Consider the following 65,587-nt stretch of genomic DNA (forward strand, 5'->3'; position numbering starts at 1 on the left):
TAAGCAACGCTCGATGCGCATCGGAATAGCAATAACGCAATCTATGCCTATTGGGATAGTAATAAGTTTTTTCCTAGGCAACGTAGTCCGATGCACGTTTACTTTTTTTAAGCAACGTTCACTTAAATCAATGTCGATAGGGGATAACGCTATTTGCGAAGATTTGAATTCCAACAGGTTTTTTCTTAAATTTAAGCAAGCTTAGCTTTCAATGCTGTAAGCTATTCCATAAACAACGCTAACTTCCATGAAATCTTAAGGGAAATATGGGTAATACAGTCTACATAGAGTACAGTACAACTTAAGCGGACTAACTTCAACAAGTATTTTATTTTTTTTCTATACAGTGTGCTGGATTCAATCACTTTATACGCGCTTTTAATAAAAGGAACGATAGCTTTAAGGAACGCTGGTAAATGACATAGCATAGAGATTTAAATTCGAAGCAGTATTTTTATCATGCGCTATGCTAACTGCAATCAATGGAGACTTGAATAATGGCAAAAACGTTGCTTATAAGTAGCGTTAGCTTCAAGGGACATACAGTAGGCAATGAGATAGTGTGAACATTTAAACTCCAACAAGTTTATTTCATAAGCAGCGCTAGCTTTAAACAATAGACGAAATATCTATAGAGGATAGGATCAATGTTGTCGGACCGATGCTATTTTTTTTCATTTCTATTACATCTTTGTGAACGGATAGTTTATAAAAATTCACCAAGATTAAACCTTCATTTACTCTTTGAACAAGCATTCATAACGTAGAAGAAGATAATCCGTTGCCTTTAGTAATGAGACGGGGCAATGGGATTACTGTCTATGTGTCGGATTTCTTTATTTTTTTTACATGAACACTGGCGGCTTAACCATTTCATACTGTACGACATTGGTCATAGTAAGTAGATGAAAATATCCTACAAAATTATTCTATCGAATGCCATGGCTGTCGCAAGGTGAACAAGATGATTGACATTTAATACACTGCTAGATTGGCGTGCATGGTTTCATCGTACCCTAACCCTAACCCTAATCCAAACCTTAACTTACTCTTTGAACAAGCATTCATCATTTTGAATACACTGTTAGATTGGCGTGCATGGTTTCATCGTACCCTTATACCTTTGCTTAGATTGTTCATAGCAAGAATAATTGAAGCGGATTCTATTCCGTTGATGCAAGAATGAATCAATTCGACCTATACATTTAACGTAATGGAGCGTGACCAAGAAAATTAACGCTGGATAGTATATAATTTTAATTATCTTGAATTGTTTCAAAAGGGAAGACTACGAAAATTATTAATGAAATATTCAGACAGAATCTGATCGTGTTCATGACTCCCCGTGGTGTTAATCATAATTAATTATTGAACTATAAAAACAAGATCGATAAAAAAGAGGCATAAAAGGGAAGGGCTTGCATCATCTCTTCCACTATAGGATACAATATGAGATTGTACTGCCAGGCTCAAGCTATCCTACCGTGATCGATTGCCTTTCAGGGAGTAATCTTCCAATATCAAGTAGATAGAGAATCCTTACTTTATTCAATTTCTTTGACTTTTGTCTATACAGATTAATCATCTCGGTATAAAATTCTCGAGACGCTCAAATTAGGTTATGGCACATGCTTACAAGACGCTAAAAATGTGCTTGGACAGGCAAATTTTTTTTTGCGTCATTACTTCTCTGTCTCCATCATGCATGATTCATGGCTTATTACCCCTTAATCCTCTTTTATAAAATAGCGTCAATGATAAAATATCACTAATTTCGTTAAATGAAATCGAATCGATTGTCGTTTTCATCGTTTAAAGTAAAGTAATCATTTCAATCTAAATATACAGTAATCTTATTAACTCCATCTCCATTCAATGGAGTTTATCCAATAAGGAGAGGGACGATGAAAGTCAATGTGACAAATTTCTGTTGAATTCAATCTTACACGAACTCATGAATAAGGTAAGCAATTTTCCAAGATATTATCATCAATCGGAAAGGTAACTAGGGGATAGCCTCCTATTTTTATAAGGCAGTCCGAGAAATAACCTTGCCGAGAACGTCCATGTTGGACAAGGAATGATGCCGGTCGTGGAAAGATCATCGTTTAAATTTTTGCCTCTCCCTACTGGGTGAGTGTATGCGAAAGTCTATTCTTGCATAATAATTAATAAGCGTTTTCTCTGCATGATTCATCGAATGTTATTATTTCTTCCTTTACAAGCATATCAAAATACAGAGACATCCATTTGTGGAATAAATTAGGTGGAATTTTTTCTTATTTTGTCCTCGTTTTAATGTTGACTATGCAGGAGAAGAATACAATGACATCTGACATCATTTTAACGTTTTTGAGCTAAGTGAATGCCTTCATGTTCACCATCAAAAAATGATGAATATCAATTTACCCAATAGACAACCTCTCTATTGGCGATCCCATTGATTGATTATCTTTATAATCAAGCAAATAGTTAACACCCAAGCACCACGCCTAAAATACCATAACGGATAGCTAAATTGAAGATATACATGAGTCTACAAGAAGTAGCGATATAGTAGCATTCTACCTGCCTCAGTACAACAAATTCATTTTCTTTCATGTCTACTATAGCAAGGTATAATCTACAATCAGCCATTGGCTACCAACTCCTTATTTATAGCATCGTAGTTGTTTGTTCTGCAGCCTTGTACTTTTTCACTGGGCAATAAAGGATTTATTTGTATCGAATTATTATAATAGTTCTTATTCTATCATGAATAACAATAGCTTAACCAATTTAGAGGTTTATCGATGATAACTTATGCATGTTCAAGGATTTTGGCTTAAGCAACTATCGTTGCGTTTCCATTCTTAGTCGTTAACGTTAGCACGAGAGACTTTGATACACTCCTCCTAGTAACCTTGCTAAAAGTCTCTTTTCTTTAGGATTTACTGCATTTAAATAGTGTAGCCGTAATAACATATTATACCCTTATCTTAGTAATTCATTACCTTATTTTATGCTAACCTTATCTTAGTAATTCATTACCTTATTTTATGCTAACACGATAGGTGCAGTACAACAGGTTACTATATTCTGACATATATAACAACTATCACACCCTTTATGAAAAAGTATCAAGATGATGACATGAGAATTCTTACACGGTTAAAGGCATCATGTTCATTTTCCATCAAATGCCATGAATTGAAGATAGATAGGATAGACGATTATTACCTTACTAGACTATCAATGATCGAGTTGAGACGCTTATGTCGATCTATGAAGCTCGTGATCATCATTTTATGAGCTGTAAGACTCTAATAAACGCTAATAAAAATGTTTGAAAATAAAATGAATTCTAAGTGATGTATCTATCATGGTCAACCTTGGTGATACATGATCGAGAAAATGATCCATTGATATTTGTATAAATCAATGATACTGCGCTATGACTATTCTGTCATCCATAACGCTAACTGCCGGAAACTATTTTATAAGTTGATGATGATAATTTTCCTTCCATTTCATTGCTTTCATGCCTTTAGCCACCGTACCGTAAGTTAAACTACTTTCAACATGATGGTTGATAGTTGATTGCAGAATGTTCCATAGAAATCATCAAATTACAGTATGTAACATGAAACGTCTCGGTACATACGGCGTCGATAGTTTAGCCACTATATTACTTTTAACTAAGTCAACTAGTATATACTAAACTAATAGTAAGAATAGTTTAAGTCGATCGATTGAAAAATTTTGACCATCGGAGTAATAAATCATTCTCAGGATAGGAATTTTTGAAATTGCAACTATTGATTGTACCACTTTAGCCTAACCGGCAATCTTATCCTATAATAAAAGTACTTTAAGGTGATTCTTTAACTACAGGTGGCAATCAAAATTGTCTCTTCATTCTCAAAAATGATGAGAATTTTCTGAATATGAGGATACTTGTTAAAGATAGAAATGGTGGATTTTTAATGCTATACTTATTTTACGGGGATGTACAGTACTTTAGTATTTTCCTTTACCGGTGCTTAATGCGTTGTATCTGCAAGAGCTTCGCAATTAATGACAAGTTTTCATACATGAGAATACGAAATATCTACAGGAGATATGTACAACTCTTCATCTTAACGTCGATATTCGTAAAATTTATAGAGCATTACCACCCTGAGTGAAATGATTTATTGAAGGAGATAGCCTTATAACATAGTTTGAAACCACTTCCATAAAGTAAAGGCCAAACTTGAACTATTCATTTCCAGTAAACTAAGTAACTCGTACAAGATAATAGGAAACATTTGCCCTGCTTATAGACGTAGGCTGCTGATGTTTGCACAGATAAGAAAGACGATGATTAATAAAATAAAAGAAAATTTCTGAGGACTTAGATATTAAATTTAAAGCTAATTTGAGTCATGATAATGTTCAAAGCACACCATTTCATCTTATTCTTGTCACTATCTGATGTTAGACTAACACTGGTCTGTCTCATTTTGGGCAGCACACATCATATCCGCTACTGTTCATTCCCATCATTTTATCACATTATCAATAGCACTTGTTGAATATTTTATACAAGAATAGGGCCGATATTCGATCTAGCTTACTAATATGGATTGGATAAAAACGACTATTTGCACTCATTCTTCTCATTGCATGAAAAAAAAGTATGTTATGAAATATTGATAATGCTTATGTAGTATTAAAAAGTACAAGCGGCCGTAAAGACGTGATAGATTAGTCTTCGTCAATGATTTAGTGCCTATATCAAAAGCAGTCATTATCAATGATGCGGTATATGGTGCTGGGTAGAATAAAAATAGAATACTTATCTTCGATAAAAATACTGTCCTGTATGCAATATGACATGTAGAATATTTAAAAAGTTGAAATTATCGAACAAAGTGACGAAATAGATTGAATAGGAAAATTTGAGTTATATTAAAAAAAAATCGGAAAGGAGCAAATTCTATCAAAGTCATTAATATCGTCGTCTATCCAGTGGATAAAAAGTAACACGGTACAAGGTAAGAGTTTCAACTTTTAAAAAAGTAAGAGATTTACCCGTGATATAAAAGGAAAAATTCACGGTCAATCTATACATTAGTTAATCGGAAATTAGAAATTCTACTTTACAAATTAAAGTTTCTCTATCATCGCATTTCATCTTTCACTTACCGATAAGAGCTGGAGCAGATTGCAATCTCTTCCGAATTGTATAAGGAAGAAGAAGAATGTAGTGATTCTATTTTATATGTAGAATAACTATAAAGTAAAAGGTTATACATACAAGTTGAATTGCTGCTGTCAATCCAGCCTATTTTATGCGTCAGTATGACCTAAGTTATTGTCTTGATAGACCGCCTAACAATTGCTAGGCACACCCTTGCTTCCGTTTGCTTTCTTTTATTCCTTCTCGTAATAATTGTCGTCGTCAATAATTTAGTATAAATTAATATAAATAAGAATTTTATACAATGCTCTCGTCGTATACTTATTAACTCTATGGTTGAGCTGCTGTATTATGCTAATTAAACCTGCCGACGTTTCGTGCAATATTCACTGTTGCCATGAGATGAGTTATCCACAAAGTTAAAGTTGAAACTAGATTATAAGTCTGCAAACTTTTTAATGTTGGATAAACCGATATTGAAGTTCTATGCTAAAATCCCTTTTTCTTCAAGATAGATACTATATGCGGAATTCAGTAAAATTCTTGATTTTTATCACTTCTGAAAAGACTTCTTCTATAGTGTCTAAGTAGAACATCGGCCACACTATTCTAGTTCTAACGCAGTAGTTATACGAAACAATTAATTAGTGGCATCCCTGTGGCCATGATAATATTTGTATGCTCTTAAATGAAAGATAAATCAATGCTTTATCGCTAAAATAGCTTTCCTACATGAAAGATATAAAATACCATAAAATATCAATTTCATAACCTTAACGGACTTTATAGCGCATAATAAATGTAATATTATGCATATAGACATCATTCCTGTGCTAGCTCTGTTATAGGCGGCAAAATTAACTAGCGACATACTTTATTAGTGAAAATGTTTGTATCCTCTTAACACTGCCTGTATCTGGACTGTTTCTGTACATTGAAAGAGTTTCTTTCGCTATGATAGACTTGCAGATTATTGAATATGATAAAATACAGTATAGATTTTATGAGTTCTAAATGGGCTTTTACAGAATGTACTATAGTATAGTATGCTGCTCATCCTTAAACTACTAGCTTATTTAGAACACAGAGTTAATCAGCGAAATTCTTCAGTATCGAGAATAATTATATTCGTGATTTAGATTGATGACTATCAGACATTCAATGAGCGTAGAATTTTTCTATGATTAGATGTAGAAAGAAGAAATGGATATTACCTTTAAAGTGACCCAGCTTACGTAGATGAACGTATTGTAATAAATCAAAATCGACGGTAGATTGTAGCCTCTCACTCACCAAATGAGGTGTACAATCTAATGCTTGCATAGATTAGATGATTTTCTAAACTTTACTTAAAGTAATGCCTCTACTATACTATTATACTGTACATTAGACGATATAAAGTGTTTTAGTTAGACAATATTAGGTGATGAATAAATATTTTAAACGATATTGGGACTATATTTAATATAGAATTAGAAATATTAATAAATTAATATATTGCTTGCTAGTTTATATTATAATATATAAATATATATATGAGATATACTCGTTTATATAAAACGGACACAATTACATAAAATATTTTATTGCGATTGATTTTATATTCAAGAAATAATTACTGTAGCCTATAGTCCGCCCATAATTCGATAGCCTTTATGCAATTCATCAAATTAAGCAGAATACTAGCGTTGGTTGCAGACTGTTAAATACTTAATTAGGTAACAATATCGTGTAGCGATTAGCCTTAATTGTTTTTGCTGCTAACGTTACATTAATTAACAAGATGATTGATATTATATAAATTCCAAAATTAGTCAATGTAGTAAAATCTACTGCTAGTAAGTACCAGTTTTTATTAAATAATAATTAGAAGCACTTTAGATTAAGTAAAGCCCTATTATAAATATTTGTAATTTTATGATATTTACAAGTAAAAGTTGTTCTCGATATTGCAATTTTTAATAAAGTTATTTGAGAAGTTAGGCATGTCTACGAAAATAATAGCTTGCAAGGGGCAATCTGTCTTACAATTCGAACAGTTTAAATGGTAAATCAAGTGATGAAACGTAGCTATGATGCTAAGTGTAGAGTATAAATTTCCATTGGTAAAATTTCAAGATTACTTAATACAAATAGTAACAGACTAACGTAGACTTACATGTATAATCAACAGATGTTCTCTCTCATTACCATTTAAAAGCATTTCCTCTAGCGTAATTCTATGGTGACTCGATATTACTTTTGAGGCAGAGTACCACCATAATACTTTTGTTCTTAAGCAGTTTTGCTACTGTAGTGCTTACCAACCGATTATATTATTTGATTCAAAATATTCTACCTTAATAAATAGTTATTTTTTCTCATTAATTACTCGTACGCGTATACTGCATAAAAAATACGTTCCGTATTTATACTAGCTCTGGCTGATCATTTCACGGTTAAAATATAGTTAACTATGATACAACACATCGATGATATCACCATTAAGGGAATTCCACAAATTAACTTTTAAAGATATTTACAGTAACAGTAAGTATCGGTCATTCCACTGTTGTCTACTAAATTCTCGATAAATATCCTAACTGATGATATTTCAATATTTAAACGAGTACTAAACAATAGCATTCGCAAGATTTTTTCAGTGTATGAATTTCACATATTTTTTATTTGCTAATTGAGAATTTTTAAATTACATTGGAAATTTTTAAATCGTTTTTAGTGTAATAATATTTTAAATCATTTATCATACTGCGTTCAGAAATCGATGTAATGATAAGTGTTGAAGTCTATACAAATCATTAATTAATTATAGTAACACGTTATAGATGTATTCCAGCTACGAGTTGCGCATATAAATGAAGTCGATATGACATGAAATTTATTCAGTAAACGAGATAGACAGTTATATGATTCCTAAGCTCGTTCTATCCTACCTCTTCTGGGAAATTAAAACCTTATCATAAATTTAAGAAAGTCCATCTTAAGTAAAACATCAAGTATTATCGTTTCTGGTTAAAAATACGTATTGTTGAATGATATAGTTAATTGCATTTATAAGAATATGCAGAGGAACCCGATCGTTGTATTCCAAGTGAAGTACTTTCGTCAATCTAGAGATTTGACTAACTTAAGGTATCTTTAGCAAGCGGTTGGATGATTTTAAGTTTAATAAATTTCATACATAGTAGGGTTACAAGCTATCCCTAGAGCTCCGATCTAAGATTCTATATATACGCGTATAAGCTTTGAGTTGCTTCGCCATGTTAAAATGGCTCATATATAATTAATCTTGATGTTCATATGACAATTACATACAGTTGCAAGCTCAAAATCAATTTTTATCCGAAAGTCTTTTCATTTATCAATACATCAATACAAAGTACCATGTAGGTCTATTGATACGGTAGAGAGCTGCGATCATCATATGCAGTACTTTTTTAGTCTACAGCCTAAATTATAGGCTGTAATTGTTATTCATGTACACATATGCAATACTCCTAAAGTATTACAAGTATTCTAAACAGTACGCTATTGTAAGGTAAATAGCCTATTTTGTCATACATGATTTTAGTAAAAGAAATGCTGTAATTTGAACAGGAAAGTACAACCATCGAATTCATATTAAAAATGTTTGCGAATATGTATTTAAGTTAAAACCTCTTTGATACACGTTAAGAAACTTAGATTTCGTATTTGACATCGTACAAATAGTGGTTGAAATACAAAGAATCGGGAATAATTTGTAATATACGACTAAGAGATATGTTTTACTTCTTATTTATTAGGTGATCCAGCAGTCATCTTCTTATTAGTATTACTTTCTAGATCATCTGCAGATCGCTTCTATAAACACAAATCATATCAAACTAAGTCACAAATATGAATGTATATCCCATAACGGGAGAGATTTGCAAAGTATAATGTTTCTCAGTACCGTAACGTTTTAAGTTACCTTGGGAAATTTATCGGGATACATTAAATTTTTGGCAATTTCCAAAGCATTCTCATCCTTATTATAACAATTTGAATTATTATTATAGCGTTTATTATAATTCTTATATGAGCGTACAGAACACCATCACACGGTATACAGTAGTTGTATGCTACACGTTGTAAACTTCTTAAGCATTGATTAACGATTTTAGAAACTTACTTTTAGCCAAGGGTGTCCTAATGCTTCATCAAGTGATAACCTGTCAGCAGCTTCAACTTGCATCAATCCACGAACTAGCTCTTTGGCTGCAAAGTAACAAATCAAACAATGTAAAAAATTTCATTCAAATACAACGAATGAATAAGCCGTTATTTTCCTACCTTCTTCAGAAACATCCTTCCATTCATCCGGTGATCTATACCACCGTCTAGATAAAACTTTTGATTTTAAGATTTCAATTGTGTCAGCATCTTCTACTTCACTATCTGAAGCTGTAAATGGTTGATAGCCTGCCAAACTAATTTTATGGTACGTCGTATCATTTTAAAATCACCTTTTTGTAGTTCCGTGTCTTTAGAAATAATACCGTCTATTACTCACCATACATATAAAACAACACCTAAGCTCCACAAATCGACCGCTTTATTGTAACTTTGATTTCCTACTAGGACCTCCGGAGCCAAATAAGTTGGAGTACCTACGTATGATGTCATGAGAGATTTATCTCCGACAATCCTTGCTAGCCCAAAATCAGTCAATTTCACCAAAGTGTAAGGTTCATCGGTCTTTAAAAGAACATTTTCTAGCTAATATCGTATAACATAGGAAAGAATATACTACGTTACTTTATTGCCACGAAAACTAGCAATCGTGAAGTACCTTTATAATTCAAGTAATAACTCCTACCTTCAGGTCTCTATGGCTGATATTGTTTTTGTGTAGGTACTGAACATCAAGTATAAATGATATCATGAGCGGGCGAGGTAATAGGTACGTCATTAGAGATCATAAAAAATTTACCTTGACAGCCTCTAGTAATTGATAGAATATAACTTTAAATTCTTGTTCACGAGCCCCAGCATATTTGCCATATTTTACAACCCTATCGAACAATTCTCCACCTTCAGCTCTATAAAACGGTGAAAATAAATGCAGTATTTGGGCAAAACAACGTGCGCTTGTCATTTAAATCCTTACTTTAGTATATTCTTTGCAAAATAAATACAGCTATTATCGTAATCAATATACTATACCCGTATGAATATATACATACGCACATATATGGATATAGAATGTATACAAGTACATAGAAATTATCGTATAAGAATATTTGATTGACACATGTAGAATCATCTTTTAGCAATACAAGTTTAAAAGTATTGAGGGAAGGGTTGGTACAACTCTAGAACAATACAAAGTGCTTCCGGCGAGTCAAAAACGTCTTCAACTGTAGTCATACAAGGCTGAAATAGAAAGTTACGTTCAATATCATACTTATCAATAGTCACAGGAAAGCAGTTATAAGACTTACATGGTGTAAGCTCTTTAATATTTTTACTTCCTGCATCAGTCGTGAAGTTGAAGTTAGAGCCTAAATGTTGATAGATTTAGTTAATATAAGTACAGTATGTAGTCCCATCAATAACATCTTATGACCATGAATATCAGCTCTGATTTCATTACTGTCAGTAAAATGCTTACCCCACCGGTGAAAGACAAATTCTTTTTCTTAATAATCTTCACAGCATATTTTTGACATGACTTCTTATCGAAAGCTAATTTGACTACTCCACAGGCACCACTATAAAGAAATTATTTTAAATGGTCTAAAAAGCACTTTTGAAATTGATTATCATGTACATATTTTAGCAGCAAACTAAATCATAGAAACAATTACCTCCCTAGCTCTCTTGATATATCGTAATGTTTAGTCAACTCCTACAGTATGAAATTTAGAGATGACATGAGATCATAGAATACCAACTGAAATGCCTATTGCAATTTAATTTAAAAATTATGCAAACCTTTGGATAAAACTGCTTACTAGCAGATGCAACAGCGATATCATAGAATACGTAAGCTACAACATGTGAATAAAGAAGAAATACCATTATAGCAAAATTATTGCAAACTTAATTAATATCGTAAAAAAATTTATCGTTATTAGATAAAAATTAAATATTGCCTAATATATACCGTTAAAGAGGTGTGAACTGATAACAGTAGCAACAGTAGCAACACGTATCCTGATTAACTATGACATCAATTACCTTTGTTGTTTGGAACAGCAAGAGAAATTACATCGTTGTTCATAATGGCACGCTTTTGATTCTTTCCTATCACAAAGTATCAACACTTGAGATTAGCTGTTTCTTTTATAGTAGTTGTGTTATTGAATCGTATTAAAATGTAAATGAAAGTGTAGCAAGGCCAGCCTTTAGGGTTCAATTAATGTACAAACTGAGTAAAATACTTGAATTGCAAGTCCATTGATAAATTATATCAAAAATATTGATTTCTAACCTATCTTTTCTCCATTTAGAAACGTACCATTAGTGCTAAATTTTAAAATCAAGAATTATTTGTGAAGCAATGGTTTATGCAGAATATCATTAATATATTAATATGCGTGCAGGGAAGTGGGAAATCAATTTTTAAAATCTAAGAAAAGTAAGTATGAATAGTACCTCATGTCTTGTATAAAAGTGTTATATCCTGTACTTGAGCCTTTCCTTTCCTAATTCAATAAGATGGTAGATAGTAAGTGAATCTATTTATACATATGTATAATGCATTGTTTAAGCGTTTTCACGTATATCATCAATTGATGGATTACAACAAAAGTAATTCAAGGTTACCCTGGATACGTTGAAGTGACACTTGCTAAACGCACGGTAATGATGATTCTTATCATCATCACTACTAAAACAAAAATCGCATCCACTCCTACCAAAGGTGTTGGTATCTTCTATTAAATCTAATTGATGGAAAAATGTTTATTAGTTGATTTGTAGTTAACCTTGCTTTGAAGTTTCTATTTTTAGAATTTTAAGTTTCATGATTAAGACACAAGCTTCTTCATCATGAATGCGCTGCCAATGAACATCTTTATACAGTATTAGCATACAATATACAGAATCATTTGTGCTAAGTTAAGCTGTAAATAGTGGTTATATGAGAATATCAGGTAATAAAATAGTAAAATACACTGTCGATGCTGATTACTATTGTTATTTACATTTTAATTGATAGCAATGTTTATATATAGTAGAAATACGGATTACAAACAGTGTTTACAGTATGCGACAATTATCGTCCAGATAATATGCAGTAGAGTATCCTTATTACTATCAAAATTATTGCCTTTTCAATAGCTATATAAAAAGTTACCACATTTAGAGAATCCTTGACCAACAGGCAAGAAAGTAGCCCAAACAAGTTCATCAGCAAAGTTATCCTGTGAATGTTGTTCCTCGATCATGTTGACGTCCAAGGTTGGATTATCCATGATTAAAGGCAGGTAGTTTACTGGTAGATTGTTATCCAAGAAAAAGCTCTAACCTCTACATTTGAGTTGATATAATGTGCTTACAATTAAAATCTTCTTCTAACACTGCATCGAGTATAGTAGTAATTAGCTGTGTTAATGTAATATTTTGTCTCTTTGTTATTGTTAAGTGAAGCGAAGAAGTGCAGTTTTGCAAGTTTTGAATTGGTGCTTACTGTCAGTGATCCACTGTACTACAACTATAAGCATTTCTAGCCATAGTCTACCATCTATTCATTGACTGAAATTGTCGCTCAGGCTGCAGTAGATGCTCATTGCTCTCTACTTCATTTCAAGCTACGCTGTTGATTTCTAATTGTAAGCTAAAATAATTGACGATGTTGCCTACTGTTGTAGACCCATGCAAGGCTTGTAGCAGACATGTGCTTGGTAATAAACAGCACATCAATCTACCTTGAAACGAGTCGGCACCGGATCGGATCGTGCCGCTCTTGATCATCATTTGTCATTGCAGGGTATTCTGTGTCTTAATAATCAACTTCAATACTATAGAGATGCAGTATTAAAAGTACTCGACTTACCGATAATTCTAATCGCCAATAGATCATTCAATTTCAACGTTGGAGTTTGTTTTCCAGCAATCACTACAGCTAGCGGACTTGGCTTTAGCCTTTAGCTTCCTTTTTGTTGTGGACTTGGTCAGCTGAACTGTCACTTGTACTGCACACGTCACTTCCAGGCGTGTCAATATGCAAATTGAGGCGGTGTACACTGTACAGTAAGCCGGAATGGACCGCTGTACAGTACACAGTATTGTACTGTACTGTACAGTACTGTACCATAGTAAAAGAAGTAGTTAAGTACTGTAGCTTAGGACTGTAGCTGAGGACTATAGCTGAGGACTGTAACTCATAGTCCATACTGTACTTTACAGTACTGTGTACGGTGTCTGTACAAAACGTACTGTACTCGAGTAGGTAATTTACCGACTGTGTTGTAGTGCGCTTGTGCAGTATTAGCAGACATCATTTCGGAATTACAGTTTTACACTGTAGACTTGATTCAGCGAACTCGGTCCGTACTAGACCCGAACCGAACCATCGACAGGTGTATCCAGGATTCTAGGTTTATTTAGAAAGGCATTTTTTCTTCGATGTCGGTCTGCCGTTCCGGATGCGAAAAGCGCTCCCACTACCATGGATTCATGGAGTCTATGGACTACAAAACAGTGAATACAGTATGCTCTCATTTAGTCGGCCATCACCGTGTTGTATATACGAGCATACAGTATACAACAGTACATTGCCCGTTGAATATTACGCAATGTACTGTATGTGCAGTACAGTATGTAGAAAAGTATATAACATAGTGTACTGTACCTATGCGATATAGAACATACAGTACAGTATACTGTACTGTATATACCGATATACATACTGTATAGTAGAACATATGCTGTATACGCGTCCTTACAGTATTTCATATTTTATAACGAGTAATTAAACTGACGTTAAATTAACTTAATGAATTGTAATAACTTCTTGCAACAAGCCTCACTCGCAATTGTATTACCTCAATAATGATATAATAAAAAAGAGATGTTGCATTTTACTTAGCTTGTAATAACTTCTTGCAACAAGCCTCACTCTCAATTTTACACCTCAATAATGGTATAATAAAAAAGAGATGTTGCATTTCACTTGGCTTGTAATAACTTCTTGCAACAAGCCTCACTCGCAATTTTACACCTCAATAATGGTATAACAAAAAAGAGATGTTGCATTTCACTTGGCTTGTAATAACTTCTTGCAACAAGCCTCACTCTCAATTTTATTACCTCAATAATAATATAATAAAAAAGAGATGTTGCATTTCACTTGGCTTGTAATAACTTCTTGCAACAAGCCTCACTCTCAATTTTATTACCTCAATAATGATATAATAAAAAAGAGATGTTGTATTTTACTTAGCTTGTAATAACTTCTTGCAACAAGCCTCACTCGCAATTTTACACCTCAATAATGGTATAATAAAAAAGAGATGTTGCATTTCACTTGGCTTGTGATAACTTCTTGCAACAAGCCTCACTCTCAATTTTATTACCTCAATAATGGTATAATAAAAAAGAGATGTTGCATTTTACTTAGCTTATAATAACTTCTTGCAACAAGCCTCACTCGCAATTTTACACCTCAATAATGGTATAATAAAAAAGAGATGTTGCATTTCACTTGGCTTGTAATAACTTCTTGCAACAAGCCTCACTCGCAATTTTATTACCTCAATAATGATATAATAAAAAAGAGATGTTGTATTTTACTTGGCTTGTGTGCACTTCTTGCAACTCTTTAGAACCGAACTGCAGTCTGCACACTCTCTTTTTTGTGACTCTTTGTCTTGGCGACACCCTGTTCATAATAAAATCTACCTACTGTATATCTTGACTAGTCACTAATAGAATGCACACAGAGTTAGCTTAACATGCCAAATTTGAATACACCACCACACTAGTCAATCCCTCGCTTGTTATACTTTGCGCGGACCGACTGTACTGTACCTTTTACTAATAATAATTGTAATATTACATCATTCGATGAATAATCTCTTCTTAAATAATGGTAAGGTAAAAAGTACAAGTATATACAGTACGAAAATTCCTGCGGATTTTAATATAGAGCTTACAGAATACTGCCTACTGTATGCTAAGAATTCAGTTTATGTTGACTTAGAATGATAAAGTTGCACATTTAGTCTAAAATACTATGGAGGCTGATCATTTTCCCAGTCATTCTATTCTACGCTACCAATGAAACTGTCTACCATGCAACATAAAACCAACCTAGCATTGACAGCTACCAGGCAGCCCATTTGCATGTCCATTACGGACAGGATAGTATACCGTTGTAGGCATGTAATACAGTTGGAAGGATCCGTAAAATGATCGGTGTTCGCATTTTGGTTAAGTGAACGACCATTTCCCGTCGCTCTCTTTCTTTTTAGTCGTTTCTGATGCTTCACAGCCTGCATTGAATCAATTTGAACTCAGTGTCGCCAATGTTATGACTTTTATAATACGTTTCTTCTTTGCAGTAACTGCGACTATTGATTGTAACATGGCTGGCGCTGTACACGACAGTCATATCGTAGCTTGCTGCCTTGTATTGTACGTGCTATGGAACTGGACTTTACAGCCTCGAATTGGACACGATTCATGTTTCCCACATAGAATGCTCTAGAGTTGGCAAAGCTGTCATTAACAGTAATATATACGGTATATAAACATATATCCTGTATTTTTTTTACACATGATGCCGATACTAAAACTGTTGTATATACAAAGTGGCTTTGGAGTAACAAGTAGTGATGTGATGTGCAATCCTAATAAAGTGTACGTAATTAAGAACAAGAATAAAGTTTGAGATATTATGCATATCCCATTGGCCTTTTAGTCCTGCTATTACAAAGTGGTTTTGGAGTAATAAGTCATGATGTGATGTGCAATCTTAATAAAGTGTACGTCATTAAGAACAAGAATAAAGTTTGAGATATTATGCATATCCCATTGGCCTTTTAGTCCTGCTATTACAAAGTAGTTTTGGAGTAATAAGCCATGATGTGATGTGCAATCTTAATAAAGTGTACGTCATTAAGAACAAAGATTAAAGTTTAAGATATTATGCATATCCCATTGGCATTTTAGTCCTGCTATTACAAAGTGGTTTTGGAGTAATATGTCATGATGTGATGTGCAATCTTAATAAAGTGTACGTCATTAAGAACAAGAATAAAGTTTGAGATATTATGCATATCCAATTGGCCTTTTAGTCCTGCTATTAGCATATTATTATTTTTCATCGTGCTGCGAAATGGCTGGTGTAATATTACAAAATGGTATAAAATGGCCAGTGTAATATTACGTAATCTATAATCTACAACAGTACAGTACAGAACTGTACAGTATTTTTCATTTTTCATACAGTAGAATTGTATTGTACAGCATGTTTACGTTCGCTTTAAAATATAAGAATTCTATTTAAATGCTATTATCAATATCAAAACTGTATTGATTTTATACTAGCATGAACCTTCATCTACCAGCACATATAATATTAAGTCATTTTAATTGCAATGAAGGAAGTCGATTTTTTTCATCGAAATTCTAAAACGAAGGTAAACATGCTGTACTGTACAGTACAGTACAGTGTACAGTACAGTACGTCACGTGCCACATGTACTGTACGGTCATGACTTCTGTACTGTACAGTACTTAAGTTGCATCAAACCAACGCCCAGCTGCAGTTGAGAATTTGCGAAAATTCTAAGCGATCTTTCCTTGGAGAATTGATAAAGGTAAGCTGATGGCTGATGACAGCCCATACCTAGTTAACATTTATATCAATTATCTCAATCGATCTGACGGTAATAAGTAGCTAAAATTGTTATAAAGTGACCTTTTGAGTAGTAAGCGTTGTGTTTCCACTCTTAGTCGTTAACGTTAGCTCGAGGGACTTTGATACACTCCTCCTAGTAAGCTTACTAAAAGACTCTTTTATTTAGGATTTACTCATTTGCTGCATTGAAATAGTATAGCCGTAATGACGTATTCTACACTTATCTTAGTAATTCACTTACCATTTCATTGATATCAAGTCGACATAGTGAGACAGAGATGCGAGCCTGAATGATTCTGAAAACACTCTAATCATGACATCATGAATGTTTGCAATCATTTTTTAGACACCAACAAACCGGAAAACAATGGATAAAGTTCTCTTTTATGTTGATCCTGTTTCGGAACCCTGCAGGTCTGTGCAAATGTTCCTGGATGCTACCAACATTCCCTATGAAGCTAAAATTATCAACTTACTAACCGGTAATAACACGCGTAGATTTGCTTTATCTCTTGATAAATAAATAAATAATTGTCAATGTCTTTTGACAGTAAATACAATAGTACAGTAGGGTGAACGACTGACTGGACCTTGTAGACCCCATGCTGTAATGACATGATATGACAATTGTGCTAGTTGCATTACAATAAAATTGATCATAGTTATGATAGTGTGAGCAGTACAGAATTTGCTGGGAAAATGTTGTCAATCTCCTTATTGACAATATACAGTAGACGAGGACGCGTATTTGGCGTCTGTGTTGTTCCTGTAAAATATACACAGTAGTGATTAGACTCAAGATCCCTGATTTAGAATTTACTGATGCAGTAAATTATAGCGATGTAGTTCATAATCTAATGCATTTAAGTTGTGGCAACAACTTCCCGATCGGTAATATTCTTTGGCAGCTCATAATGCAATATTATAGTACTGTATAGCTAGATAAAAATCTGTTCGCCCTAGCGGTTCTAGGCAGCTGCTGCTTCTTGCTAACCAAGACTGTAGTAACAGTTGATCTACTGCTTACACGTTACGTGGATAATGTAATTGATAATAATAATAAGAATGATAAATTACCGTGATGTTGTACTACAGTGAATTAAAATAGGAGTATGTCTGCAGTCTGTAGTAGATTATCTTGCTCTCTTTTATCGTTTACTGTTGTTATGGTGCGATGAACGGATCCAATGGTAAGCTTTCAGATCGAAATTCTAATCTAAAGGACTGATGACTATGGCGGTTTCGTCATGCACGATTATACTCCACCGTCATCTAGCATACGAGTACACTAACCCATCGTCGGTCGAGTATCATTTCAGTTTATAGAATTACATTGAAATTTGAAGAACAGTTTTATTGTAGTAGAATATCGACATCCTGATCACACGATTTGATATTAACCATACACGATATACTGTACACTTACTGTAGAAGCATAGATTAATAACCTGTGTTAAAGTGTGATTTATTACATTTTTTTACTTAAAGGTTAATAATCAATTACTAAACAAAAATTTTGACCTTGATTTAAATATTTGCAGCTGAACATCGTACAGACGAGTATAAGGCTATTAATCCAACTCAAACTGTACCAGCCATTGCTCATGGAGATCTTAAATTATTTGAAAGGTAATAAAGCTATAGGGCGTTTAAGGACTTGCCACTACCGGCACTAATAACACATAATCTTAGATCTTGTAGTATTGTTGGTTCTTCTACAACTGTTATCCAAAAGATAATTCTTCATATCTATTTTTAAGATAACCGGTAGAGATGAAAATCTTAGATTTCTTTTCCACTTAGCTACATTCCTGAAAGCCTTACTTTCTGCTCAATGTATATGCCACTTTTTAAAGACCCCTTTATTAATAAACTAACCAAAGGATTCGTTGTCACAATCATGCTATATTTAATAGGCTTCAGTATAGTTCATTAGTTACTCCCGGTATAAAATTACATAATTCACAAACATCACCTTACCGCAATCAGTCGATCATGTATGGGAATTGCATCTACGAAGATAACTATATATAGTTTTGATAAATGCTGTTAATAGTTGCATTATTTATGGCTATCCAAATTAAAAAAGCTTCATTTTTTTGTTTACCTGTTAGCGTTGCTATTCTCATCTACTTGACTGACAAATTTTCTACACCTGATCATTGGTATCCAAGCGATTTAAAGAAAAGAGCAAAGATAAATGAATACCTTCAGTGGCATCACATGAATACGAGATGGAAGGGTGGACTGCTTGTCATGCTGAAGTTTGTGAGTTAAAAGGGATAGATCCGAATTTATTAGTACAACATAATGTACTTTGTATAATATCGATTATGTGTACCTATTGTCTTGGTGTACGGGCAATGGCGATGTTACTGAATTCTTAAATATCTCAATACATCCCAAGGTCTTCCTTCCCATGTTCCTCAAGGTGGAGGTCAGTGAAGAGGAACAAAATGCTGCCATCACTGCTTTGAAGGAAACGTTAGATGTTTTCGAAAAGTGCTTTCTCAAAGACAACAAATTTATTGCTGGCGACGAAATCTCAATTGCCGATTTGATGGCTATCGGTGAACTTATCGCACCTGATGGCATTGGTATTTACGCTGGTAAGAATAGGCCAAAAGTTGAAGCATGGCATAACAGAGTTAAGGAAGCTCTTGGTTCGCATTATGATGTAGCACATAAAACACTTTATGAGCTTGGTAGTACTTTAAAAAGTGGACTGTCAAAGTCGATTGATTACTGAAACACTTGAATAGATTTTGGTTGGATTACCCTTGATGTTGTAGGCTTGCCGGATACCTAGTAGTCTTACAGTAGCATTAAATTACGCAATAAGTATTCAATGTAAGAGTAGAAAGATGCTAGATGATCCACTGTCTTGCTATTAGCGTGCGATGCTAAAAAATTTGGACTGAATAGGAGTTAATAGTTATAATTATTTTAATCTAAGCATAGTATATTGCCAAACTGTTTGACTTGTATCCAGCCTTTTTAACTGACGATGTATTTCTAAATAAAATACAATAACGGACAGATTTATAGTTCATTACCAAGTTACAATTCTAACACTCAATAATGAAAGGAGGTGAAATAACTGAACATGCAGAATTGCCATAGGCATCAAGATTAGCATTTGCTGTGCCGTTTAGAAAGCAGCTAACTCATAATAATAACTGTTTGCTTTTTAGTTGGCAGTTATTCAAAGTTTTTTGTTTGGGTACCTTACATTTTCAATCATATTGCAAAATTGCTGCACGAAATGCACTTATGGTCAACATTTCCTACATTTTTGATCGTATATTTATAAGTTTACACCGTTAACAGATTCATGTCCTCGCAAAAACGTGTACGGCATTTAGTGCTGCTGTTTCATCAGGTATCAATTTAAATTAATGTACACTAGCCACGTTTAACGTGATATTGTATAAATATACAAGATGATGATAGTCAGTGATGAATACGATCATTCGCAATTACTATATTTACATTTAAAGTATCATACTTCACTAATGATTCAAAATTCTTTTTATTCCTGATAATCCGTTTTAACTCGAGGCAGTGAGCTAACACGCACACCACTGCTTCTATTACATAATGACATAATATTAGCTGAACTATAGATTTTTCTTCTTTCATTTCTAGTCTAGTCCTATACCCCGTCGTGTAACCGATAGATTGTGACTCATAACGTTAGTTTATATTACAGTTATTGTACTACTGTATTGCTAACAAATATTAACGTAAATATAAGTCATCGACTTGTGGTATTTATCAATTTGCCCATCGTGCATCTCCATAACAGATGATGATTATGCACTCTATGCCTGCATTTAGATTCGATTACCAATTATGTCCTTACACCCTGTCACCTTGCTTACGGATGACCATAGTAAATATCCCTATCTCTTCATATGAATTAGCGACACAGGGATTATATTCGGCTGTATACCTTAATTTTATACTAACTGATTTCATATTCAATGTCTTATTACAATCTCCTTCCACTCGCTTAATGTCACCATATTTACGTAAACTTTCCGCAATCATCATTTCATCTTTTCACTTTTCAGCTATTTCTCGCGTTTTGTCAGTTAATTATTTGGCCTTCATGCATTCTTTTTGCTGTAAATATATGCCACTAAGAAGAAGGCAGCCATAATATTGAAGTCGGTTAGGATCAATAGCACTTGTAGACATCGCATGAATTTTACTGAAAACTCGTGTGCAATAAATAAGATACCGCCAGATTAACATTAAAGATAGATGGAATACCCGTATTACAGCCTTTACTTTTAACGGGTTTATTCCTCGTAATTGAAGGATCGATAATTATAATTTATTCATAAATCTAATAAAAAATATGTAGTTCCGATATCAAGCAACATACGCGTATATAGTGAGCGTACTATACAATTCAACCTTGTAACTGTTTATTCGAGTAAAACGAAAATTGTGTTGACTATTGCAACTTTGCAAGTAGCTTCCTTTACTGTAAAAATTTCAAATTTATTATCACTTAAGATTTAATTTTTCTTATGTTATTCTGTCGTACCGTGATTAAACGTTGCAATAACAGTTTTAGGGCGTCAACAAGTAAAAGTTATTTTACTTGCAACCGCTCGTGATGCCAAAGTACAATCTTGTGATATAATATCTGTTACAGTGCGAAGTCTTTGCACTATAGTGTACTGTAAACCACCCTGAGACACTGACTGGCCTGACCATAGAGGTAAGAAAAAACTTCTATTGGCCTGACGAAAACTACAGTATAGTACGGTTCATCTGATTTGCAAAAGTTATAGTTGTTGCTTATTTACTTTGTTATTTGTTTGTAAATAATTCTATTTGAGAGCCTTTACGTAAGCGTAAAGTCTTATTAGTTGAGCTAGTACTCGATGTATTTAATAAGCTAATGTTGATGACTTCTATAACTTGAATTAAGCTAATTTATCCGATAATGTCATTTTAAATGATTCATAGCAAGCGATTACTACGAGATTAGAACTTTTATAGCATACCAATAAGAATAGTAGTTTTATGACTAAGAGAAGATTAGCATACTGTATATTAATTATTTCAAGAACATTTAGGTCTATATACCATATTCACTAAATGAAATAGGTAAAATGTTTTAGATAAAACTATATTTCAAATTTACAGATTGGATCCTATTTTAATATTTTTTGATTGTACTTTCATTTACATAAATAAGAGTTATTCAATGTTATTATATAGTATATTCCATTTTAAAAATCTATAATATTCCTGTATCTAATGTCAAAACTAAGATAAGTGAATATTTTAGCGAGCATGAAATTATTAACTAGTATTGAATAAGTCAGGTTAGATCTACTATAACTTCTAGATAACAGCATTAATCTTTATGAGCGAGAGAAAATAAGTAAACAGAAAGATGACTATTAGAGTATTTAGGTCTATTTATGTGTATATACTGTACTGTATACTAATCGATGTATATTTATAGATACAATATTTTGATTTATATATTCGCTAAATAAAGTAGATGAAATTATTTTCTACCGAATTATACTTCGAATTTATAGATAAAATCTCTCCTACTGGTGCTTTTTGATAGCGTATGCATTTACGTATACCAGAAAGACTTAATCAAAGCTATGTTGAATTAACGTTATAAAAGTCTACAATATCGCTAATGATGTAGCTAAATGTTTGTAAGACACGTTGATATTGTCCATTAGATATAAGCTTGTCAATTATTCAATATGGGAAATTTTAAATGTCACTGGGACACATTAATATATTTAGTGAGATATAAAGGTATTCAATAAGGCCGGTTTAAATCTTGACAAGATACGCTAACACATTTAGCTAGGCATTAACTTATCAGGTATTAAATAAGGCGGTTTAAACGTCGATAAGATTTATTAACACATTCAGTTAGGCATAAACTTATCATGTATTTAATATAGCCGGTTTATTTTATATTATATGAGTATATCCGTATGCGGTACTTATGAGATGTCGAGTTTAATAATACAGTATATCTATCTATAACGATTATTCTCATTATTGCTCTCAAGAAATGCGATTGGAGTAGAATTGAGCGAGCTGGATCGATTGCGGGTTTCGTCGTAAATACGCGTAAAAAAAGAAGAAAGTTGCACTACACTAGTCTACAGCATGGCTACAGTAGAGATCCAAGAGTTGCGGGAAATTTAAACTATCCTCTCCTGAAGGTGTACAGTAAATGTAAACATAGCACAACACGTCAACACTACTGCTGCACTGTATGCTGCACCCAGTACTGGGTGCAGCATACAGTACAGTACGATCATAACGGCTAGACGTGCAGTCCAGTTCCTAGTTACTGTAGTACCAGTACAGAACGGCCCGATATGGTACCGATCCGATACGGTCCGGTTGGGTGCGTTACGAGTGGTACGAGACCGATTTGAAAGCTGACCGTTAGAAGTATTAAGGAGTTCAAGTCACCTACTGTTCAAAAGCAGCATTTCAATGAACGACAGCAATCCAAGGAAGAAAATTCACATTTATTTGGCCAAGCTAAGTTAAAGAATTTGTAGTTGGAATCCTCAAGAATAAAACGACTATTAATTCAGTTGAGAAAGAAATTATTACTGTCATGGAAGCTTCAGACGTCGACGAATTACCCAGAATCAATAACGATAATAATACGGATCAAGTTGCAGCCAAGCTATCCGCCTTGAATTTAGGTCAGTGCTAATCACTACAGTTTATGAATCGATCGGTTATCGGTTTTAAATCACCGATTTCAATGCTGACCATTAAGAAGTTGAAATCGCTGCTGCTTGAAGCAGTATTTCAATCAACGATACTAGAGACAGTAGAGAAATTCTCCAGGGTCTCTCAACGACACCATTGGAAGACACAAAATTCGTTCATTGAGCCAAGCCAAATCAAACGATTTGCAGTGGTAGCTTATAATCTTCAAGCGTAACTTGGCTATTAATTGAGTGAAAGACTTCAGACGTAGACACACATTATCCAAAGTTAATAGCGATAATAATACTGATCAAATTACAGCCAAGTTAGCTACCATAAATTTAGCTAAGTCGAATCCCTGTAGTTTATAAATCTGTCGGTTGGGGGTTGCCAGGTAGTATGGGATTGTCCTCCTCTGCATGAACCGACTGTATGACTCGAATGCTGACGCTCTCCCTTGTGTCAGGTGGCAGGTTTCCACAGCAACTGCACATCTTTCTAGTCTCTAAACGAAACTAAGCAAACCTAAATTCGATTCAAAAGTCATCTCCTGTTTGGGCATACTTTCATTAAAGCAAATTTTACCTCCCAAATGATACCCTAACAATTTTAAAGATATTATTATCTTGCAGTAGGTAATTCGTTAGCCTTTGCAAATGATGATTTCTATAAGGTGCATGCATGCATTGTGTCTTTTCTTGAAATAGGAAATAATAAGGAAAATCAGCCAATCGACAAAGTGTTACAGGCTAAATTCAATAAACTCATTTCCAAAGGCAAAGAATTAATTAAAGAATATGATTATAAGACAGCATTAAAATTGTTCGAGAAAGCGAATTCAATCCAAAGTTCTGATAAATTGTACAGGAGAATACAGAGATTGAAGGTACGATATACACAACTGATCATGGAATGCAGCAAAATTTTTAGCTTGACTGTATCAGCTAAGAAATATTGATTGCACATTAGGAAGCAATTGCAGAAGATGACAACGAAAGTAATGATGCGGATGAAGTAGCAACATCCATTGATATTGGTAACGGCTGTATTCTAGAAAGAGAATTGTATAACCATTTATATGATTACCAGCGCGATGGAGTTGCTTGGCTATGGAGGATTTACAAAGATAAAGACGGCGGTATCTTAGCTGATGATATGGGGTAAGAAACGATCTACAAACTACAACTCTTCTATAATGATATATTTTAAATTATCTTTGTTTACGTTTCAATCCAATAATGTAAAGTGCATCTTTATTGCTGAGGTGGACATTTTTAGCAACTTTATGTAGCGTAATATAAATCTGAGTGATGACTGTTTTTCATTCGTTACGAGCAGTCTTGGAAAGACTCTCCAATCTATTACTTTTATAACAGCATTATCAAATGAAAAGAAAAGGGCAGCTATTATTATTGTTGTTCCATTATCATTAATGGAAAACTGGGAAGCTGAATTTAAAAAATGGTTGGTAGCATAATAACTTTAAAATTATGACATTTTAAACATTCAATACCCAATGTTAGCTTATAATTTTCACTCTTTAAATATGTTTTTAAAGATTATTGTTATTTTGAATTGAGAGTAGCTATAAATTTACAAGTTTTAATTCTCAATTATATAGGAATCCACAGATTAGGGTTGGTAAATTTCATGGTTCTAATAAGCAAGCTCGCGATATCACCAAAAATAACATTCAAAACAGGGGTGGTATATTGCTAACTACATACGGTAAAATTTTCATTATATTTCAGCTAGATGTAAAAATAATCTAGTTTAATGCCTAAATAAAGAATCTACTTTCTATAGATAAAGTAAATCTATTAAAGTTACAAATTTTATTCATGCGATTTTGAATACAAATATATATGTAATGCGTGCTATTAAAATCTGTCTATTAGGTTTGATTGCCGCATCTAATTCGCTCAGCAAGGACAAATATGGGCATGTTTTCGTTTGGGTAATTGTTACATCTACGTAATTTATTTATTAATTGAGAACTAATATAGGAATGTTAATTCAATTTAGTTTATTACTGAAACACAACCATATAATGTTGTTGTATTATCATTATGCTGTAATTACTGTTTCTGTCGTAAATTCTTTAAAATTCAATTGTAACATATCTCATTTATTCAGGACATATCTAAAATAACAGCTGGAAAAATTTTTCTGGATCATTTAGATTATATTACTACAGCTTATGAGGACTAACCATAAATGTAATGTCACATAATAATGTCATTTAATTAAAATTACAGGATGTTATTCTATTGGATGAAGGACATAAAATAAAAAATTCTACTAAAACTAGTAAAATGCTTCGTGAGATTCGATCGAGGCGTAGGATCGTTCTTACAGGAACTCCCATTCAAAATAATTTGAAGGTAGCCTAGAATACTATTGATTTTTAATTCATTGTTTCATTGCATTATTTTTAATTTTAAATTGTATAGTACTCCGAAAGTTACTAATAAAGTTTTCAATCGTAACGTAAAATTTCTACCTTGTGCGTACATTTAGTGTAGTAAATAGTTGTAGTTAAATAACTACATGAACTCTATGATTTCTTTCAGTGTAATTAAAAAATAGTATTATTACTGCATATATGCATACATATAATATTGCAGAACAGTATATGAGTATCAGGCTGTGATGGTAAATTAAACTTGGTATGCGGTAGTTGTTCGCACTTTTACTGCAATTCACTATCTGGACTCAACTTTTTTCGCGTAGGAATTGTGGTCGCTACTAGATTACGTTTGTCAAGGCAAATTATTAGGCAGCCTTAAAACTTTTCAAATGCAGTATGAAGCTCCCATCGTTCGCGTAAGTAATGATATTATTATAGAACCTCTTCACGGATGTCGTGGTAGCACCTCTAATCAAACTCTAGACCAATAACTTAATAAAGAGTATGTACAGTATAAATATTATTTTTGCATATTACAGGGTCGTGAGAAAGATGCAACTGACGATGAGCGCCATTTAGGTAACAGTATGTCTGAAAGTTTGCAGAAATTGATTAAGCCCTATATACTTCGCCGGACGAAAGCAATCATGAAAGCAAGAGAAAAACAGCCTACGAAACCAGACCATGCATTCCAGGACTCGTGTTCTAATCCTAGCCAGACTATTTGGTATACATTTCTTATATTCGATTGCTTATATGTATGCAATGGAATTTTATGACAATAATTGATCACCGTAGTCATTCCTTAATTCATTCCAGCTCAAGAGAGCCTCCTACTTTAATGAGGAAAAATGATTTCGTGATTTGGTTACCGTTAAGTAAAACACAAATAAAGATTTATAAAGACTTTTTGACGTTGGACCGCGTAAAAAACGTAACAGCTTAGGCGTAACCTAATTTTTGCCAGTGTTACATTGTACCTAAGGCAATGTAGTTTGTGCGAAATTTCATTAGATAATTTCTGTATTTCGCACTATTTTTGCAAATACAGCCTTTTCATGTTAACCGCTCTTTTAAGTCAATCTTTTTCTCCTTAATTGAAGGTTTTAATGTCTTCGCATTCTCCATTAACCGAATTAACAGTCTTAAAAAAGATTTGTGACCATCCACGTTTGCTATCGTCTCATGCCTGTTCGGAACTAGGGCTTGAAGAGTACGTAGATCTTTACCAGCCTCCACTGGATTAATTGCGTATTACACTATCGATCTAATTTTGATCTCGAATAGGGATGATGACGATGAAGTGGTAGAGTACAAAGATTTTGCTAGAAGCCTTCCCGCTATTAGAGTACTTTTGGAGGAAGCAGGAAAATTACAGCTTTTAGCAGATTTATTAGAAAATTTTGAAATAAATGGTCATCGGTGTTTAATCTTTAGCCAGTCGCGTAAGATGCTGAATATTATTCAAAAAGTTGTAACAGAGAGAGTGAGTTGCTGCCCTGATTATATCTTCTTTGACTTCTTATTCTTTAATGAAGTAATAAAAACCAATCCATTTCTTAGGGTTATAAGATGTTAAGAATTGACGGTACAGTTACTAAACCTGGTAGAAGAATGGAACTAGTGCAAGAATTTCAAACTAATTCTTCTTACCTATGCTTTTTACTAACGACTCAGGTTGAGGCATCATTCTGTAGAATGATTAGTATACTGTATTTATAATATTCTCTTAGAAGATTTTTCAGAAATTAATTTCTAAATGCATCGTTGGCCACAAGAAAATCGATTAAGTTATAGCTTATTTTATAAATACATGTTACAGGTGGGAGGCGTAGGTCTAAATCTAACTGCAGCAGACCGTGTGATAATCTGTACGTATGTGTATGCTGTAGATGTATTATTTCATTAATTTTAGTTAAAAAATGTTTTAGTTTTAAATTTTATTACGGTATTGTAATAGTTAGCATACAAGTAGCTTATGCTTAAAATTTTGGATACCAATTGTAACTTGATGATAGAATCATTTCAATTTTTTTTCAGTCGATCCAAGCTGGAACCCAGCGACTGACGCCCAAGCCGTAGATAGGTACTCTAGGATTTAGGCTGCATTATTTGCAATATTTAATTAAGTTAATGAAATTATATAACTTTAGAAGCAACGTTATATCAACTTCAAAGTATTTAATTAATTTAGAGTGTATCGAATCGGACAATCCCATAATGTAATAATATATCGCTTAATCACTTGTGGGACTGTGGAAGAGAAAATATATAGACGTCAAATCTTTAAATATTCAATCATAAATCAGACTACTGGTAGTACTAAAGATCCTTTTAGGTATTAAATACATAAATTCTTAGGTCTAGTTAGGTGTAAAATATTAACAAAGAATTTATATTTATAATATTATTATAATTATAGATACTTTAGCAAGCAAGAACTGTATGACATGTTTGCACTAGATTCTCCTCATGTATCAAATACTCAAGTACAGTTAGAAAAGATGCATGCATCAGAGAGAAAAACAGATCCTGATTTAGAAGCCCACATAAAATTTCTAAAAACTTTAGGTATGATCTCATACGGAGCGTACTCTATCTGAAACACTATCACGATTCATTATTAACAACTATCATTTATGCAGGCATCTTTGGAATAAGTGATCATGACCTAATGTTTAGCAAGGAAGAAAAAACTCGGTCTATGGTTGATGAAAGTAGTCAAGAATATATTAAAGCCAGGGTAATTAATATCATTTAAGGCTGGATTTGAAATTTCTCATTTTTTGAATATAGTCCATTTACCTTGTATATCCGTAGATCCAGAATGCTCAAAGAGCTATTACGGCAGAATCAGACATGGTCAAAAATACTGGTCTAGTGACTGCTTTAGGCATCACTTCCTTTCCATCTATTGTACCGAAATTTGGTCAGAGTGAAAAAAAATCTCAACAGAAATCTCGTACTGCTAAAGCTAGCAAGCAAATGGAATCTGTTAAGTTTTGCCTTCCAGATTCTGAATTATTTGTTCCGTCCAAGTCGGATAAAAAAAATAACACCATTCAACATATCCCGTCAGTTTCAAGAATATTAGAAAAAAAGAATATAACGATTAATAAAGTTATTTCTTCCGAGACACAATATAAATCTAAAAAGCTTGATTTACAAGATGTAGCATCAACTAATGTGCATGAAACGATAGAGGAAGACTATTCCGAAGCTATAACAAAAACGTTATCGGAAATTTCGTTAACTGATAATAAGAACATAAAACAAAACAGTGATGATAATGTTGTTGAAAATGGTAAGAAACTTATTACTTTAAAATTAATGTGGTCTCTGCTAAGTTTTTTATGAATAGATTTAGAGATAAATTATAAATTTTGATAATCATATTGGGCAGTTAGTGATTACTGTGACTATCACTGTCATTTTTGTTGTATATTTCGAGTTTTTGACATATACTAAAGGTTTCATATTTGCAGAGTATAAAGAAATGCACATGCATAACCCAGTTGAATCGGAATCAGAAGAAAGTATAGCATTACTAGAAACTAACTGTGGTAATGAAGATGACAGCGTAAGTCCTTGTAACAAAAGTCAAAAAGATTGTCGGAAAGAGGCAGCAACTGGAAGTAATTTTAATGAGAAACTCAGCTCTCCGTCCAATTTTGAGGATGTTACAAGAAAAACGAGCTTGATTCCAAAGACTTTGCTTAACAATGAACAGGAAATACCCATGAACCGATCTCATAATACGAAGGTGTCTGTAAATTCCTCCACATTATCAGTTGACAGCAATTCCAGTGGCAACGATAAATCTTCCTCCAGCGAATTCTTTGATTGCGAATGCAATAGTCCTGATTTAAAAGAAAGTGAGGTAGTATGGACCTTTAGTTTTACAAACTTTAACTCGATGAACATACTTACAGTAGTTAACTAATTATAGAAATCGTAAATCATTAATTTCCAATCCTCAGGTTTTAAACTACTCTAAAACTACTGCACAGAAATCAAATTCTTATTATAATGAAAGGTAGGAAACTCTATTTCTGGAATTATTAATTCTATTGTATAGAATAACCTTGTCTTCAGTATTACCATAAAACGAATTATTTATACTATTCGACAGTTCTACATACGTTTCAACACCCCTCTTTTTATTGATAATATAAATTTAGTGTATTATTGCCATTGTATCATATACTTTTATAACAATTTTTGTTCGTAGTTAAGACTATAACTATTTAATAAAAGATATTGCTATGTACTTATATGATAATCCAATACAAATAGAGAAAATAAGTGGTTCACATTGAGCGAAGCATGCGATAATCTACAATCAAACCATGAAGACCTTGAAGCTCAGTTGCAGCTATTGAAGGTTGCTAATGAAGTCGGTTTATCCATACGCAATGATAATGGAGGGAATTCTAGATAAACTCTTTCTTGTCAGACGATTTGTGGATTAAATAAGCCGAAAAGTTATATCGATAATTTATCCAAATTATCTGTTAACTACTGATTAATTTGATTGTACATAAATTTTTACTATAGAAAGTCATCAAGCTTAATGTATTTGCATATCTTTGTTTATTATATCGTACCGCATGGTTGCTGTTGAGGAGCTAACAAAATCGTAGCGCCATTATCATATGTTGATCGCAATTCAAATAGATAGTTTTATTGAATTTTAATATTAAAACCTATAAAGGGCATGGTTTACGAATTGTAATATAACTTACAGTATTATCCAATCTTTAATTATTGTAATAAACATGATTAAAATTATATAACAAATCATTACTAAATCTTGTATACGAGTATGTATAAAGTTTGTACTTTGCAAAATGCAGTGAACTCTCCGTTACCTATTTACATATCAGACCGAAATAACTGCATTTATAATTAATACATTAAAGCGACAGATAGTGCTGATGCTAAATCGAATAATAATAGTATTGGTAATTTACAATAAGAAAAGAAAAAATTGATAATAATCTTGTACTCCACATGCATTACTTGATCTGGTAAACTTGTTTTCTTAAATCTTCAGTTACTGTTCACTTGAGTTTTTTTAGCAATTTTCTTTCAATATAGTCGAAGTTTATATAAAAAGTGAGTTAGCCAATTGTATCTAGTTTACTTCATAGTTATTTAATAGTTATTTCACAGCAGAAGCAATTGATAACATCACAGCTCGGTACTTGACATGTGCATTGACAGCAGTTGGTATCGCTGCAGCCTGTACAGCATCCATCGCTGCACCCATCGCAACAGCCATCGCAACAGCCATCACAACAGCCATTGCAGCATCCTTGGCAACATCCCTGACAAGGATTTTGAGGAGTTCCGCAAGACTAATTTAAGATAAATTTTAACATTTGATTACTGTACTAAAAAAGCAACTGCTATAATAAGAAGCATTTATTGTTTTCTATCAGCCTGAAAGCGATAATTTTAATTTAAATTTACATACTTCTGGATTCGGGCAAAATAAATCAGCAACACCTTGTTTGCTAGGAAGTTTAAAATCACAAGTTTGGGCAAAACTCATAAAACAAGACGCGGCAGATGCACGACAACCAGTACAACATTGGAATGAGTCACAAAATTTATTACAATATCCTTTATCCTATGAAATAATTGAAACAGTTAATCTAGAATATAATCTAGTTGCATTCATATCTACGAGTACCACAAGTTACAAATGATACAAGCAATAGATACTGAGGTAAATAAGATTTTACAAATGGCGTACTTGCACAATTTTTCTCACGATTAAAGCTATAATTACTAGGAAGACCCATCCACCGACGGCAATGGCAACAATAACAGCTGTAGGAAATTGCTCTATCGCTGGTGACTGTAATAAAATGACAATTGATCTATTTAATCAATCCATATCAATTGCTATAGCAGTAAATATTTCCAATTAATCTTAAATCGCTACTATTTCTACTCTTATATGCGTATATAGAGCCTGAAAAGGAAAAGTTTAAAATATTGCACGTTTATGAGCGCAAAAATAATGAAGAATTCTAACGCTATCGCAAGACTTTATTCATATCCTATGATTAAGAGTACATGATGACTACATTAAGCCTTGACACATGCTCTATATTTGCAAAATTGTCGTTGTTAGCTAAAGTCTTCGTATATAGTATTAATCAGAGAATTGATTTCAGCTATCGATTCTGTAGTGCTATAATCCGTATCAATAACATACGTTTGAATATATTGCAATATAATTACTATCGGATGGCATCTACGTATGCATGCTATTGACGCAAGCATACATACTTTTATACTTCGAGATCTTAATGGCTATATAACATAAATATATGAGTATGTATAAGGTAGTTATTACTGAAATCCATACACTGTAGTAGATGAAAATGTAGTTAGTTAAACGTAGACGTATATGGATGGATGCAGTACAGTATACGGGTATGACGTTTTTAGTTACAAGCCTTCTAAATTGCTATCCTAGATTCTCATTCGTTTTATTCTGCACTGTTATTACATTTATCTGATTTAATAATAATAAAAGATGCCGTAAAGTTCTTTAATAAATAATTTTCTCCTTATTTATAATACTTACCAGCGTTACGATATCTCCTTGATTACTCATGCTTTTATTTTCGACATTGGAATTTGAAATTTGTAAACAAGTACTGTAGTTATACTTACCGAGTCTAAGTTTAATTATGACACTATACAGGTATACTTGATTATAAATATATGTACGTATAGTGACGATCAATACGATATAATATGATTACTAAAATAAGTAGAAAAACTAACTAGAAATTCTTATACATAAAGCTGGACGACTAAATTTGACAGATATTAGTAGGTGACTTATATTGATCAAATCGACTACAATACGTATACGTAAAGGAATGACAGTAGAGTATATCGTCATACAGTTCCACTCTCGATAGAAGTACTGCTTGTGCTCTATCCTGACTGTGAGCGCAATATTATTTTTACTAGTTAAATTTAATATACTGTCTGTTTAAATTGATGGCACTTATTTAAACCGTTACCATTACAACCGTAAAACCGATTGATGTAATGTAGTTCAGTGTTGTCCATAGTCCGACGTCCGTATCAAATATGCTTTGTGCGATACTGTCCCATACAGTACGTAGTTCTGGAGGTGTACACTAGAGACCCTCTAGAGAGAGGTCTACTATCATCCATGACTATGCATAAGTATCGTATCCGTACTATACAGTACATAGTACTGTATGTTTTCTATGTGACTGTACAGTACTATACTGTACAGTATGTTCCAGTATGAGTGTGTGGAACATCGAGGAAATGGGCATCTGAAAAGCGACCGACTGCCGGCTAGAACTTGCTGACTTATAAACGCCAACAAATACTATATATATATCTATCGATAGACGTAATATATATGTTATGGTTATACTTGTAATTTATTTTCTTCACCAAAAATGTAATATTTCAAAAAAACATCAAAACGTAAATCAAAACACAAACAACATAGAATCAAGGGCTATAGCGGTAAACACTAATGAGAATTTAACATTTTTATTACTTTCTAGTTATCATTTAAATAGTAAATAGTAATACCGAAAGTTTACACGAACATGATATGCATGAGGATAAAATATCATATATATTATCGACCACTATGATTTGCAGTTAATAACAAATACTGTCAGCAGCATACTGGTAACAACTTCTCCTATATTACTTTCTATACGTATATTCTATACTACAGCAATTATTATTAGAGAGCAAAATTGATACCGAATCGTATTCGTTGACCATGTTTATGCCATTTGAAATCAAATCAACTTTATTTGTACTATTGAAACTTTCGAATTATTGATTAAGTTGATTTGCACGTGCACATAGTATCGCACTAGTATACTGTACTATGTGATAAGTATGGTAGCACACGCATAAAAAAAGATAAAGATTTTATTACCCTTATAAATCACAGATTACTAAAAGTAATCAATGAATGATGCCAATTAAATGTTCATTGATTGTGGATCGTAAATTGATCTTTGCTCTTTTTACAGTGATTGTGGTGGTGCTAAACCAGTCATTTCTTCACTTAATTTCCATAATCTTTTGGCTGCTTCGTCATCAAGAGCATGAGGCTTCATCTGTACCGGTCTACAATTTTCAAAATATAGGCCAGTCATGCCATTAATTTCCTCAGAAACAGCAAGTTGAATGGTTGTTTGAGCGCCTTGTTTGGCTGATTTAAAAAACATCAAGGCCACTGGATATCCAACTAGCTTGGTGCATGGATTCATATGTCTAAAAATTTCAGTTCTCACCGACCCTGGATGTAATGTATTGACAAGGATACCATGTCCTTCGAGTCTTTTGGCAAGCTCTCGAGTGAAATAGACATTAGCCAACTTGCTTTGACAGTAGACGTTGAGGTAATTAAAATCTTTCTCATTTTGAATATCATCAAAATTAATGGATCGTATGAGTGAGTGGCCCCAAGACGCCACGACTACAATACGACTATTTTTACTTTCTTTAATTTTATCCAATACTAGATTGGTTAACAAAAAATGACCGAAATGATTGACACCCATAATCATTTCTAAACCATCTTCGGTTAATTGCCTTTCACATGCTACACCGGCATTATTAACTAAAATATCCAGACTTTTCTCATTTTTATTAATATCTTCAGCAAAACTTCGAATAGACTTAAACGATGCCAAATCTAAATGTTTGAACACAACGTTGTCATTGCCAGTGGCTTGACGAATGTCTTGAGCGGCACTTTCACCTTTTGTTTCGTTCCTACATGCGAGAATAACTCTAGCCCCTCTTTTAGCGAAATCGATCGCAGTTTCCTTGCCAATACCAGTGTTTCCTCCTGTAATGATGGTGACCTTGTTGTCTAATCGGACTTTACTGCGACAACTTCGAGCCCAAAGTACCCCAATGACGGCGTAGAGTAGACCCATACTAACAACGATGACAGCAGCACCAGCAAGCCAAGGTACTTCACTTAATAATTCAATCATCTCTTTCCAACTGTTGTCTTTCTTCTAACCAATGTATCCAAGTACAGCAATTGCCTCGTCCACTTGATGGAAAAGTATTCACTAAATCAATTGGAAAGTCAGCTTTGACTTGATACTCGATTCTCGTTTTGCGGCTACTGTTTTTCCTCGACGCCGGCACCGGTTATGCTTGGCTATTTTGCAACACTGACTAGCGTCTACCTACCTACTTGATTGCTGCTTTTTTATATAGAATTTGGTATGGCAGACGGCCTACGGATGTCCTACTCTATCGACGATTGAATTGAAGTTGGCATCTAGCAGATTGCCTAAAGGTCAAGGGTCAATGTGTACGTACAGTACAGGCAATCAACGTCCTGCGTCACCAGTACAGTACAGTATCGTATTTCTACAAGTCCATGATTGTACACTGTACACTGTACACTGTACAAGCTAAACAATAGATCCATGTCCTGTTACTGGCTGTTAGCACAATGATCCGTTGTTGACCTGATTGTATTGTCCAGTACAGTGTACAGTGCACAGTAGTCCCGACTGTACACTGTACAGTACAGGTATAGTACTGTACTGTACAGTACATTGTACAGTACAGTAGTGGAAGCGCGTGGATAAAATACTGTACATGGCATGAGTTAAAGGTGTATGGAACAGTATGCTGTACTGTACTGTACGTAATGATTTGTCCCACATCTGAGATGTTTCAGCATACGCACTGTAGTACTGAACATCAAGTCAAGATTGCAAGTCCAAGATTTTACAGTACACACGAGTGTACTGTACACTGTAGTGTACAGTACAATGTAGTGGAAATGCGTGTAAAATGGATGTCATAAATTTACGTGTCATTTGCACCATACGTAAACCATTTTATGCGACATCTCTTATAAACGGTCCAAACTGCAGAGATCGACCAAACTGTACACAACTAACTATGGATTGACACTTGACAGCATATCCAGTAGTGTACAATGTGGTGGAAATGCGTGTAAAATGGATGTCATCAACGTAGGTGTCATTTGCACCATACGTAAACCATTTTGTGCGACATCTTTTATAAACGGTCCAAACTGCAGAGATCGACCAAACTGTACACAACTAACTATGGATTGACAGCATATCCAGTAGTGTACAATGTGGTGGAAATGCGTGTAAAATGAATGTCATCAATGTAGGTGTCATTTGCAGCATACGTAAACCATTTTGTGCGACATCTTTTATAAACGGTCCAAACTGCAGAGATCGACCAAACTGTACACAACTAACTATGGATTGACAGTACACTCTACTGTACAATGTGGTGGAAATGCGTGTAAAATGGATGTCATAGATTTACGTGTCATTTGCAGCATACGTAAACCATTTTGTGCGACATCTGTTATAAACGGTCCAAACTGCAGAGATCGAACAAACTGTACACAACTCAACTATGGATTGACAGTACAGTACAGTACAATACACTCTACTGTACAATGTAGTACTGTATAAATGCGTGTAAAATGAATGTCATCAATGTAGGTGTCATTTGCAGCATACGTAAACCATTTTGTGCGACNATCTTTTATAAACGGTCCAAACTGCAGAGATCGACCAAACTGTACACAACTAACTATGGATTGACAGTACACTCTACTGTACAATGTGGTGGAAATGCGTGTAAAATGGATGTCATAGATTTACGTGTCATTTGCAGCATACGTAAACCATTTTGTGCGACATCTGTTATAAACGGTCCAAACTGCAGAGATCGAACAAACTGTACACAACTCAACTATGGATTGACAGTACAGTACAGTACAATACACTCTACTGTACAATGTAGTACTGTATAAATGCGTGTAAAATGAATGTCATCAATGTAGGTGTCATTTGCAGCATACGTAAACCATTTTGTGCGACATCTCTTATAAACGGTCCAAACTGTACACAACTAACTATGGATTGACAGTATATCTTCAGTTCATTTTTTTTTGATTTTTTTTTTCCATTACGTCACCATTGCACGGAAGAAGAGCGAATAGTGGCTAATTTGTCACACTATCCTGCAACGCAGCCTCTGACCGTGATTGAAGAATGGGAAATATTTTCAAGTAAACTAATAAACACAATCGGCAAAACTCAGTATTCGAATACATTTCTGGAGTAAGTTTTCAGTGCGAGAAGAACTATTCTAATAACTGTCAATAAAAAGAAGAAATTACAAATATACCAGTAATGAATAAAAACATTCAAGAAATGGCGCTACGCTATTTCTATTGTCCTAGCAATTCTTCTTCTTATACGAGCATAGCAACATACAATGTATTAGTCAGCCTACTGATTGTGAGCCACCGTAGATTACAGCAGCAATTCATTAAAACCACGATTTACGGGTAGGGCTGCAAGTTAGCCATTTGCTTACGCTGACGAAATCAGAGAACGGATAAAATGCATTCCTGACTTTGTCAAATCAACTATTGTACTTCACGAAAAAAACTACCAACTCATTGTACAATATGCAATTTTAATGATGCTGGCAATGGAACGCACAAGTAAATAGTAAAAAGACTCTGTATCGATAGGTAGTTATTGAAAGAGATTTATGTTGTCTTTCATATTTAGCAGAGATTGCATTGGCTACAATCTTTCCAAATAAAATGAATTTTACCGGTAGACTTAACTGCCTTATCAACAATGCTAAGGCTATTAATATACATAGACGAGTATAGATAGAGCCCGTATACTCACTCTTCTTGAGAGCTTCAATTAATGTACGGATAGGCCAGTTAACTCTTCACTAACATCCCATAATCGTTTAGCAGCTTCATCATCAAGAGCGTGAGGTTTCATCTTTACAGGTCGACAATCTTCAAAATAGTGACCACTAAGACCGTCTATGTCTTCAGAAACTGCAAGATGTATCGTAGTTTGAGCGCCTTCTTTTGGTGTCTTGAAAAGCATCAAAGCAAACGGATATGCAAAAGCTTTGAGGCATTTATTCATATCACGCCAGATGTCAGTCATGACGCCTCCTGGATGCAGGCAATTGACAAGAATACCGTCACTTTCCAATCGTTTTGCGAGCTCTCGCGTAAAATATACATTAGCTAATTTGCTTTGACAGTAGACGTTAAAGGCTGAAAAATTTTTCTCATTTTGAATATCATCGAAATCAAGCGATCGTACGAATGAATAGCCGTAGGAAGCTACCACCACTATACGAGCATTTTTGCTTTCTTTCATTTTATTCAATAGCAAATTTGTTAATAAAAAATGACCAAAATGATTCACTCCCATAATCATTTCTAAACCATCTTCCGTTAATTGCCTTTCAACGACTAAACCAGCATTGTTAACCAAAATATCAAGGCTTTTCTCATTTTTGTTAATATCTTCAGCAAAACTTCGAATGGATTGAAACGATGCCAAATTTAAACACTTAAACACAACATTATCATTGCCAGTAGCATGACGGATCTCTTCAGCAGCAATTTCGCCTTTGGCTTTGCTCCGACATGCGAGAATAACTCTGCCACCTCTTCTTGCAAAATCTGCAGCGGTTTCCTTGCCAATACCTGTGTTTGCTCCTGTAATGATAGCAGTCTTATTATCCAATCGAGCTCGACTACGACATACACCTCCAGCACAAGGTCTTGCCAATAAACAAACGAGACCAATGCAAGCAATAACGCCTACCACGGCAGCTGGAGCCAGCCAAGGCGCATCCATTAAATCGATCATATTATCTGTTATTTCGTAGTTGAACTTTAGTTAACTGGACAAACTATCACTAGTCCTTCACTTCTATCCTCAATGATAGCAGTATTTGCTGCGGATGCAGTATGCAGTAGTAAACAAAATGGAGAAAAATGGAAAGTGGTTAAAGTCAACGGGCGTCCACAAGGTGGCATACAAGGTAGAAATGATTAAACAACCTTGGGGAAATGCTCTTATGAAACAACTGAGTTGAGCTTTAAATTAATTAAATTACTTAATGCATACGGTATACGATACGGTACATTAAGAAGACTCCTATCACTCACTAACCAGGAACAATGTACAGAATAGTTCATAAACTGTACACGTGCCTCAGTACAATACTGTATTTAAAGGTCACAATTACACAGCAAAATTTTGCCAATTATACGTACAATATACTGTATATTAATCAATTAATAGTGGACAAATTAGTGTGATGTCCATGCTAGCTTGCACGCTAATGAACAGCGATAAATAATTATATATTATTTATTTATACATAATAGGCTATTAGTCATTGATTGTTATATCAATTGTAGAACAATAATTTATTTACATTTCAGTACTATATCTTTGAGATGCACGTACAGTATACTCGTAGCTATTAGTATTAGTATTAAAATACAAACAATTCACGATAGATCAGTTTTGCTTGACTTGGCAGTTATAAAAACTTGACATTCATACTGTACATCAAACGAATACTTCCTGTCAATGTGTATAGTTAATCGCGATACGAGTATGCGTATAATGACCTAGATATAGTAGCATACTGTATACTCAGTGAGTGTACAGTGTTGCATCGCATAGCCCACCACCACAGTATGCATAAACAAGACAAACATCATCGAAATTTAAAGAGCATATCGAAATATTAGAAGCTCTTCGCACTATTCAATGTACAATTTGAAAACATTAGTCGAGCATTATACGTCTACATGATGATACCGTCAAGCTGGACAAAATTCAATTTCTTCAATCGATGGATTGATTCAATAATTATAATCATATCAATTCATAAACCCCAAATTTTGACATTGCTGTCGATGTAATATAAGTAATACTCTATGATTTGGCATATCCATATTATAAAATACAATCAGTCGTCACCATACGAAAACACGGAGCAATATACGAGACCATGATCTTGTCTGTGATGTGTAACATAGTATGCAACCATTCGCAAACATTTGAAAACTTTCATTATGTCCGAACATTATCACACACAGTAGCACATGAAGGAAATTCGTAGAACGACAAGCGGAGAAAGGATTATCTCCAAAGCTAACCCTTGGAATCACAACATCGAAACTTAGTTCTTATTAGTTGGAACAATTGACCCAGGATGAAAATTCATTTATATCTCTAGTTGGTACATTTCGAATGTGTGCCTTGACTCTCAAATTTCTATCATTGGTAATAAGAACTACATTTCTTCTTAAAATTTTGCGTGAACCTGCATTAAATTAAATTGTTGCTTAACCCTAACCTTAATACAGTCAACATATATCATTTAAGTTATATCCTTAAATCATCTATGAAATATCTAACGCAACAATTTATTCCTAACCTCTTACGATTAGATCTTCACGATCATTGCAATAGCGAAAGCAACATTGCAGTATCAAGTCGTCATTATTATGTACCTAAAATAATTATTATCCACGTACATAAGCAATTAACCATAGAAGCTCTCATTCCGTAAAAATCTAAATCTCTTGAGCTAAATAGGTTTACAATACTTAAACATAGTAATTACTAATCTTACGGTGTTAGATGATGTATCTTCACTTCGAAAATTTAACGAGCGTAGTGCATTGCCTTTGGTTGTTAACACCGTCAAGTGACTTTTACAAATACTAAAATGTTCTTCTATAAATATCATTGCATTCCTGAACAAATAAATTTATGGATTAGCATCAATAGTTGACACTATAAAAATTTTAATATGCATAAATTCAATAGCGAAATGCAAAGCATATGTATTTGCTTACTTAGCCATTTCACTGGCTTTACTCGAATGGCTTGTATCTGAAGAACTATCTTCACCTTTTAATAGCCCGCTTAGTTCGTTAATTACTATATTCGTGCATCATAAATAACATCGTTAATTTGCATCTACTTCGTGTTATTGTTATATTCCCTAACGAATAACTTCCGTATATGATACTGGTTCTTAGTTATAACTATTCATGAAACAAACCTACTAGAGGAACAACGATATGAAATTTCTTCTGGGTGATATAATTACCAATCAAGTCAACTCGATCAATTAAGGTATTGGTATCAATTACTAAATATTTAGGGATAACTTCCAATTCGATATCTTCTAGGTTTAGCTGGCGATCCACTACGGCCTAGAGTGAATAAACATAAATCCAATTAAGTCACATCTTCCAATAAGCTGATGGGCACAAGCATTGTTGATGCTATCGGTATCAAAAGAAGAAGTAGTTTTTGTAACTTTCTTAATGTTATCTTACTTTGACAGTTTCTTGCATTTCTTGTTGTTTCGCCATTTTATTAGAGAGCTCGTCTTTTCGAGCCTAAAGTAACATAATCGGCGCATTTAGTATATTGTAAGGTTTATGTGAAGGCTAAAATTCGATAACGTCAAAATAAATGTTTAACAGAAACCTTCAGTAGTTCAAAATTTTCATCCTGCACATCGGTAATTGCAAGACTTTTCAGGAAAAATAAAATAGGGATATTAGTTTCAGAGACTAAATCATCCAATTACGAAAATAATCAGAAATGCTAACGCATTAAATCTCATACTCTTGGAGAATATTAAAGTGATCCGCTTCATTTTCGCTATCTTCACTGCATACGCCTTCCACAATGATATCGTCCGATTCCTAAATTATCAATGAAATCAAGCACATCAGAATTTATCTCAACAATAGTTATTGACCATGACCTTAACATCAAGTTATTTTAATCGATGAAAATTATCTGATTGTTCCTAAAAGTGATATCAAAGGGCATTACACATTCTGAATTATGATCTGCACTAGCCACAGGCAGTTCTGATGGCATTTCTTGAATTGGCATGGAGTGAATCGACTCATTAACACCAAAACTACCATCTTCATAATTGATCGGAAGACTTGAAAGTGACACCAACGACTTGCCAAATTCATTTAAAAACAATCTCCTCACAGCTGTCATATATTCTTTCTATAGGTGTAGAATATTGCCAATGGTTAAAACAATTTCTTAAACTTTAAAATAAACTTGCGTTAATAATATTCTTCAATGCATCTCAATTTACTTCGTCACTAGGCTGAGGTATTGCAAATAACAAGCTAAAATTCTCTCGATTATGAAAAGGACCAAATCCTTGAATGTGTTGATCTTCCCAAAGCAAAAGAGCTTCTTTACCTTAACAAGTTGTAGGTAGACGGAATGTTTACTAAATTATTATTAAGCAATTTATATTTGCATTGATGGAATATATAAAATTTTACGTACCGTCATCACACTCCACTGGTTTTACTAATGGAAGTGAATTGAGTATATTTAACAAATCAGTAATGTTCTTCCATGTTGTCATGCTGGAAATAGGATACTAGGTCAGTGTTGAGAATCGCTTAAAATTACTTGTAAATTTGCAATACCTTAACTTGGGAGTCCATTCGTCTATTTCACACCATAGCCATAAACACCAAACTTTAATAGCAGGCAGCACAGTAGTTATGCGAGACTGCCAATTATCATTCTGGCTCCGAATGGTCTCGCTTAACCAAGCAGTGAGTTGATTAAAAATTTCATTACCAAAGCTAAATGCGTCGCTTGCTAAAATCGTATCTAAATATTGCAGAGATGCAAAAGCTTCATCATAAACAGAAATGTAGCTATTTTATTCTAAGTAGAGCTATAAAGGATAAATAATACATTAATCGCCGAACCTCTGCAATTTTCAATCGAGAATATATTTATGAGAGTAACTTGTAAAATAACCATTGCATCATCTAGAACTAAAGATTCCTTGGAGGAACTTCTTAATAGCTGTTGCAGTTCTTTCACAATTTCTTTTGATAGTTCATGAAAAGATTCCATGCTATAAAGTTAAAAAAATATATATAACTTAAGGCTCTAGATATTAAAAATACTTTGCAATAGAATAAATTGAAATAGGTGATTACTTGATTTTTGTGAAGAGTTTTCCATGAATATGAATAAAATCAGCTATAAATAACTTATACAACTAAATCGCGGGAAATAGGTTAAAAATTTTTTAAAAGTTGAAATGCTTGAATTTTTATGTAAATGTAATAGAAATACCTGCTGCGGAGAGCCAAGTATAATTTCTTTATTGTCTGTTGTATCCAATTTTTTGGATTGTTCGGCTGCTTCATATGAACTGTACCAAGTTTCCTGTCTAGTTTTGGTAAACTGCTTATTATTATAATTAGCGGTAGCTTCTTGTCTAGAGTCGTCATTGTAACGATGATATTTTCCTATAGATTGATGTTCCCTTTTATTGCCTTTCTTTTGATGCTTTTTTCCATTTGATAGCTTATTTCTGTAATATTCCGCCTGTGGTAAAGTAATCCAAGAGTTACTTACGAAGATAAAGGAAAGTATGTGTCTGAGCTATAGTTGAAGGTGGAATAAAATGCAAAGTCAAATACAATCTATACCTTTTTTCTTGCTTGCTCGAATAAGGAAGGTAAACTTTCTCTAGCAGTAAGAATTGGATTACTTGCTAGCAGGCTTCGCATATAGTAATATACACTATCAAGCTGGCGTTTCTATTAATTATCATATCGATTAATTAATGATTACTATAAAACAGTACTTGAATTACCATACTATATTCTTAGGTGAAGTTAATAGCAGGTATAGTCTTGGCAATTATTATAAAAGAGAAATAGTTCTTGCTTAAAATAAGGTATACTGTAATTAGGATATCGACAAAATATTCTATTACCAAAATAAATGGTAAAGATAACAAGTTAACATTATTAGTTTTATATAACGGATTTTTTGAATATCTTACGGCGTAAATAGCGATAACTGCTAATTGATTATAAACTTTTCCATTTTTTGGTAGTAAAACTTGAGCTTTCAAATAGTACCTAGAAGTATAGATATATATCGTAGATTAATTTTTATTTTAAGCTATACCTCTTAAGCATACAAATAGTTAATATGTTACACTTTATATGTTCGGTTAAGACATAAGGAAGAAGAGTTGAAAAGCTCACCTTCTGGCAACACCGTAATTACATGAATCTTGAATTTGTTCTTGGTACCTAGCCAGGTCACCAAGTGCGATATAACATCGATGACAACTGACCAGAGCTAATTTTTGTTTCTATAATAACAGTTTCCCAATATAATGCTATTTAACAATCATCTTTTTATTACCGAAGTAAACTATAGCATACAGTCAGTCAAATAATGTCGATATGACAATTACTGAATTAGATAGAGCATAATACCTTTCGCTTGATATAGGCAATCCTGTTGGAATTTTTTAAAAAGTCTTCAATATCAATACCATATTTTTCCTGAATTTGTTTGATTAACGATAAGTAGAAGGATACCGCATCATCAATAATACGTTGAAGAGCCGTTTTACGGGTGTCTGTAGGATTTTCTTGATTGATGAGCTCATCGTCTATATCGTCAAGAAAATATTATGTAAGTAAGTATGATTTGTATGGTAATTTGTAATTATCGACATAATCGAGATAAATGTTATGCATTTACTTTACGGGTAAAGAATTATAATAAAATGACTAGCATCTCTAAATCAAAACTTTTCATATGGACAATTTTGACGCAGTAATTATAATTATCTAGTTTACTATATACTATACTGTACTTAATTATAATTAGATCTTAATTTTTAAGTAATCGACTTCCTACTTATACAAACTATCTCATAAGGTACTCAATGTCAAAGTATACGTACATTGTATCTTGATATCAAAGTTCAATACAACACGTACCATCATACTGTAATAATGTGTTTATACATAAGTTATAATACATGAATACTACACTGTGTAGTGTACAGTAGATAATATTTAACCTTAAGTATTGTTAAACAGACTTGCAGACCTGATATTAAGCGAAATGAATATTTGTGATCTACCTGAAAATTTTGGCCGCTCATCTTTTCGGAATCTTTCGATAACTTGATAAAATGCATGCTTCCACAATGCAGATTCAACATTTCGCGATTCAGCGAGCTGGATATCGCTTAAAATTGCTTCCATATAGCATTTTCGTAAATTCTCACTGTGTGATAAAGCATAAGTACAATCATCATTTTTGTAATCAAACCAATCAATTTGTTACCAAACACGTCAGTCTTACTGCATGTTATAACTGTCATTTTAAGAAGTTAACATTTTATAGCTCAAGTTAGGCGCAGAACTTTTCCACTTTAACGTAGTGTAAATTATACCATATATCGGTAGTCATAAATCAATACGACTTTGATTTAATGAGGTGTACCTCATATCGAACTATCGATACTTTATGATAAGATAAACCACTGCGAGGACAAGTAGAACAGTAGTTTCCTATTCGGCTATTTCAGAATAAATGTTGATCAAATGATATTATGAAGAATAGCTGTGTAGTGGAATGAATATGTGGACATGATCTACCAACATGATAGTCCACATTTACTGTACAGTACAATGTACATCCAAAGGCAATTTTCATCTCCAGGAGGATATATGAGTCATTTTGCAGGTATAAAGGATATAAGGATAAGTATACGTAGCAGATGTAGAAATGCGACTGTAAAATAGCTTGTATACTACTTGACAATCTCTAGTGTTAGTGGGAGGCTTCAATTTGCTATGATTAACTTCAATAATCTCCATTTACTGTATATATCCAAATATTATTTTGATCTGCATGGCAATGCGTGAATTATTTTGAAGGTATAAGGATGATAAGCATACATAGTAAACAGCAGAACGGTACTGTATATCAGCTTGTCTATTACAATCTCTAGCCGTAGTGAGAGGCTTCAATTTGCTATGATTAACTTCAATAGTCTCCATTTACTGTACAGTATATCCAAATATCATTTTGATCTGCATGGCAATGCATGAATTATTTTGAAGGTATAAGGAGGATAAACATACATAGTAAACAGCAGGACAGTACTGTATAACAGTTTGTCTATTACAATCTCTAGCAGTAATGGGAGGCTTCCATTTGCTATGATTGACTGAAGGAGAATGAACTTGCTTGCATTCCTGCGACAGCCAGCCTACATACAGTACATTCTTTGCTCGTATCAGTCGTACAAGCAACATTTCAATACTAATAAAAGAGAAATAAACTACTAATCAAGGCATGATACCTATAACGGAATATAGATTGGAAGCTGTTATTGGTCTGTCGCCTTGGTAATAGCTTGCTTAGTTGCTTTTCAATTTGATAAGCTTGATCCATGAAAGTTGTGACACTCGTTGGAACCATTTCTGTCACTTGGCCACGGTTGGTATCCTTCCAGTTCTCCTTTACTCTTGGCTGCTGACGTTTTTGCACATTGGCATGGTGTTTTCCAGGTGTTTGTTGATTGAACTGAGAATTTGCAGGTAACTTAATCATGCCTCTGGATGTGGTGTCTTGAAACGTCGTCATCTTTGCCGATGGTGGTCTTGAAGTGTTGATCGATTGAGTGATTTCGGATTCTTGTTTACTGTCCTGTACTGTACAGCCGTACTACCGACTGAGACTCCAGAGTACAGTACATACTGTATACAGTACTATACCGTCCCATACAGTATAGTACTGTACAGTGTACAGTACTATACTGTACAGTGTACAGTACTATACTGTACACGTACAGTACGTCGTACAGTACTGTAGAAAGTCGATTTGTGATTACGTGTACTGTACACTGATATACTGTACTGTACTGTCAATCCATAGTTAGTTGTGTCCAGTTGGTTCGATCTCTGCAGTTTGGACCGTTTATAAGAGATATCGCACAAAATGGTTTACGTATTGTGCAAATGACACGTAAATCTATGACATCCATTTTACACGCACTTCCACTACATTGTACTGTAGAGTGTACAGTACTGTACTGTACTGTACAGTACAGTACTGTACACATTGTCCAATCCAGTACAGTGTACAGTGTACAGTACTAGAATTGGTAATTGTACTGTACACTGTGTCCAATCCAGTGCAGTGTACAGTACAGTACTGTACTGTACTGTACTGTATGTCTGATCCAGTACAGTGTACAGTTTACAGTACTGGAATTGATAACTGTACTGTACTGTACACTGTGTCTAATGGAGTACAGTGTACAGTTTACAGTACTGGAATTGGTAACTGTACTGTACTGTACTGTACTGTACACTGTGTCCAATCCAGTACAGTGTACAGTACTGTACAGGTCTGGAATTGATGACTGTACAGTACTGTACACTCTACAGTCTAGTATTTGTTTTCGACTTTCGACTTTACACTCACTATACACTGTACGACTGTGCTACCTAAAACATACAGTACTGTACAGTAGTCTACTACAGTACAATACTTTCGACTGGCCCATTCATTTTGTCTAATGAAGAAACAAATGTTTTCGAATTTCGAAATCGAGGCCAACTTCGGCGATTGACCCAAAACTACAGTCCATACTGTATTGTACAATATACAGTACGTACTGTACTGTGAGCTACAGTACTGTCTTTGTTCTGTTGAACTACAGTACAGTATACTGTAGTACTGTACTGTACTGTCAGCATGGGTACTGGTACTGTAACGTTCCGTACTGAACCACTGAACAAACCACTGCATATTATTACTGACAGTCGGCTGGAATAAAGTTCAGTACATCAAAGACTTGCCAGTGAAAAAAAAATTTGTTGTCAAGCAATCATTTCCTAGATTATCATTATTGGCGTTGATCATGAACTATCTCTACCTCAACAAGTGGAAATTACAGTGATGATCTTGGATATTATCTTTACTTGGCAATGAAAAGTAATCTAGTAGACTTTTACCACAGTGAAAGCACCCATTACTGTAGAATATCCTTCTTGTTTGCAGGAGAATTGGCTTCTTTGTCACCTCTTTCACTGTACTGTAGTGTACAGAAAGGAGGGACAGCAAGTAGACTTTAGTACTTAGCTATCATACAATAGTTTGGTAGTATTACATCATGGAACAACTCGTTGGAGATTACCAATATAGTCAAACTGATTTACTGGGTCATGGCGCATTTGCTGTTGTCTTCAAAGGTTATCATCGTAAAGTAAGTCCATGACTACAGCAGCTTTCATTGCAGCAGTACAGTATGTACCAATTGACTCACTTACTCTACTAGGATAAGCGTAGGACATGTTTGGTCTTGCGTGTAAATACTTGAAGGGCTGTTGTTGTTTTTATTAATTGTTGTTCAATCTGCTGCTGCTCATCTTGGTGAATGAAATGTGCTTTATTCTTTGTAGTCCATGTACAGTAATGGTTACTCGTAATACGAGTGGTAGGCAATATTAGAAATGTTGTCTACAATACTCTAGCACAATCAGGACCCTTTCTCTAGAAATACTGTTCTTGTTCGACGAGTATTTACAGCGACTGAACGTCAACGTCAATTGATACAATGTGCTCGTATGTTGATAACAGTTAATATAAAATGCAATCAGTTGTCCAACTGTCGCTCCTTCCACCACGTAGAGTCTACCATTCCAGTTTTACCTAAACTTGCTTGAATAACTCGTGTTAGGATGCTGCAAAGAAAAAGTATATTGTACTACGTATTTTCTCTTTAATTTCCCTTATTCCAATTTTTAAACATGACTCTATCATCGTTCTATTACTAATCGTCTCAATAATCATACCATAATTGTTGCTATCAAATCTGCTATCATTGCCATGACGCGTATAAAATTCTATTGAAAATCAGTACCGGTGTTGAACTAGGAAACTTGAAAATATCTATTACTAATAGACTCGATCATCAGACGTTCCATGGACTTACAATACGCATAGACACGTACTGTGCTTTCTCATCGATGATATACAATCCACTGACAAGATGGATACGACACAATAAAATTTCTATTGCTATCTCGCTACCTTGTATGTTATGATCAAGGTTGTTTCATGTTAGCGAAATAGAAAGAAATAAAATTGGTGTAATAAATACTCTTAGTATCATTATCTAGTCCATGCTATTGTATAAAGGTTTGACTAAATACTTTCTTGACCACAAAAATAAATAGAATTGTCAACATAATTAGCAATAATGTCTGTATCTAGTACTCGCTACTGTACAAAATCCTGACAAATACTTTTTTTACTGACATCATCTGCCTATTAGTTAGCGGTTTATACAGTATTTTATTACCAATATTTAGTACCACTTTAATGTGACGGCATGATATTGGACGAACAGTAGCTGGCCAATCACTCATAAATCAACAAATGACTACTATAACATTTAGAGCAGATTACTATATATTTACTGTACATTTCTTAATCATAGTGAACATCGAAATAGACAATATCAGCAATGCTATATCTATCTTGATTAGTAATCAAATAACTATTACTGAAATGCCCTTGAGGCTTAAAAGAGAGTATATAACACTTGTATTGATTGAAAAATAACTTGTATCCTTGCTTCTTTGTATCTTGGATATGACGTAACAGAATCACTCCTTGAAAGTCGCTATTAAACGAATTGGTAAAAAGAACTTGATGAAGAACAAAAAATTACTAGCTAAAGAAATTGCTATATTAAAGGTACTGTTCGAAAACATGCGTGATTTGCGCTATCTACTATATTACTACTTATTGATTAAATATGCGTACGTAATGTTTGTCGTAGCAAAAAATGGATTAAATTATAATCATTGCTTGCTATGAAATAATATCAGAATCAGTAACTTAGTTGTATAGCTTTATACGTATGAGACATCAACAAATAAAAATAATAACACATCAAGTAATTGATCTCCCTTCTATATGTTAAAATACATACCCAGTTGCCAAGTGCAGCTGATTTTTTATATGAATGGACTTGTAGGTGATAAAATCATTGTAACAAGGCTTGTAGTCCCTTCCGGATATTAGATATCGTCAATATTTTCAATACAAACTTTTTTTAACCTTTGATGAACTATTTTATAGCTTTTACAGTTATAGGAAACATTGTATGGCTTTTAATCAATATCATCTTGATGATACTCTTATTCATTTTTTTCTTATTAATTATATGGCATCAGCAATTAGAGCATGACAACATCGTTGCCCTCTATGATTGTGTGGTAAGGAGTTAGTGTTCTTATTCTTAATTAAATAAAAATCATGTAACGTTTAAAAGAATTTCTTTCCGTACTAGACTGCAGTTTATAATGTTTAGTCAAGCGATATTGATATTTATCGTAGTATCTATGATATAGGAATTGGTATACAATTGTATTGATTGCTTTTGTATTATTTTACAGGAAACATTTACCGATATTAATTTAGTAATGGAGGTAATTATAAGTATTAATGCAATGTAATGCTTCCATACACTACATTTTAACTAGCCGGAATATATAGACTTTATACATCACATTCTATATCCTATAATTCGATCTTTTACAGTTTTGTAATGGTGGAGATCTATCGGATTACTTACAAGGTATGAGATAATAATCTATGCTTTCCTATATACATACGTAACCACAACTTTAATCTTTACTGCTCTTCGTTAGAGTAGGTTTTCTTACTAATACATGAACACTAATTTACTTCGTGAAACAACTAGATAAAGGGACGCTCAGTGAAGAAACCATTAGAACATTCCTTAAGCAAATAGGTCTGTATTCAATCAATAATACAGATATCGAATATACTTGTACACTAGCTGTAGTATTGTCATATTTCTGATTGTCTAAGACACATTGATTTTAAATGTCTTAAAATTATATATTACTGGCTAAAAAGTAAATTTTCAAATTGAATAACAGCATCTGCCATGAGGATTCTCCACTCGAAAGGCATCATTCATAGAGATTTGAAACCACAAAACCTATTACTGTGTTATAATGTCAAAAACCCTACCCCATCTGACATTAAAATTAAAATAGGTAGATATCTTGTAACACTACATTCTACTTCCACTTGAATATATAACAGTACTGTATAAAGTAGCATTCTACGCTTGTACCGGTATTATTACAATAAATCTAAAATAAAATGAATTTTAATAAAATATTACTGACTAATTAGATATGTTGAAATATTTTTTATTTTAACAGCGGACTTTGGCTTTGCAAGGATTTTACCGGAGAACACGATGGCTGCAACAATATGTGGCTCTCCCCTCTACATGGTAATACAGTAGTTTGCAGTACTGTCAATAATATGTAATTTAAATGATTTTCATATTATGATCTTGAATCGTTTCGATAAATTTTCAGGCTCCGGAAGTCTTTAATAATGGCAGCTATGACAGTAAAGCAGATTTATGGAGTATTGGTGCCATTGTATATCAATGTTTAACTGGAAAAGCACCATTTACAGTTAGGACTAGTTTACTTTTTGCAATTATAACACAATTTACAGCATTCTTAAATAAGATGCTTATCAAGGATAGTAACAACTTCTATTTTAACTTATAGGCATCGAATCCACAGAAATTGAGAAATTTTTATGTTAATAGTACCGAATTAATACCAAAGTTAGCATTCTACATTAGCTTACAAATGCTATAAGAACTTTATTTTGTTAGGATATGCAGCATTAACCTATTAATCTATGTTATGATTCCTTAACATAAGTATTAATTATTTTTTTAACATTAGCATTCCAAACTATGCATCTAAAGAAATTTCTGATTTGATTTTAAAATTATTGAAGAAGAATCCTCGTGAGCGAATGTCTTATGGTAAATATAGCCGTAACTTGTAAATGAAGCTGTACTATTGATCATATTGATTTAAATCGCTATATATTTGTTGCTAGACAAATTGCACAATTGAATTTCGTAGTGTCTTTCAATATCAAACTTACTTAAAATGAGGTTCAAAATTTTTTGCTAGACGAATTCTTTCAACACAGATTTTTACAAAAGAAGCAAAGAAAGCCATGTAATTACTATCTGCCTTAATAATCTTAGTGACTACTTTAGAAAGTTCGTATTACTAAACGTAGACTTTTCTATTATAACTAGCTGTTCCTGTGCCAGTACCGATACCGCCGGCTAGTCGCTATTCCTCAAATGATGAAGAAATAGAAGAGAAAATCAGTGTTAAGGTTTTTAAAGCTTTCATTTTTATTACGATTTCTCATTCAATTAAAACTTCAACATTACGAAAGATCCTTTTTTTTCACTTACAGTCATCTGCATTAGACAAACAAATAGAGCGATTGACAAGGGACAAACCTACCATCGTTGATGCATTTCGGGAAGACGATGCAAATATATTTCCTATGCAAGGTCTTTTAGAAATAAATTTTTTCGATTCGTAAACAAAATTATGCTTAGATTATTAACCCGTGATATCGTACTTGTGTCAACAGCTACTGTCGCGGGTTTTTTAATAGTCATATATTCATGGTGTTAAATTATAATCTTGTAATAGATGAAGGGAAAGTTGACGAATACAGAGATTGGTCTAAGAAATCATCTGCCTGTGGAAGCGATGTAAGGCCGTCTGATTCTTTTCACTATGCCAATTATGATCTAGGAATATTCTATCAGTTATCTATAGACTTACCTTACTATTATCTTAATTATATTATTGAATTTCATAATCTGTTATCAAGGAGTTTGTCCTGGTTCCTACAGACAAAGGGAAAGGTAGCGTTAGTTATATTTTGCATTAATTACAATCAACTATAATCATAATCATCCGGAATGCCTTTGTTTTTTATTTCGGAAATGTAGCAGTGGAAATACGTTCAATGGATAAGCATCGATCAGAATTCGTTAGCAAAGATACTGCTAAGCACAGCTCTTCCTCGATATCGCCGCCTAACTTGTTCCAGGATGCTGAGGATGACGTCGATATTTCCCGTACTAGAGGAGAAGCAACATCTGAAACTCCTCCAGGAGTCAAAGCAATAATTACTGGGCAAACGCCGCCTAATTATGCTAATAGCAATATCAATTTCATGCAAGCAATTGCTTCAAAATCTTCGTCGCCAAATATTCGTAGGCCTTTTAAGCCGGATGTTCCTCTTATTGAGGAAGGCGTTGATACAACGATTGATAAGCCTGATATCCCTTCAGATGGCCATGACTCAATTGATTCATCGTTCTCGCTAACTAAAACTAGGCCGTTATTTGCCAAAAATACAGATAACAATATTGGAATTTTTAGACCAAACAAATATGTTTATTCTCGAGGTTATACGAAAGTTGGCTCTTTTCCAACATTGACTGCTCCTATTGCCAGCCCACCAAGAATCTCCTGGTTAAAGGATGGTTTAAGAGATCACATTCTAGATGGTGGAGAGAGGAGAGACATTGATACTGGTATGTAAGAATTTTTTCGTCACATAATTTTATAATTTGCGATTTATCGATTAACACTATCAAAATTTGCTCGAATTACTACTTCATACGATAAGGTACATCGCCTCCGTATCTAGATAGTCCTATATCATTTATAGCACCGCCATTGTCACAAGATATCCCTTCTGAGGTAAGGCTAGCGAAATTCACCTCCTTTTATTACGATTAGCCTTTAATTGATAATTAAATTGCTGATTAGGTATAAACTTAAAAAATATTTTAATTGGCATTAAACGTGTAATGATTATAGTTGGAACCCGAATCGTTAAATTGGTTAAAATCCAGGTTAGAACTGGTTAATTCTCTTCAAGATACCGCTAGAAGACGTGGTGCACCTCTTGATGTCCAAACGGATTCTATTTACCAAATGCAGGTAAAGCTGTACAACTGATGATATGGATAATTGTAGCAGCTAACTGAGGCATTTTATGTGTACTTTAGAAGTCTAAAATTGGAGTTATGGATCAAATAGGACATGCGAACAGACACTATCGGTATTGAATTTATAGTTGTAGTAGTTGATACTTCAGAAGTAAATAACCATTTGCTCAATGTTGTAACTTAGTTATGCAGAGCAATTAGCATTGTACCTTAAAGCGTTAAGAATCGCGGGTGAATCTCTCTTGGTGGTACGCACTCAACTGCAGCAAGACCGTGATGTTCAGACGTCAAATTCGTATATGATATGTAATAACGATAGTTGATGTGAAACTGTATTAATAATATGCTCATTTAGTACCCTATATTATTTTATTAATATCTTACACTGTCATTGATTGATAGTATTAGGCAAATTATTAGAAAAATTTACAAGATGTTGGAAAAAAGCATCTCAGTTGTATGAAAATTTAAAATGTACATCCGTTAACGATATCCCAAAGGTAATAACGTTTCTTGTTGATTCAAGCTTGTGTACTGACGATATTCTTTAAGCAATAATTTTAATGAACATTTCAGATTCAGGCAAATGAAATTATCTATGAGCGTGCTCTAAATCTAGTAAGATTATAACTGGGTAGCTTTACGGCTTCATTTAACTGTGTTAGTCGATTTACTCACTTGCATAACTTTTTTCCATGCTTTAGTGTCAAACTGCAGCAACAGATGAAATACTTGGTAATGTCTCTCAGGTAATTGTACGCCTGCTTAATATTTAAGTGGGAAATATTTAAAATTAGTTTTGTATAATGTACTTATTATATTTTGCGTTTATTGTATACATTTAGGCATTAAAACGCTATTATACGGCTAAGCTGCTAATTACCAATCTTCGTGAAGACCCATTAACCGATGAAGAGGATGCAGAAAATCTTCGCAATTGTATCCTTCAGATGACTACATTACTTAATAGTTATAAACCTTAGGGATATATATATTCTAAAAATTGAAGTACAATTAATAAAATTGAATAGGTTTTTAAATAATTAATCAGAAGGTTCTTCGTTATTGTCTTTAACAATATTTAATAGTTATTATGTCTTTGGATAGAAGAATCAGTTACATGGAAGGAAGACAAACTTATCCTGTATATCCGGACGAGAGACACTGAATCACCTATTCGAAATCGACTGCTTTGTATTATAATCTGTTACAATAGACCTTATTGTATCAAATAATGCAATTTAGTACAAGTTCGGCAATGGTTAAGTAGTTTATATGGCACTCGAGACCCACTTGTATGATACTGCCCTCTCACATTTCTAAAGATTCAGCTCAATGCCCCTGTATCATAATCATCGAAATCATAACAGATCTGAATGGAATGCTAATCATTCAGGTTTGTTTAAGACCTTAATATTTCTACCATTGATAAAAGTTTGCATTTTCTATTACAATTATCATATACTTTAGTTGAATATTGATAAAATAGAAATTGGCTACCGTAATAGGCGTCGTCATATTGCAATTATAAACTTTAATCTCCTTTACCTGGCGTATTCTTAGTAATAGTATATTATGATTATACTTATTTATTAATCTATTTATACAATGCTTACGTTGCTGATAACCTGCATATTTTGCATACTGTAAACATTGTACTAAACTGTATTCTTTATAAATGAACATAAAATCTTGATATATGTCAGCCATGAAAAATTATATTTCTTAGTTGTATGCAGAAAGAAAATATATGAGTGAATACACATGAGTGAGCTAATTATATAATAATTAGATCATAACAGTTATTATGGTATTGTTATTTTTATTATGGTGCTGTTCATAAAATGGTAAATGGCATGGCATACCGATGATTTGATTAAATTAATTGATTTTTAAAATGCTTTGTATAATTTTAATGATCAATCCAGTCAATGTTAAATACCTTCTTAATAATTGAATTGTTTAGCTAATAAAAGTAAAATTCTATGATGGCAGATGTACCGGCATCGCTAAATTTGTTTTACTATTTACTTAATCATCACTTCTACACTCGGGAAGATTTATATTTGATACGTTATCCCGTAAAGTAATTTTACCCGCCTTTAGATGCTGTCGTAGTATCATTAGCTAACTGACGTATAGTGCTATTTGAAAGATCAACATAAGATGCAAACTTAGCTAGCTCGGCCCTCGCAAATGAAATTGCATACATCGCGCGATGATAGTCATTAAGTATAAATTTTTCTCGCTAATCTTATAACTTTTCATTTAATTAATTATCAGTTTCGCAGACAGCCTTTCTGCTGTAAAGTAAGACATCTAGTCGTGTCGACTAATTTATGATTAAAATTATTCAGCCACGACCATTAAATCGAGTGAACATGCTCGAATTAAATTTTGTGATGAGAACAAAAATTTACAATATTTGCAATAGTTTACTTTTCAATGTGTGCAATTTATATTTCTGAATAAATTTTATTAGAATCATGTGAGCATATAGGTTATAAATTTACTTAAATTATTACATTTCCGCAACTTCGTAAAATGAATATTTTGCTACATATTAATCTACTGTGGATCGTAGGTATCCATTCGCAGCCAATGTTTTTTTCCACAAGTTACACTGAAATGAAATATTGCTATAAAAGACCTATTTCCTTAATTTTATTGAATGTACTGGTAGGTTATCGTGATTTAAACAAGGCTAGAAACGATTATCACTTAATATACTACCTAATACAGTATACTGAGTTCTTAATACTTTGCTACCGATCCCTGTAACCTACCTAGCACAGTAATAAATCTGTTCCTACCAATTAATGAGAAAAATGTACTATAGCAAACTATAGCACAGATGGTATACTTATTTAGGTAAATAATGCTCATGAATTAATTCATTAATTTATAATAGGAGGCAGAATATCGATTTCAAGCATCAGTACAATGCAATGCCTAACTTAAGCCTTAAATGGTGGATTCAATTCGTATACATAATGCACAACAAAAGAATCGATATTTATCCTTGGCCATGGAATATAGAGTTTAATTAAATATATTTAGAGATGCAATATCTGATTTATGCCTAAAAAGACAATATCTGATTTATATAAAATATACTAAAACGGAAGAATTAGTTAATTGCCGGGAACTATTACGGCACCTGGGTATATAAGAGAACATATACCATTGCAATCTTGTGGCTACTACATTATGCAATTAATTCAAATTGAAATCAAGCCATATACCGATTAGCAGATAAACTTAGAAGTATTTATTAGATTTTGTGTTAATATTTTTGATGATTACAGTGACCATGATAATAATTATGTTACATAATTTACTTATTCATGCGTTCTCAAACCAATTGACACAATTTACAGGGGAAAAAAATCGCTAGATTTGTGATGGTATCGCAAGATAAACATCGCTTATTGTATTTCATCTAACATAAATCACCATCTATGGTATAGGATATCTATTGATCTATTGTGCAAAATTTTTAAATTTGCACTACTCGATATAAGAGAATAATAACAAAAATAATAACAACTGCGATTGATACATTATAGTCTCTTACTTGAAGATTACATTGAAATTATTGGAAAGATCTTGCGTCGGCCAAACTTACAGGAAAGACTGGAAACAATTTCAAAATCACTAATAATGCATGTCTGCATCGTTATTTGATTTTGTAACAGTATCAGTAATAAGAATTTTTAGTACCAACAACAAACATCTGAACCTCTCAAAATCCGTTCATAAATAATAGCTAAAGTGGAACTGACTATTTGCCCTACAGAGCAGTACGTAACTACAAACCAGCTATTATCTGTTATAGGTATTGTCGCCTTATAAATTATCAAGTTATACACGATAGTTAACAATTTAGCAATTTGTTTGCTAATGATATATGTAGTAAGTAATAACTGGTAACGTATTTTGTTAAACTAATAGTATGTACGCTCCCTTAGCTGTCTGTTTAACATAATTACGCGGATAAAAACTGTACTTTTATAATCTGTTAGCTCCTTAAGCAATTATTATCATATTTACTGTTTATAAAAGAACAATCGTCGAATTTCTCTTAAACAAGAAGAGTTTTTCTTTCAAGTACAACAGCCTCCAGAGGTCTTTTTGCTTTCAGCTATAAGTAAAAATATGATAAGTAGAACGAACTGAACTAAATAATTGAATCTAGTTGATTAGCAGAGCCCGCTTGACGGTCTTACGATGCATTAATCTTAGATATGGATGTTTATTTAATAGAATTACCGCTCAGAGTTCCCGATCCGATATCTTCTAGCTTAATAGTCTTTCTTACTTCAGTCTGCTTTAAAACAATTCGTTCAAAAGCTAGTACAGCTACACGATTAAACATTTCGTCTACATTAATTCCTAGTTCATCAAGGATAAAAATAATAAAGAGGTATTTAACTTAACAAAGAAACGTCATTCAAAAGGAAAGTAAAATATTATGTTGTGCTTATTTATACTAACCTGCCTTAGCGGAAGTTCTCCAATATTCTGCGTTCAATTTTTCAGCTAATTGAACCGCTTCCTTCTCATAATCGGCTAACTCCTCTTCCTTCTGCAATAGAAGCACTACATGAATGCACGCATATGATCTGTGGATGATTTTAATATTATATTATTTTGCTAGCTTACACATAAATCACATTTTGTTCCGATGATATAAAAATCACATTCGTCATCACTATTTTCCCGTTTTGCACTATTATACCAGTCCCTAATGAGTATAAGTGCAATGCCATTAAATTGCTATTAGCAGTATCACCGTACAAATATCATTGTATATACAACTACAACATTATCATATCTCTCTTAATGACAGTCGAAATTTACTTACCGGACGTGATCTAATGAAGTTTCATCATGGAATTCGAAAGCAATAATGACCGCTATAACAAATCAATACTCCAAAATCAGAATTTTTTGTGAAGTATAAAAGTATAGTGGGCTATTATTCAAATAAATTGAATCTAAGTACCATAGATAATAATATATTTACACATCCTATCAACTATTAAATATTGCCTACCATTACTACTTCGGAAATAAGCCCTGGCAACACTTTGGAATCTTTCTTGACCTGCTGTATCCCATCTTAAATATAAGCGGAAACATTTTATTTCGTTGTAAGATATTATGCCATTGTTGAATATCTCTTAAAATATCAATATACTATTATTAAGTTTTATGTTTTATGTTATAATCCAGTACAAGACTAGTATTAATCATATAACATAAGCCTAATCATCGCGTCGTAGATTATGAATTTATATTGATATAAAGCCTTTAAAAAAGAAACGACTAAAATTCACGTACATTTGCAATTGAAAATTTGATCCTTTAATAACGAAATCCTCAACTTCGAAATCTACTCCAATTGTCGCCTTGTAATCTTTGTCAAATACTCGACGACAATATCTAATAATATTCAAAATGTAAGCAAGACTTACAATACATTCATCAATTATAACTCGATTAGCAGTTTATGCAAGAGATCTAAAAATAAGAAATTACTTATTAATAATGGACGTTTTTCCAACTGAAACATCTCCAATAACAATCACTTTGGCCGTAGTTAAGCTATAAGATAAATAATAACATTGGTAAAATTAAATAAACACGTTTTTGATAAAATAAATAAATGTGGTAGTGTAGGCCATCTATAGATTATTCTTGTAATTTATACATAGTCAGAAATAATATTGAAAGCTTTCGGTTACATTATAAATCAGTCTACAAGATACCTATCAATGAATTTTAAAGCGATAAGCATAGTGAAGTATAGTTATATTTTACCTTGTATCTCGCATAGTGTTAATAACTCTTACAAAATTATTCAAGTAAGATAGAAATCAGTCTTATATGTTGATATCAATAGTTACATCTATGGTGTCATTCATACTTTGGTTGGTCGCCAATTCTATTTGGAAGTTCATCTAATAGTTGTTGGTCGAAATCATTCTTTCCAGATTGCTTTGGCATAAAAGCCTGTAATACAATAATAATTAGTTGCTTCGGTATTAGTCCAATTCTGTTAGACATACTATTCAATAATTTTACCACATTTTGTAAATTATAATATTACAATCGTAAAAGGAACAGTAAATAGCAAATAACGACAGAAGTGCTGTAAATCGATAGTAATTTAACAGCGGTAAACATTGAAATTACTATTTGCTTAGTCATTGTTTTCAGATTGTATATGATTCTACTGTAGTAACATTAGTAAAAGGTGACATTATAATGCTAGGACGATTAAGTCATCTTACTTTATTCATACTGTATATTTTGTCGGGTTCAACTATAATTTTTCGAGCCCGATGCGCGACTACAAAAAATTCAAAACTAGTCTGCAAAACATCTTTTAGATTATAACTGTTGCATCATAAGCTAATTACAAATATAGCCAAGCTTATCATAACCGGTAAACTTACTAACAAAATTAATGATTAGTACTATTAGCATGACAATATTGTACCAGAATACAGGGAAATAGTCTATAATTTATTATAAATCGGTACAGTATCATTAGAGCTAATTGGATATCATTAATGTTACAGTACAAAATTATTGCATAATAATATAAAAGACTCGATATTGTTACCGATCTTAACTATTGCTAGCATTAATTAAAGTACTGTAGTTGACAATTAAACGGAACAGTAAGCGTTGATCGTAGCCATAATCTTTGCAATTTTCTCAGTAGTCAGCGCTAATGGTATATACTCTATTATAAAATAGGATGAATAGTAGGACTGGCATACCTTAGGAAATTGATCAATTTTTCTTTCCTGCTTACTTGCCATGATAAATAACAGGTAACAGTTGCTTCTTTTAATCCAATAATTTGAATTTGATACAATCAACTATAACTATGAGAAAAAGTGGACAATTTCAATTTGAGATTCCTTATGCCTATGGCTAGTAGATTTAATTTATTATTCTCGTAGAAAAATCTTTGAGTTTATAGATACATATACGCGTAAACATGAGTCAAACTTGTATTGAATTATCTCTGGGTAAAAATTGCTGATCAATTGTTGGATAATTAAGAGTGCCTGATAATTAATGTTATTATGTTATGCTTGATTTTGAGCAATACTAGCACGAACTTTACTAACGACCATGGCGGTCCACTTTTACCTTTTTGGCTATCATGGTGCAGCTAAGAATACGCATAATACAAGCAGAAAAATTATACCCTTGTTCAAGTATTAAATATTAACATCAGTTAGATACGCTATGAGCACATTTCTAAATTGTGGCAAATAAGATAGTCCGTGTCTACACTGCTAGTAATTTGCATCTAATATAGATTATTTAACTTTTTAATAGAAATTGCAGTCAGATCAAAGTGTAAGCTGAAGTCTTTTCATACATAGCTTAAACCTATTTCTAGCTTTTACTTTTTTATTTCGGCTGTATATATTTTATGTGCTCCTACTATTTATGGAAAGGTTTTTAACAGGGGTTGTAAGTACATGAGATTGTGAAAAGGTCGGTAATAATTAATTTTTCGTTCGTACGTGTTTACTATATTTTCTTCATTCTAGGATGATATTGCTGTCGTACATCTTTGTACAACCTTACTAGATTATATAATTACTAAGGAAATGCCTATAATATGCGATAAAAGTGTGGTAATAGAAATCTTTATAGCTTCTAAAAGCTCTTGTAAATTGGAATCGATAATACCCAATGGCTTTACCTTGTCTCATCTTAGCCACTGCTGTCAATTTTGTATATACGGAACATCATAGTGAGTAAGCAATTTGATTTAACGGCAATAGCGTCGATCACTAGTTTTTCTCATAAATTTCAGATATTTTCGGGAGGATAAAAGTTTTGGGAAACGAAAAACAGCAACAAAAGGTGATTAAACATACTTTTGTCATGTCTAGTAAAAAGTAGAGCACAAATTGTCGATAGTTACTATTGCTAGGGTTTACAAAAAAGTTACTGTAACACTGTTATACGAATATATCGCGAATATTAATAGATGGCTTCGTAGATTAATTAACCTATTCACATTATTTCGTAGTAGAAAGTGATTAGAAATTGAGTATCTCAAATATAAGAATTTATCTGATGTACATATTGATATTCAAATTTAGTCGATAGAGAGAATGTGTTTATCATCAAGTTTGATTCGTACTGAAATTTAAAAACAAAAACTTAAAAGAAATATCGGTAGATTTACCGGAAGTCTATCCGGCTAATTTTTCATGATAACCGTGATATGGCTTTTAGCTGCCTATCTACGCGTATACGCATGAAAGCATATCGATGGAAAGATTTAAATCTTCGTCAGCTACATCCTACATTGTTGCAGCCAATTTTATATTATCCTATACGATGGGCTATTATCGAACTATGAAATGCTTGCTGTACTTTACTTTAAATTACACGATCGTAGTATGTACCCCTCGCTGTAGTATTATTGATCCATCTTATCCATTAGAGGCAATAGGGTGTGAGATAGACAACAAAATTAGCGTGAAACTCTAGATCACATCATTATTGGAATCCATTGCAAGTATAGAGTAGAACACAATCAGATAGTCATTTGATCAATTCCACTGTGACTTGATCCCAACTACAATATAGTCATTGTAAGTCATGTTAACTCTATCGCGTATGCCGATCATTACCAAGAATATTACTATCATTGTTTAATCTCCACTTCAAAAATGGTATTACTTTTTCCTACAGCAATTACGTTAGGATAACTACTCTATTCAATGAAAGATATTGTATACAGTAGATTTAATCTCACATTGCGGTAGAAGAATACTCTCTATCAAAGTAGAAACGTTCATTCATTATCGATGTTTGATAACTATTTCTAACGATGGATATTATCCTATTGGATAAATTGAAATTGTTGTAATTGTACCTGTCGATACCTATTATCGATTCATATCGACAATCTTGCTTTTCAATCAAGTTGAAATGCCATTGTAGTAATCAATCTTATGAAATGCATTGCCTATTCTGTACTTACCAATCGATCGATGTCCAACTTGAACTCTTTCTCTTTCTCTCCAAGTAATAGGCAATGATTGAACAAGAACCTTGATCAATTCCTGGAATAGTGAAATCTTCTCACACGATGTATATCGCTGCGTTGAACGGATATGTAATGGAGGGCAATCAAAATAAATAGAGAATCAACAGCCGTCAATTGATGTGCTCACTTGATGAACTCGGTAATCATGCATTAATGAAGATAGAGCTTCTAATAATATTGACTATCGTTTCCCTCTGTCTCTCTCTCTCTTTCTCGATGTCCAATCGACACAGTAGTTATAACACCAGTCAGTAATTCTGGCCAAGATGATCAGCACTATTAATTTCGATGGATAGTTTGGCTTATTCAGGCAAACTGTTTAAAATCTTCTTCTCAACAAACGAGCGAATATTAATGCGGTATTAACGGTAAGATAACGGTGATAACGGTCTCCGAGCCGGGCGCAGTACGGTACGGTACGGTACGGTACGATATCGAGGAAGACGAAAGTCCAAGCCACCCCTACAGCAGTTGCAGTTATGGCGCACCATGTACTGTAGTGTACTGCCAGACACTTTAAGAACGCTAACCTCTAGATTATAACATTGACTTAGTACTAGTGCAAGTAATGGATGATTCAAATCAAACTAGAAGTGGATATGGTATACCAGTGCTAGTTGGTGATTGAGCCATTGACTTATTGTACAGGTGTTTTGGGTGGGGTTGAACTTGTTCTATTTGCTAGCCAGCCCATGGTTACTCATATCTTGGGGGTACAGAGCATGCTCCAGCCACAGCCATAGTCAACACACACTGCAAGTCAAGTCATATGCTTAAAAATAGTACGTGACTCAGTCATTCAAAAATGGCGTAAGCCTAAGGCAATCAGGCTTGATAATTATTTTAATCATGACAGGAACTACTCAACTAAAATTATTCCTTGACTGCTTGCAACTAAAGTTTTTCGTTTTTAAAATAAAATCTCCAAGTTTGGGGGGGGGGGAAATGGCGTAAGCCTAAGGCAGTCAGACTTGATAATTATTTCTATCATGACAGGAACTACTCAACTAAAAATATTCCTTGACTGCTTGCAACTAAAGTTTTTCGTCTTTGAAATAAAATCTCCGCAAGGTTTTTTTCGGTAGGGGGGAAAAGGATATTATAAGAAGGAATGGTGCATGGAGACAAATTTCGGTCTAGACATCCTTAGCGTGGACACGCAGTAATGGTACTGTATATCAATGGACAGTATCTATAAGCTCATCACCATTCGCTACATACAGTCACGGTAGGCGCTCTCAATATGTCTGTTGGGGCAAATTTTCGTCATCGGTAATTTTCTAGAACAGCCTCTGATTTTATATAGTCGCCGATGGAACGATGACTATATAAAATCAGAGACTATTCTAGAAAATTACCGATGGCGTAAATTCGCCCCGACATGTCTACGTTCTCTACGAAATCGAGTCAAAGTGACAAGATCTGATGGCGATATTTCAATATTTTCAAAAATTGCATGGATGTGCTCGAGCAAATAAAACAAATTAATTGAGTCCTGCTATCGTCATTATAAAATAGACGAAGGTACAATAAAGAAATGCTATCATTTAAAAATGACGCATTATGTAAAAGGTATCATCAAGCAAGAACCTATCTATAGATTCGATACAGTCTATCAGGTATGCTGATTGATTTCAATAGGCATCCCACGGGTATGGGCACCGCTTGAAATATGGTCAAGTTTTTTATTTTTTTATTACACATCAGTGCATATAAACGGACTAGCGCAAGTGATTCTTGAAGAAAATACAATTTTTAGCGGTTACTCTATCAAAAATTTGACCCTACACCACTTGAAATATCTTAATTGAAAAGCAAACATACTAGAGGTAGTATATTCACTCTTTCAAGGAGAATTTTAAATAATTTAACGTCAGCATTGTCCTTCGACAACAGTTTGTATACGAGTATACGTCAAATAATTCTTCTAATTAATCATCTGACGTCAATAATGTCTATCTACGCGCACTACAGTCATATATACGCAACTATACGAGAATAGTCGTTGTATATAAGAAAGGAATTTTTTTTAAAATGATCTAAGGTCAATATTATCTATCGATAAAAGTCGTATATGCTAGGTCAAGTTTAGCAAACCAATGATTTGACAAAGTAAAGTAAGCTAAGCAAAGTTGACTTAACTTACAGTCGAAACAGCGAAAAATAAGGCTAAAATTTTGAATTACCTGATATTAATATTATTATAATAATTGCAGCTAATTACAGTAGTAATGTGTTTAGAGAGTATAATAGTACCGTAATGGAAGTTAGGCGCTATATGACATAGAATAGTTGGTTGTACTCATATAAAATAATTGCAAATGATATGGAACAGTCATATACATCTATACCAGTATATACTGTATATACGCATTACACTAGACAGTACAAGTAAGACAATTTCTGAATAATCTGACATCAATATTGTCCATCTACAAAAGTTGTCTGTCTATACAGTACATCCGCGGTAAATTTGTAACTGACAAAATTGGAATATGCAATGTTTTATCGAACAGTAAATATAATTTTAACGTATAATTCCAATTTTGCCGCATAAAGCCTTTGCTATTGCATCTAGAGTTGCACAATAATTTTGTACAATGGATACGCCATAGTCTGATCGCAGTATCGTAAAAACATTAATTATACATTAATAACATTACTTGACGATTTCATTTGATG

The 65,587-nt window shown here is 33.3% G+C and overlaps 9 protein-coding genes across 9 annotated transcripts; 3 read left to right on the forward strand and 6 right to left on the reverse strand.

Annotated features, from left to right (window-relative positions):
* Positions 1 to 9,305: 9,305 nt before the first annotated feature.
* Positions 9,306 to 10,907, reverse strand: TRIADDRAFT_29114 (uncharacterized protein; the record flags this gene model as incomplete). The annotated part of the gene is made up of 8 exons (XM_002115314.1): positions 9,306 to 9,403; positions 9,479 to 9,615; positions 9,699 to 9,904; positions 10,005 to 10,043; positions 10,119 to 10,227; positions 10,497 to 10,561; positions 10,630 to 10,689; positions 10,800 to 10,907. Coding segments are annotated over 8 exons (822 nt in total), but the record flags the coding sequence as incomplete, so codon positions are not given.
* A 6,027-nt stretch (positions 10,908 to 16,934) lies between these two features.
* On the forward strand, positions 16,935 to 19,923 carry TRIADDRAFT_38086 (expressed hypothetical protein). The gene is made up of 5 exons (XM_002115185.1): positions 16,935 to 16,956; positions 17,344 to 17,479; positions 18,539 to 18,626; positions 19,112 to 19,265; positions 19,405 to 19,923. Exons 2-5 carry the CDS (start codon positions 17,365 to 17,367, stop codon positions 19,744 to 19,746), a joined length of 699 nt encoding a protein of 232 aa, XP_002115221.1. The 5' UTR covers positions 16,935 to 16,956; positions 17,344 to 17,364; the 3' UTR covers positions 19,747 to 19,923.
* A 3,705-nt stretch (positions 19,924 to 23,628) lies between these two features.
* On the forward strand, positions 23,629 to 30,580 carry TRIADDRAFT_59182 (uncharacterized protein; the record flags this gene model as incomplete). The annotated part of the gene is made up of 19 exons (XM_002115186.1): positions 23,629 to 23,719; positions 24,437 to 24,615; positions 24,699 to 24,889; positions 25,351 to 25,457; positions 25,628 to 25,686; positions 25,988 to 26,113; positions 26,463 to 26,555; positions 26,679 to 26,897; positions 27,243 to 27,352; positions 27,427 to 27,625; positions 27,703 to 27,816; positions 27,962 to 28,010; positions 28,180 to 28,225; positions 28,562 to 28,710; positions 28,785 to 28,882; positions 28,960 to 29,443; positions 29,610 to 30,019; positions 30,120 to 30,175; positions 30,436 to 30,580. The coding sequence occupies 19 exons, from the start codon at positions 23,629 to 23,631 to the stop codon at positions 30,578 to 30,580; spliced, it is 2,925 nt and encodes a 974-aa protein (XP_002115222.1).
* Positions 30,581 to 31,303: 723 nt separating this feature from the next.
* On the reverse strand, positions 31,304 to 32,773 carry TRIADDRAFT_59183 (uncharacterized protein; the record flags this gene model as incomplete). The annotated part of the gene is made up of 4 exons (XM_002115315.1): positions 31,304 to 31,456; positions 31,619 to 31,774; positions 31,901 to 32,005; positions 32,744 to 32,773. The coding sequence occupies 4 exons, from the start codon at positions 32,771 to 32,773 to the stop codon at positions 31,304 to 31,306; spliced, it is 444 nt and encodes a 147-aa protein (XP_002115351.1).
* A 1,423-nt stretch (positions 32,774 to 34,196) lies between these two features.
* On the reverse strand, positions 34,197 to 35,117 carry TRIADDRAFT_28989 (uncharacterized protein; the record flags this gene model as incomplete). Its single annotated transcript, XM_002115316.1, has 1 exon — positions 34,197 to 35,117. One exon carries the CDS (start codon positions 35,115 to 35,117, stop codon positions 34,197 to 34,199), a length of 921 nt encoding a protein of 306 aa, XP_002115352.1.
* A 2,802-nt stretch (positions 35,118 to 37,919) lies between these two features.
* On the reverse strand, positions 37,920 to 38,882 carry TRIADDRAFT_50666 (uncharacterized protein; the record flags this gene model as incomplete). The annotated part of the gene is made up of 1 exon (XM_002115317.1): positions 37,920 to 38,882. The coding sequence occupies one exon, from the start codon at positions 38,880 to 38,882 to the stop codon at positions 37,920 to 37,922; it is 963 nt and encodes a 320-aa protein (XP_002115353.1).
* Positions 38,883 to 40,477: 1,595 nt separating this feature from the next.
* Positions 40,478 to 46,535, reverse strand: TRIADDRAFT_59186 (uncharacterized protein; the record flags this gene model as incomplete). Its single annotated transcript, XM_002115318.1, has 19 exons — positions 40,478 to 40,558; positions 40,681 to 40,804; positions 40,907 to 40,991; positions 41,116 to 41,269; positions 41,396 to 41,458; positions 41,550 to 41,595; positions 41,691 to 41,770; positions 42,187 to 42,296; positions 42,387 to 42,469; positions 42,533 to 42,722; positions 42,824 to 42,975; positions 43,061 to 43,122; positions 43,200 to 43,454; positions 43,559 to 43,669; positions 43,918 to 43,996; positions 44,126 to 44,235; positions 44,363 to 44,541; positions 45,022 to 45,167; positions 46,252 to 46,535. The coding sequence occupies 19 exons, from the start codon at positions 46,533 to 46,535 to the stop codon at positions 40,478 to 40,480; spliced, it is 2,394 nt and encodes a 797-aa protein (XP_002115354.1).
* A 3,966-nt stretch (positions 46,536 to 50,501) lies between these two features.
* TRIADDRAFT_29099 (uncharacterized protein) lies at positions 50,502 to 51,815 on the forward strand (the record flags this gene model as incomplete). The annotated part of the gene is made up of 7 exons (XM_002115187.1): positions 50,502 to 50,544; positions 50,671 to 50,721; positions 50,873 to 50,992; positions 51,164 to 51,237; positions 51,326 to 51,427; positions 51,527 to 51,585; positions 51,710 to 51,815. Coding segments are annotated over 7 exons (555 nt in total), but the record flags the coding sequence as incomplete, so codon positions are not given.
* Positions 51,816 to 57,911: 6,096 nt separating this feature from the next.
* On the reverse strand, positions 57,912 to 60,641 carry TRIADDRAFT_59188 (uncharacterized protein; the record flags this gene model as incomplete). The annotated part of the gene is made up of 9 exons (XM_002115319.1): positions 57,912 to 57,949; positions 58,078 to 58,200; positions 58,303 to 58,430; positions 58,673 to 58,724; positions 58,865 to 58,929; positions 59,152 to 59,253; positions 59,350 to 59,415; positions 59,738 to 59,823; positions 60,600 to 60,641. The coding sequence occupies 9 exons, from the start codon at positions 60,639 to 60,641 to the stop codon at positions 57,912 to 57,914; spliced, it is 702 nt and encodes a 233-aa protein (XP_002115355.1).
* Between the last annotated feature and the right edge of the window lie 4,946 nt (positions 60,642 to 65,587).

The sequence above is a fragment of the Trichoplax adhaerens genome, genomic scaffold, assembly GCF_000150275.1.
Source record: "Trichoplax adhaerens TRIADscaffold_10 genomic scaffold, whole genome shotgun sequence".
NCBI lineage: Eukaryota > Metazoa > Placozoa > Uniplacotomia > Trichoplacea > Trichoplacidae > Trichoplax > Trichoplax adhaerens.

What these genes read in the sequence shown, in the direction of transcription:
- TRIADDRAFT_38086 (XM_002115185.1), top strand. Translation starts at nt 17,365, where the DNA reads ATGGATAAAGTTCTCTTTTATGTTGATCCTGTTTCGGAACCCTGCAGG. An exon ending in GATCTTAAATTATTTGAAAG is followed by an intron (nt 18,627 to 19,111) that starts GTAATAAAGCTA and finishes TTTACCTGTTAG; the next exon opens with CGTTGCTATTCTCATCTACT. An exon ending in TGCTTGTCATGCTGAAGTTT is followed by an intron (nt 19,266 to 19,404) that starts GTGAGTTAAAAG and finishes ATACATCCCAAG; the next exon opens with GTCTTCCTTCCCATGTTCCT.